Source organism: Zingiber officinale, chromosome 6B (assembly GCF_018446385.1).
Source record: "Zingiber officinale cultivar Zhangliang chromosome 6B, Zo_v1.1, whole genome shotgun sequence".
Taxonomy (NCBI): domain Eukaryota; kingdom Viridiplantae; phylum Streptophyta; class Magnoliopsida; order Zingiberales; family Zingiberaceae; genus Zingiber; species Zingiber officinale.
In genome coordinates this window covers 34,059,097-34,131,185 of record NC_055996.1, presented here as the reverse complement: position 1 = coordinate 34,131,185, position 72,089 = coordinate 34,059,097, and the positions used below count along the sequence as shown (strand labels likewise).

General features: G+C 40.6%; 3 protein-coding genes and 1 non-coding gene across 8 annotated transcripts; 3 read left to right on the top strand and 1 right to left on the bottom strand.

Annotated features, from left to right (window-relative positions):
- Positions 1-2,322: 2,322 nt before the first annotated feature.
- Positions 2,323-2,428, bottom strand: LOC121993399. Its single transcript, XR_006115250.1, has one exon. It is a non-coding gene; the product is annotated as a small nucleolar RNA R71 (small nucleolar RNA).
- Positions 2,429-26,135: 23,707 nt separating this feature from the next.
- Positions 26,136-26,819, top strand: LOC121990900 (proline-rich receptor-like protein kinase PERK10). The gene has a single exon (XM_042544947.1). It carries the CDS (start codon positions 26,136-26,138, stop codon positions 26,817-26,819), a length of 684 nt encoding a protein of 227 aa, XP_042400881.1.
- Positions 26,820-54,456: 27,637 nt separating this feature from the next.
- LOC121990072 (metal tolerance protein 1-like) lies at positions 54,457-65,013 on the top strand. 3 transcript variants are annotated; one of them, XM_042544316.1, is made up of 3 exons: positions 62,750-62,864; positions 63,811-64,505; positions 64,539-65,013. In XM_042544316.1, exons 2-3 carry the CDS (start codon positions 63,811-63,813, stop codon positions 64,987-64,989), a joined length of 1,146 nt encoding a protein of 381 aa, XP_042400250.1. In that variant the 5' UTR covers positions 62,750-62,864; the 3' UTR covers positions 64,990-65,013. The 3 variants fall into 3 exon arrangements, with proteins under 3 accessions (XP_042400251.1, XP_042400250.1, XP_042400249.1); XM_042544317.1 differs by lacking the exon at positions 62,750-62,864 and adding an exon at positions 54,457-54,486 and having other exon boundaries at positions 63,898-65,013; XM_042544315.1 differs by having other exon boundaries at positions 63,811-65,013.
- A 320-nt stretch (positions 65,014-65,333) lies between these two features.
- LOC121992346 (macrophage migration inhibitory factor homolog) lies at positions 65,334-68,875 on the top strand. 3 transcript variants are annotated; one of them, XM_042546651.1, is made up of 6 exons: positions 65,334-65,567; positions 65,668-65,722; positions 66,899-67,099; positions 67,187-68,042; positions 68,417-68,477; positions 68,792-68,875. In XM_042546651.1, the coding sequence occupies exons 1-4, from the start codon at positions 65,371-65,373 to the stop codon at positions 67,238-67,240; spliced, it is 507 nt and encodes a 168-aa protein (XP_042402585.1). In that variant the 5' UTR covers positions 65,334-65,370; the 3' UTR covers positions 67,241-68,042; positions 68,417-68,477; positions 68,792-68,875. The 3 variants fall into 3 exon arrangements, with proteins under 3 accessions (XP_042402585.1, XP_042402586.1, XP_042402587.1); XM_042546652.1 differs by having other exon boundaries at positions 68,417-68,576; XM_042546653.1 differs by lacking the exon at positions 65,668-65,722 and having other exon boundaries at positions 65,334-65,481.
- The last annotated feature ends 3,214 nt before the right edge of the window (positions 68,876-72,089 follow it).

Below are 72,089 nucleotides of genomic sequence, written 5' to 3'. Positions count from 1 at the left end.
TTGAGCATGCTTGATCTATGCATTTTTATACTTCCAGCTTTCCTTTTAGCATATTTACTCTTTTGGTTTGGAGATCTACTTTTTGTGCATTTTCTGTACACAGGAGTCGATTTGGTGAAGAATCTACATCTTTGGGCAAGCCTTGGAGGAAACAAAGGGAGAAAGCACCAGGCCGTGTATCTCACACGACCCTGCACTGGTATGGAGCTCGGGCCGTGTGGAGTTTGGCACCAACAGAAGAGGAAGATGACATGGTCGTGTGAACCTCACACGACCGTGTCAAGATTTGAAGCCAACCAGAGCAAAAGCCTTACATGGCCGTGTGGATCTACACGGTCGTGTGAGGTTTCCAGAAACCAAGCAGGCTGTGGCCGTGTGCACCACACGGCCGTGTAGCATTTCCAGAGAGCAGAAGGGTCCTGGCCGTGTGAGTCACACGGCCGTGCAGCTTTGGCAGAGAAGGAACTGGACATGGCCGTGTGAATCTCACACGGCCGTGTCACGGGGCCGTGTGGCGCCCGATTCCCTCCTCTATTTAAACCCTCCTTCATGAATTGAAAGGGGATCTCTCCCCCTTTGGGAGAAGGCAAGATTTGGTGGTTTCCTCCCATTCTTGGGAGGATTTCTGGGCGATTCTAAGGGAGTTCTTGACGATTTCGACTCCGGAGCGAGGATTGGATCCGAAGACGAGGCTTCTTCGTAGATAAGTTTTCTCTTTCCCCCTTTTCTTGGTTTCTTGGATTGGGGATTTAAGAAATGCTTGTAATATTCATTTCTTCGGATATTCTTCCTCAATTCATGGAGTAGATCTTGTATTCTAGGATTAAGGGAGTATTTGTATGATGGATTGATGTAATCTCTTATGGATTTGCCATTTTCTTGTTTCAATGACATTGTCTTGCTTGTATCAATTAGATCTTGAATGATTAATGGTGGTTTGTGCTTAATTATCAATCTTGATTGATTGTTTGGATTTCTTGTGGACTTTGTAAAGATAAACTCTCACTCGATCATCCGAGGGATCCACGTGACAAGTGCAAGCCCGTGTAAGGATGTTTGAGAGATAATCTTGAAGAGGAAATAGGAATATTCAAAAGAGTAGGATGGATTTTGTGATTAGTTTCTTGTATCTTGATAGATTAATAAGTTGTGGGCTTCTATGTTGATATCCGAGGAAGGCATAGTAATAGGTGCGCTTCTGTGTAAGGACAACGTAGGTTCACGTCTAATTGATCATATTTAGATACATTTCTCAGTCCTTAGCCGGTTATCTATTGCAAGAGAGAACCGGCAACTTTCTACAAGTGTTTGACAATTGAGGGATAAGAATTGGTGAACCATTTACATTCAAGAAATCTTACAAAGAAACCGAAACTCCTAGAATCTCCCTTATCATAACCAAAAACACTAAACTCTTGTTTGTTGATCTATAATATTAGATTTGTTTACCTTCACTTTGCATTTGAAACGATTGGATAGTTGTTTAGCTAATTCGCATTGAGACATTTCTAGTGCTTATTCCAGTCCCTGTGGATACGATAATCTTTTATATTACTTGCGACATTTCCGTACACTTGCGGAGCATGACAAGTTTTTGGCGCCGTTGTCGGGGACTGCGCTATAACATTAGGAATTATCAATTGAGTTAGACTAAACATAACATTTGTTTTCCTTTCATATTGCATATTTGTAACTAATCATTAGATTTCTATTTTTATTTTCTTGTATAACGTTTACTTCTTGTTAATTCTTTTTGTACAAATTTAATTCTGCATTTTTTATTCTTTTATTTTTCTTTTTCTGTTGAATTGTCATTTGCTATCTTGTTCTTGTGTATGCGAAGATCTAACTTTGCAGGGGAATTCTTTCCTTTTGACCCTGAGATTGACAGAACTTTCCATAAAAGAAGAATTCTGCAAAGGCAAATTGAAGAACAGGAACATTTGAACATGGCGAATAGACCACTCAAGAATTATGCAGCACCTTATGCAAGAGGTTTTCGATCTAGTATTTCAAGACCTCCAGTGGAAGCTAATAACTTTGAGATCAAACCCGTAATTATATCTATGGTGCAGCAGAACCAATTTTGTGGAGGACCTCATGAAGACCCCAATCAACACTTAGAGGTCTTTTATGAAATATGTGGTACCATGAAAATGAATGGAGTTCCTTCAGAAGCAGTTAGATTGTTATTATTTGGGTTTTCCTTAAGAGATAGGGAAAAGCAATGGCTGAATTCTTTGGCCCCTAATAGCATCACCACTTGGGAGCAGTGTGAGCAACAGTTTCTTGATAAATTCTATCCACCAAGCAAAACAGCTCATATGAGGAATTTAATTGCAAGCTTCAAGCAAACTGACTCAGAATCTCTTTTTGAAGCATGGGATAGATATAATAGTATGCTCAGACAATGCCCACATCATGGGTTGGAAAGATGGTTAGTGTTGCACACTTTTTACAATGGTATCAACTATCATACCAAAGTGTCCCTTGATTCAGCTGCTGGAGGGGCACTTATGAATAAAAGTTTAGATGAAGCTGAAGAAATTATTGACAGTGTTAGGACCAAAAGTAGCTAGAGGGGGGGGTGAATAGCTCGTCGCGTTCGCTCGGTGCGCTTCGTTGCTTGGCGTTGCTTGTTTCTTCTTGGATGTGCAGCGGAAAATACAGAAACAAATACAACCACGCTAACACTAGGATTTTACTTGGTATCCACCTCCAAAGGAGGTGACTAATCCAAGGATCCACACCACGCACGCACCCTCCACTATGAAACACTCTTTTTCGGTAACTACCGAGGGCGGAGAAGCCCTACAAGACTCTCAGTACAAGAAGAAGAAAGGGTAGTAAAGATTAAGTACAAGCTTACAAGAAATGCAGTGAAAACCCTAACCCTAACTTCTTCCTCTTGCAATGGATCCGCCTCTTGACTTGGAAAGCCTCCAAGAACCTTCAAGAACTGGCGATCACGTGCTTGTAGAGAGCTGTGGAGGAGCTGGAATGAATCTGAGAAGAGCTCGTGAAGAGATGCCGAAGACCACGCTCGCCTGCGGCTTTAAACCCGACGCAACGGTCGGATCCCGATCGATTCAAATGTTCCGAATCGATCGGGGAGGCTTTGGATCGATCCACGGATCGATCCAGAGCGCCTGTGTGAAGCTGCCGATCGATCCACGGATCGATCCGGCGCTTATCGCGCGAAGCAGCCGATCGATCGCTGATCGATTGGGACCTCTCGATCGATCCACGGATCGATCCGTGGTTCGTCCATTGAAGAACTGGATCGATCCACCGATCGATCCGCACCGGATCGATCCACGGATCGATCCAAAGACTTGGTTTTGCCCAAAACCAAGTCCCAAACCTCCCTAACCAACATCCGGTCAACCTTGACTGTTGGTACATCATGCCTCGCATCTGGTCACCCTTGACCTGCCAGACTCCCCACCAAGTGTCCGGTCAATCCTTTGACCCACTTGGACTTTTACTCGTCATGTATCCGGTCACTCCCATTGACCTACTTGGACTTCCACCAGATGTCTGGTCAACCTTGACCCATCTGGACTTCCTTCCTTGCCAAGTATCCAGTCAATCCCTTTGACCTACTTGGACTTCCCAACACCAGATGTCCGATCATCCTTGATCCATCTAGATTTCCTTCCTTGCCTGGCTTCACTCACCAGGACTTTCACCTAGCTTCACTCACTAGGGTTTTCCATCTGCCTAGCTTCACTCACTAGGACTTTCACCTGGCTTCACTCACCAGGATTTCCTTCTACCTAGCTTCACTCACTAGGACTTTCACCTGGCTTCACTCACCAGGATTTCCTTCTGCCTAGCTTCACTCACTAGGACTTTCTTCTGCCTAACTTGCCAGTTAGGACTTCCCAGTCAAGTATCCGGTCAACCTTGACCTACTTGACTCTTCTTCGATCAATATCTTATTGTCAAACATCTAAACCCTAACCAAGACTCAGCTTGGTTAACCAGGTCACCCTTGACCTGAGGGATATTGCACCAACAATCTCCCCCTTTTTGATGTTTGACAATACCACAATAACACTTACAATCCCACATGTAAGTTAGGCTAGTCCTATAGCCTCCTTCTTCATGCCACTAGGTAATGAACCCATAAATTAAGCTTTTCATTCTCCCCCTAAGAGGGCAAACTCCCTCTAGGTAATGAAAACCTAACTTACTTCCTTTCATTCTCCCCCTATTGGCACACATCAACCCCTTACAAAAAAACATCAACCCGTCTTTGGACACACATCAACCTATGCTCCAATTTTGGGCACACTTCAACAACTCCATTTGTTGAAGACTCTCCCCCTGAAGAGTTGCTCATCGTGATCACAATTTCACTCATTGTGATCAACTCAATATTGAAGGTCCCATACCCTTCATTATCCTTAACTTCTCACTCAATGTTGACAAATACCCAACCTTGAGCATTTTCAACCACTTGAGTTGCCACTTGAAATGATGAGGATATCCACTCCCCATTTATCTCCATTTCAAGTTTAAATGCTCAACCTTGAGCAAGTTCACAACAGAAGGTTAACCACCTTCCAAGGTTCATGAAAAATAATTTTCATGTCTTTAAAGAGTCCCTCCCCCTAAAGACATGGTGGTAACTTCTGTCATTGCACCAACAATGACTTGGAATCCCTAAACCTTTAGGAAACCCAGATTTAGAAGTTTTGAGGTTCAAATGTTCAAAATTTGAAACTAACCTCAACCTAAACTTCAATGAAGCCTTCCTTTACCATTCCATCCTTGTTTTCAACACGAAAACACCCCTTTTTATGTATACACATGTATTTTAAGGGTTTGGAAAGGTTACCTTGACTAAAATAGGTTCAAAGTGCTGAAATCAGGCTTTCCCAGCCAAAATCAGCAACTTGAATCGATTGGAGTTGGGTTCCAATCGATTGAACCTTTCTGAATCGATCCACTGATCGATTCAGACTACCTGGATCGATCGGCTGATCGATCCAGAGAGCTACTGCTCGCGAGATTTGCCTTCTGAATCGATCCATGGATCGATTCAGGCACTCCAATCGATCCATGGATCGATCGGAGCTCTGATAGTTGCTGAAATTCCATTTCAGTCAACTTCAGAAACCCCTATAAAATTCTACAAAAATCCAAAAATTATGAAATTTCGTGTAGACATTGTTTAGGGCATATATTATCAAGGAAAAATAGTTTTCTATGAAAATACATCATATTTTCAAAGATTGACACAAACTTGAAAACTTCCAAAAACTTTAGTGTTTTCTTCAAGTTTGTGTCTAACTATTCAATGGTGATTACTATCAAAAGATAGCCTTCACCAAGGTTTTCCAAAAACATTTTAAAAACATTTTCAAAACCAATATCCCATCATGTTCCTTGGGCATAATGCACATGACTTGTACATTAGCTTTCCCAATGATGGGAAAAACACATAACTATGTGTTTTGATGAACCTAAAACTCAAAAGAATGCACTAAATCAACATTTTGAGTTTTGTTCATCTTCCTAACATCTCACTTGTATCTAATGTGCACTAAAACACATACAAGTCATCTTATAGTCCTTGTGAGATGTAAGATTTTGGTTTTGCCCTATTCTAGGGATCATGCATATCTATCTAGGCATTTTAGATATATATTAGACATCCACCAAGGATGTCACTTGTTAATAATTGTTGTTAAATGCCTTTTGTCCTTAATTACAAGGAATTAAACTAATGCATGATAATGTTATGGCATACATCAAAAGGAAATAATTTTCAAAAGAAAATATCCTATAACTACATGATGTATGAATATCATGACATGGTATTTTTGTATTTTTCATGATAAGTCATGAATGCAAAATACAAATAAGATAAAATATGATGTCATGGCATATTATGAGCAAACAATCATGGCAGGGTTTAGCATAAATAAAATATACCTAGATTACCTATCTAAGTATCCTTAAAACCTTAGATAAACTTACAACTTAAACCTAGATTGCCCTTAAGTGCGTCAAGAAAACGCCAAAGCCTAAATTGGCATTTCTAATTCCCTTGATTAATTTATGCCAATTGAAATTAAGCATATTCCTCAAATGTTGGCATATTTCATTTTTCCACAAGAGTAGCACTTTAAAGTTAAGGCCCGGATTGCCTTAAATTTCCTAAGAACATACCAAAATCCCAACTTGGTAGCTCTTATGAATTTCCCAATATGTGCCTTTTAAGATTAAAATCAAATTTTCACCACTAGGCACATTTTACTCTTTCAAGGAGTAAATAATAGTTCCATTTCATTTTCAAAGGTTAACAAAAACCTTGAAAATGCTCCTTGAGTGTCAATTTCCTCAAAGTTGGGTTAACTACCCTTCTAATTGGAGTTGACACTCTCTAACCCATTTATGGGGTAGAGAAGATGCTCCTAGGAACCCAACACCTATTGGTGCTCCTTGGATGCTCTAGGTACTCACTAGGATAACTTCCTAGATACCTTCCTAGTGACCTTGTTGGGCTTCTTAGAAGCCTTGGTCACATTTTCTAGGTCAACCCTAGGGATAGCCTCCTTGTGACCTTGTTAGTGACTTTCTTAGACTTCTTAGAAGTCTTAGTCACTTTGGTTGCAAAAATACTCTTAGGAATGACTTCCCTAGTATTCTTGACTTGACCACTAAACCTAGGGTTTGTTCCATAACTATATGGAACCCTATGATAACTAGGCACATCCTTCTTAGCCTTTGGTTTGTATCCCAAACCTCTATGGCTATTTGATGGCTTTGACTTTCCTAGCCCTAGGTTTTGCTCATTTTGCCCTTTTAGGATGTTTTCCATCCTTTTTAGGGTCTTTTCCATTTTATCAAGTCTTGATCTCAAGACTTGATTTTCTATCATTAAATCCTTAGAATTTGGTTTTTCAGTAAGTCCATGAGCATTTTGGTTTCTAGGCTTGTATCTAAAATCCTTAGAGTTATTGCCTAGACTATTACCTACATTCCTAACCCTAGGAGTGATAGTCTTAGCATGTAGGGCCACATGCTTTTCCTTAAAGCCCTCATGCTTTCTATTCTTATGGTAAATTGCATTAAAATGATAAAAATTTGAACTATCATGCTTTTTACCATTTTGCAAAGGAATAGGCTCAATGAAAGTTACCTTCCTTTTTACCTTGGAGGCTCCCCCTTGACTAGTGCCTCCTTGAGCCTTGACCTTCTTCTTCCCTTTGGGGCATTGACTACGGTAATGCCCCTTTTGTTGGCACAAAAAGCACACAATGTGCTCCTTGCTCTTCTTTGTTCCGGGGATGGTCTCCTTGGGCTTCACCTTGCCCTTTTGTGCCACTTGGCCCTTCTTTTTGGCCAACTTGGGACACTTGCTCTTGTAGTGCCCACTTTCCCTACACTCAAAACATATTATATGATTTTTATTATTAATTGACATATTTATACCTTTTTGTGTAGGGATGGCACTTGTTCCGGATGTAGAAGCTTCTCCATTTGATCTTTCTTGACTTGTGGAGGTAGAAGCTTCTTCCTCCTCTTCTTCTCTTGACCCGGATGTAGAAGCTTCTCCTTCTTCTTGATCCGGTGTCACCAAGGGTTGCTCCCCCTCAATCCTAGAGGTGGAGGCTTCATCATCTTGAATGTGAAACAAGGAGTATGCTCCCTCCTTGTTCCCTTCGTTGCATTCCCTTGAGGATGAAGCTTCTTGAATTTCCTCTTCTTCGGAGGTTGAGCATCTCTCAACCTCGGAGTCCTCCTCTTGGTCTTGCTCCAATGAGTCGCCCTCTTTGGATTCCTCTTGATCTTGTGCAGTGGAGGGGATCTCTTCATGAAGCTTGGCCAATTTGCTCCATAATTCCCTTGCATCTTCAAATTCTCCAATTTTGCAAAGGATGGTGCTTGGCAATAGATTGACCAAAAGCTTGGTCACTTTGTCATTGGCCTCGCACCTTTGGACTTGCTCCGGGCTCCATTTGCTTTTCTTTAGAGCTTTGCCCTTGGAATTTGTTGGAGCTTCGAAGCCTTCCGTAAGAGCAAACCATTGCTCTATCTCCATCATAAGAAAGTTTTCGATTCTTGATTTCCAAGAATCGAAGCTCGTGGAGGTGTATGGTGGAGCCACCCTCGTGTCAAATCCAAGTCCATCTTGGAATTGCATCTTGAAGTTGAGCTTGATAAAGTCTTGAACTTGAAGAATTTGCTCCAACTTCTTCACCCTCTAGCTTTTCTTGTTACGCTTGACCCTTCCGGCGATGATTCCGGTGAAGAGCGGCCTCGCTCTGATACCACTTGTTAGGACCAAAAGTAGCTAGAGGGGGGGGGGGTGAATAGCTCGTCGCGTTCGATCGTTGCTTGGCGTTGCTTGTTTCTTCTTGGATGTGCAGCGGAAAATACAGAAACAAATACAACCACGCTAACACTAGGATTTTACTTGGTATCCACCTCCAAAGGAGGTGACTAATCCAAGGATCCACACCACGCACGCACCCTCCACTATGAAACACTCCTTTTCGGTAACTACCGAGGGCGGAGAAGCCCTACAAGACTCTCAGTACAAGAAGAAGAAAGGGTAGTAAAGATTAAGTACAAGCTTACAAGAAATGCAGTGAAAACCCTAACCCTAACTTCTTCCTCTTGCAATGGATCCGCCTCTTGACTTGGAAAGCCTCCAAGAACCTTCAAGAACTGGCGATCACGTGCTTGTAGAGAGCTGTGGAGGAGCTGGAATGAATCTGAGAAGAGCTCGTGAAGAGATGCCGAAGACCACGCTCGCCTTTAACCAGCGCAGCGGTCGGATCCCGATCGATTCAAATGTTCCGAATCGATCGGGAGGCTTTGATCGATCAGAGCGTCCGCAGCTCCGATCGATCCACGGATCGATCCAGCTCTTGGCTGCGAAGATCGCCCGATCGATCGGCCGATCGATCGGGACCTGGATCGATCCACGGATCGATCCGTGCTTCGATCCTGATTGGAATGCGGATCGATCCACCGATCGATCGAGCTCGGATCGATCCACGGATCGATCCGACTTGGTTTTTGCCCAAAACCAAGTCCCAAACCTCCCTAACCAACATCCGGTCAACCTTGACCTGTTGGTACATCATGCCTCGCATCTGGTCACTCCCTTGACCTGCCAGGACTCCCCACCAAGTGTCCGGTCAATCCCTTTGACCCACTTGGACTTTTACTCGTCGTGCCAAGTATCCGGTCACTCCATTGACCTACTTGGACTTCCACCAGATGTCTGGTCAACCTTGACCCATCTGGACTTCCTTCCTTGCCAAGTATCCAGTCAATCCTTTGACCTACTTGGACTTCCCAACACCAGATGTCCGATCATCCTTGATCCATCTGGATTTCCTTCCTTGCCTGGCTTCACTCACCAGGACTTTCACCTAGCTTCACTCACTAGGGTTTTCCATCTGCCTAGCTTCACTCACTAGGACTTTCACCTGGCTTCACTCACCAGGATTTCCTTCTGCCTAGCTTCACTCACTAGGACTTTCACCTGGCTTCACTCACCAGGATTTCCTTCTGCCTAGCTTCACTCACTAGGACTTTCTTCTGCCTAACTTGCCAGTTAGGACTTCCCAGTCAAGTATCCGGTCAACCTTGACCTACTTGACTCTTCTTCGATCAATATCTTATTGTCAAACATCTAAACCCTAACCAAGACTCAGCTTGGTTAACCAGGTCACCCTTGACCTGAGGGATATTGCACCAACAGACAGTGTAGCACAAAATCATCATCAATGGGCAAATGAAAGAAGTGGTGGCTATTCTTCTGTAAACCCAACAATTAAAGCATCAGGGAAGTTTGATGTAGATGCAGTCACTCTTTTGTCTGCAAAATTGGACGCTCTTACAAAGAAATTTGAAAATATGGGGACTAGTGCTAATATGGTCAATGCTATTAGTACATCTTGTGAAGTATGTGGGAGTTCAGAGCACTCAAATGACTCATGTCCATTGGGAGCTATCACTGCACAAATCAATCAACTGGAACAATGTGATGCAATCGTGAGTTACAATCAAAGGCAGAATAACCCATACTCAAATACTTATAACCCTGGATGGAAGAGCCATCCCAATTTTTCTTACAGAAATAATCAAGATCAAGGACCATCTATGGGGGTAAGACCAAATTTTCAAGCTGGGCAACAAAATTTTCAACATCTATCTTCTCAAGGCTTACCAAAGTCAAATATTGAAAAGATGCTTGAAGAAATTATCTCAAGTCAGAATGAAATGAAGCAAGATTTAGCAAAGCTCATTCAGAGAATGGATAATTCTGATAAGCATCAAAAGATCCAGGATAGTCAAATTGCCCAACTAGCTTCCTCATCATCCAGAGCACCAGGACAACTTCCAGGAAAACCTTATGTGAATCCTATGGAGCATTGCAATAGAATTGAGCTTAGGAGCGGACGGATCTTGGGAGACTCCCAAGTGACCGCTTCAAAAGGGATACAAAAAGAAGAAGAGCTCTCTCCTCTTATACCAAATCAGATTCAAGCTAATGAGGAGAGTACCATTGAGGTTGAAGAGACTCTTCCACTGAACCATCAGAGCAAAGCTGTCCCTTTTCCTCAGAGACTTACAATGCTCAAGAAAGATGAAGAATTTGGCAAGTTTTTATAAAAAGTTAAGGAAATTTGTGTAGAGGTACCTCTTATTGATGTTATTCTTCAAATGCCTAGATTTGCCAAATTCCTGAAGGATCTCATGTCAAACAAGAGAAGAAGGGGAGAGGTTGAGACAATTGCGCTTAGTGAGGAATGTAGTGATATTTTGGAGAAGAACACTTCCCCAAAACTAAAGGACCCAGGGAGCTTTTATATTCCTTGCAACATAGGAAAAGAATTTTTTGAAAAAGCTTTTTGTGATTTGGGGGCAAGTGTTAGCCTCATTCCCTATTCAATTTGTAATAAATTAGGTCTCAAAAACATTAAACGTACTACTATGGCACTTCAACTTGCCGATCATTCCTGCAGGTACCCTTTGGGTATTATAGAAGATGTGCCAGTAGAGGTGGATGGGAATGTTATTCCCACAGATTTTGTCGTGTTGGACATGGAAGAGGACCCCAGGATTCCTATCATATTAGGAAGACCTTTCCTTGCTACAGCTGGAGCTATAATTGATGTCAAAAATCATAAGCTTTCTTTGGTAATTGGTAAGGAAAGGTTGGAATATGATCTATCTAATATCTCTAACCATGTCTCGTCTCTTTTAAATGCTTGTAGCAGGACAAGCATTTATAAACTTGAGGAATGGAATTTCCATCCTCATGGAAGGCCACCAAACGAAGGAGACAATGTGGTGGAAGATGTTGGGAGAAGATCTCCCAACAAAAATGAAAAGTATATCTGTCCTCCAAGGGCGAGGAAAAGAAGTGAATGATCAAGTTTGGTCGAGCTAAAGACCTTAAACAAGCGCTTCTTGGGAGGCAACCCAAGGGTTCTTTTAGTTAGTTTTGATTTGTATTTTAATTTCTTTTAGTTTGATGCATTCTTTTGATTTTGTTTTCAGGTTAGGTGCAAAACAGAGCCAGACCGTGTGCTATACACGGCCAGGTAAAGGTTGCAGAGAAGAGAAGTGTTAGGGCCGTGTCATCCAGACACGGCCGTGTGGGATCTCCCGAGGAGAAAAAGGTATAGGTCGTGTCCCAGACACGGCCGTGTGAAGAATCCCAAGAAGAAGGATGGAGAGGTCGTGTCCCAGACACGGCCGTGCGAAGAATCCAGAGAGGGAAGAGGGGGAGGCCGTGTGGATCTGCACGGCCCGTGTAGGAGAGTTATTAAAGTCTTCTTTCTACCTTACACGGCCAGATCTTGGCCATGTTCCGCACACCCCCAACTCTCCAAAACATATCTTTCTCTCCCGATCTCTTAAAAACTCCTCTCTAATCTCTCAAGATCTCTTAGATCCGATTCTCCTCCTTTCTAAGACTTGGACTTTTTGTTCTCCTAACCTAAGATCTTTGTTCTTTGAGTTTCATTTTTCCAACTCTAGATAATTCTTCCTCTATCTAAACTCATCAAGATGTCCAATATTTTGAAGAAACTTCGCAAAGGAGGTGGTGGATCCAGTGGAGACAAAGAGAAGGAACCGTCAAGGGACAAAGGAAAACAACCAGTGAAGGGCAAAGGCAAAAGGACTTCACGCAACGAAGGTAATGACAATGAATTCAATATTGTGTTTAGAAATGATGATCAAGTAACTAGATTTGCAATTCTTGTCAATAGAAAGATAGTGTGTACTAGATATATGGACCCAACTGTTCTTGATATGCTTGGAATTAGGGAAGATGTAGATTTGATGATTGGGCTTTTGGATTGGAGTGATATTATGTACACACATTTGCCTACATATCATCGTCTTGTTTTGGAATTTTTAAGTTCATTGGATGTCCATTTTACTAATGAAGATGATTATTTTGGAAAAATCTCTTTTAGACTAATGAATCAAGAATTTCTATGGGCATTTAGTGACTTTAATTCTTGTTTTGGATTAACCACCGGTAGCCCTCGTAGGTTTGATCCAAGGTTTAATTGGAATCATTTTTGGAATGCAATAACTGGGTTAGATCAACCTTATGAGCCTTCAAGAGCTAAGGCCTCCCATATGCAAAACCCCATCTTTAGGTATCTACATAGAGTCATGGGTAAAACTATTTTTGGTAGGGGAGAGAGTGATGGGGTGGTTAAAAAGATAGAGCTTTATGCTTTATGGGCTATGCTTTATAAGGTTGAATTTGATTCTGGTTTTCATTTTGTTCAAACCTTATTAAGATCTGCTAGGGCATCATCGGGATCAATTGTTTTTGGTGGTTTGATTACCCGAATAGCTTATAATTTAAATCTTGATGTTGATGGATTGGAAATAATTCATGGTAATGACATGATTGACATTGATGCATGTCTTGCTATGAAAATGATCGTTCGGGATGAGAATGGTTTCGCGTTTCCTAGGAGGAGTGGTTCTCCTTTACCCCTTCCTTTTCCTGAACGAACTACTATTCGTAACCCGGCTAATTGGGTAATTTCTGAGTTAGATTTTGAGGATAACCCTTCTATACCTGGAGACACTGAGCCACATCATGAGCCCTCGTCATATGGACACCCGCAGCCTTCTAGTTTTATGGAGCCCGCTAGGCATTCTTTTGCATATGGCACGGGATCTTCTAGGTTTGATTTTTCAGATTTTCGTACGTCTCTAGAATCGCTTCATGAGAAGCAAGATTCCCAACGAAAAATGTTGGAGGGGCGCTTCTCTTTATCTGATGATCAGTTTAGGGAGGTACAAAATCATTTTCAGTTTACGAGGAATTTTCAAGGTCAAGTGGCTGAGTTTGTGCAGGATTATGATACTGATCAGGCTAGGATGAGAGATTTTATGTAGAGCATGATGCTTACTAGCCAACAAGTAGATGCTTTATATGAGTATCATAGATCTTTGGGTGAGATTCCAGGTTTTCCTAGTTTTCCTATTGGCCAACCACGTCGTAGACCTCCTTTCCCTCGTCCACCTCCACCTCCACCTCCTCCACCATATTGATTTCATCGGGACGATGAAAAGTTTAAGTCTGGGGGGTGTCATGTACTGTTTAGTTTGGTTTTCATTTTCAGTTTTTAGTTTTTGTTAGCTTTTCATGTTGGTTCTTGTTGCTTTATTTTGCTTGTTTTTGAAATAATCATGTAAAAAAAAAAAAAATTGAGAACATCAATCTTCACTATATGCTTTCTTGGATTCAAGTGAAATGTTAGCACGATTATTGTATTGATTCATGGTGTTCGAATGATGCTAGTAGTAAACTTTGTGTAGTTCTTTTTTCTATCTTGGGAAGCATTAATAAGCTGAGAATCTTATGGTGATGAGTTTTAGTTTTGGTTCAACCTTAAGGATTTTATCTTCACTACACTTGTGCTTGATGCTTGAATAGTTGATGTCATTGAAATAGTCATGATTCATCTTGTTTGTTTAGTACTTGGTGTCCATGGTGATTTCTCAACTTTCATTTTGGTTACTGGATGAGGCTCAAATCATTAAAGCTCATTTGGAAAAATCAAAATATCCCAACATGTGTGCTAAAAGTACATTTGTGAATAAGTTTTGCACAATGCAAACACTTAAAAAAAAAAATAAGGGATATAAAAAACAGTTGTCATGAGTGGAATCTAGCAAGTCACTCCTTTGAGACCGAGTTAGGTTACTGGGGAAATGACTGCTTAGCTTCCCTTGAGATTGAGCACACATTTGAGACCTTGGGTTAGTTGAGAAATATGAACCAAGTGAATGGTGAGTAAGTGCCTATCACTGGTTACTTGTCTTTCACTGGAAACACTAGGAATTCAAATTTGATGACGACTTGACTAGGACATGGATTGAAACTTGAAGGGTGTTGAGTTACTTTTACACTGTGCACAAGATTCTTATGCTTGAACCATACTTTACTTGTTTCCATGATCATGCTTGTTAATGAAACTTTTTGATAGAGTTAGGAAAGTGCACTAGGTTTTATGAATGTGTTGTAGAACATATGAATTTAGACTGCGGCATTTTGCTTGAGGACAAGCAAAGGTTTAAGTCTGGGGGTGTGATGTGCGTAGATTATATACTCTTTTATGCATGTTTTTACGCACATTTACATATTTTGAGCATGCTTGATCTATGCATTTTTATACTTCCAGCTTTCCTTTTAGCATATTTACTCTTTTGGTTTGGAGATCTTCTTTTTGTGCATTTTCTGTACACAGGAGTCGATTTGGTGAAGAATCTACATCTTTGAGCAAGCCTTGGAGGAAACAAAGGGAGAAAGCACCAGGCCGTGTATCTCACACGGCCCTGCACTGGTATGGAGCTCAGGTCGTGTGGAGTTTGGCACCAACAGAAGATGAAGATGACATGGCCGTGTGAACCTCACACGGCCGTGTCAAGATTTGAAGCCAACCAGAGCAAAAGCCTTACATGGCCGTGTGGATCTACACGGCCGTGTGAGGTTTCCAGAGGCCGTGTGTGCCACACGGCCGTGTAGCATTTCCAGAGAGCGGAAGGGTCCTGGCCGTGTGAGTCGCCTGCAGCTTGGCAGAGAAGGAACTGGACATGGCCGTGTGAATCTCACACGATCGTGTCACGGGGTCGTGTGGCGCCCGATTCCCTCCTCTATTTAAACCCTCCTTCATGAATTGAAAGGGGATCTCTCCCCCTTTGGGAAAAGGCAAGATTTGGTGGTTTCCTCCCATTCTTGGGAGGATTTCTAGGCGATTCTAAGGGAGTTCTTGACGATTTCGACTCCGGAGCGAGGATTGGATCCGAAGATGAGGCTTCTTCGTAGATAAGTTTTCTCTTTCCCCCTTTTCTTGGTTTCTTGGATTGGGGATTTAAGAAATGCTTGTAATCTTCATTTCTTCGGATATTCTTCCTCGATTCATGGAGTAGATCTTGTATTCTAGGATTAAGGGAGTATTTGTATGATGGATTGATGTAATCTCTTATGGATTTGCCATTTTCTTGTTTCAATGACATTGTCTTGCTTGTATCAATTAGATCTTGAATGATTAATGGTGGTTTGTGCTTAATTCTCAATCTTGATTGATTGTTTGGATTTCTTGTGGACTTTGTAAAGATAAACTCTCACTCGATCATCCGAGGGATCCACGTGACAAGTGCAAGCCCGTGTAAGGACGTTTGAGAGATAATCTTGAAGAGGAAATAGGAATATTCAAGAGAGTAGGATGGATTTTGTGATTAGTTTCTTGTATCTTGATAGATTAATAAGTTGTGGGCTTCTATGTTGATATCCGAGGAAGGCATAGTAATAGGTGCGCTTCTGTGTAAGGACAACGTAGGTTCACGTCTAATTGATCATATTTAGATACATTTCTCAGTCCTTAGCCGGTTATCTATTGCAAGAGAGAACCGGCAACTTTCTACAAGTGTTTGGCAATTGAGGGATAAGAATTGGTGAACCATTTACATTCAAGAAATCTTATAAAGAAACCGAAACTCCTAGAATCTCCCTTATCATAACCCAAAACACTAAACTCTTGTTTGTTGATCTATAATATTAGATTTGTTTACCTTCACTTTGCATTTGAAACGATTGGATAGTTGTTTAGCTAATTCGCATTGAGACATTTCTAGTGCTTATTCCAGTCCCTGTGGATACGATAATCTTTTATATTACTTGCGACATTTTCGTACACTTGCGGAGCGTGACAACAAGTTTAACATATGTTCAGAGTCAGCTAGCTTCTAGTGCCGACCGGGAGAAGGTCATTCAAAGTCGCTGGGAAGCCAGCCAAGCAACCCTCCAATCAATGTAGGCCGATCTTTTGAAAGCTCAGGAGAATGCTTCCCAAAGTCAAAAAGATTAGGCTTTGGCCCGAGCTGATGCTGAGAAAGCCCGGGCAGAGCTAGCAAATTATCAGGCAGGTGAAGATGATCGTCTAAGAGCATACATGCGATCTTACGTCGCATCTCCTTTCTTCCTGAGGAAGATTGGAGGTTTAATGAACCTTATGTTATGCTGTGGCGCGGCCGGCGGGGCTCGTCAAATGTTTGAGCAGGATCTGTTTCGCTCTGCCCCTTCAGAGGACTTCTTAAATACTGCTCGCCTGATGAACGAGCTTCCGACCTGGTAATTTCCTTGCTTCAAAGATGACGACGACTTATTTCTCCTTCCCGAGCCTCCTGCTGATACTGAGCCTTGATGTGGAGTGGTATGCTGAACTTTAATATAAAAATGAAACTGTCAAACTTTCACTCAAACTATTTTCTTTGTAATTTTGGATTTGTCTTTGTCTTGGACTATTTAACCTTCTTATGATATGTTGACCTTCTTATGATATGACATGACTGCTTGTCTTCGACCTTTCCTTATCTTATTAGCTTCTTATCAGTTGCCTAGTATGCTTCCCGACCGATATAAACCATAGCAATATGGAGGTGTACTTTGACCCTCTGGTTCAAGTTTTATCTAGCCCCGGTCGGGATTCCCTTTTTTCTCTGGTTCAAATTTTATCTGGCCCCAGTCGGGATTCCCTTTTTTACCCCGACCTATTTTCCTTGCCTTTTTCTGCTGACCTCTCAACTTGGCTTAGCAAATCACCCTGGTTTGCGTTTATATCCCGACCTGTTCAACTTGCCTTTTTCTGCTGACCGCCATGGCTCAGCCGCACCCCCCCTCCCCCGGTCTGTTCTTTCCTCCGTAATCTAGGTCAGGATAATTCCAGAGCAGGAAATCGAGGGTTAAGACCAGACCGGGAATCATAGAACACTTTAAAACGGTTGCGTCTTTTCCCGAAATCTATCTCCTCGTACTTCGTACCAACGCTTTTCCAGATATACCCTCGTACTTCTCACCTATATCAATCGGTTAGTTGAACTGATAGTGAGATGATATAGGGAACACTACTCTTAATCATTCCTAGTCGAGTATTAACATTCAGGGACAATGTTAATGCAATAAGACTAGCATGTAGGTCAACTCGATGACTTGATCTCACAAGTCATGGGTATAGAGATATCAAGTTGACACATGGGTATGCATTGGAGAATGTATACTGAATGACCTGCCATGAGAAAGTATCATGGATCGTTATATGAGTATCATATACTTTCTCATGTGGCTATTAGTATGACTACTAGTCCTTAGACCTGAAGTCACCATGGTTCCCTACATAAGGAGTTATGTACTTTAGTTTCGTCAAACTTCACCCGTAACTGGGTGGACTATAAAGGCGATTATTGGGTATGTAACAAATTATGCGGAGGGATGTGAGTGATGTAGATGGGATCTATCCCTCCTATATGACGGGAGTGACATCGGTATTCTTGATAGAGTGAGACCACGAAGTGCATGACCATGCCCAAATGAGTCAATATAGGATATTGAGCTCATTTGTTTTAGTGAGTCTACTTGGAGTTCAAGATTTAGATTGATTAGAGGATGACACGGTCTATGCCTCACATTGATCAATCTAGATGTCTAGGATAGAAGGACACTTGTCATATATTGTGAGGAGTCACAATTAGTAGTCACAAGGTGATGTTGGATCTCAACATTCTTGTAACTTGGGTAGTAATAATGTGTTGCTAGATACCGCTCATTACTTATACTTCTAAATGGGTTTAGGAGCATTGCCAATGTTACAAGAACCTATAGGGTCACACACAAAGGGCAATTAGATGGAGATTAGGTTCATTTGATGAACCTAAAGGATTAGGTTCATTTAATGAACCAAATTGGATTAAGAGTAATCCAAGGTAGGCTAATTGAGTTGGACTCAATTTGGTTCATGTGTTAAGTGAGTCTAATTTGGACTTAGACTCATTTAATTAATTTAATTCAATGAATAGAGATTCATTAAATTAAAATTGACTTGAACCAATGGTTAGATTAGATCAACCAAGGGAGAGAAGTGGTCAAGTTTGACTTGACATAAGTAGGAAGATGAAGAGTCAAGTTTTGACTTGACTTTGACTTGACCAATGCCACATCATCAAGGCTTCTTCATTTGGTCAAGTTTGACTTGACCAAATGCCACCTCATGGGAGTTACCAAGAGTGGTGACTCTTGATATTCCATGGGAGTTACAAGCCAAAAATGTGGCCGGCCACTTTTATTCATGAAAAAGGAGTTTCATTTTTCATGTGTAACTCCATCTTCTTCTTCCTTGGTTCTCTTCTCTCCCTCTCCTCCTCCACTACTGATCTCTAAGGTTGCTAGCACATCCTTAGAGGTTTTTCTCCATCTCTTGCTTGTGTGGATACACATAGAGAAGTGTCTACTTTGACACTTTCGAGATCCGGCGAACCGAGGATGAGCGGGATACGCGAAGGGCTTCGCTTCAAAGGTATAACCCTTTTTCCATGTAGATCTAGGAGTAGATCTCGGTAGAAACTCGTATTCATAGTTTTCAAAAAATTTCTTTGCACGGATCTGTTGGCTTTGGGGCTTTCGGGGTTTCCGCGACACGAAAACGCGGTTTTCGCGGCCCGAAAAACCCAACAGTGGTATCAGAGCCACGTGCGAAGCTTGTACGAGTTTAGTTTTTGTTTCTATGACAAAAATTCAGTTCTGTGATATTCTGTAATTTTATGGTTTTTAGAGTTTTTATGGATATTTTTCTCGTAGAAGCGAAGCACAAGTGTTTCGGCACTTGTAGGCTTCGACTACCGAGAAGAATTTTTCAAAACGGCAACGTTTCGCCCCAAAAATTTTTGAGACAGCGGGCTAAGGTGCTCTTGGATCACTTAGGAGCAACTCGCGATGGTTAGATCGCTGGTAGGGGTACTGCCCCTAACCCCGCAAGGGGATTTGCTCCGCGATTGCGCCCGAAATCGCTAATCGGGACCGCCGAAAAAAATTTACTCATAAAATCTGTAAAATTATAAAAAAAAATTACAGAAAATTATAAAAATATATAATTTTGAATTATATATTAATTTTGTGATAGTCATGGCCCAAATGACCCAAATTGGATTTGGAAATGTGTTGTAATTCATAATACGGCCTGCGTGCCGTTATGTGATGTGCGTGCTGTATTTATTTTATTTTTATTTTATTTTCACGGCCTGCGCGTCGTGCCTTTCTCTTATATTCTGGTTGTAAATTAGATTTAGACTCGAATGTAACTTGAGTTTCAAAATTGTAATGTAAATTTTGAGGCAGTGGAAGGTCCACTTGAGACGGAGTTACGAGGAGGGCGCGAGCAACACGAGGTGGTCAAAGGAAGGAGTTTGAGAAGCTGTTAACCTTAGGTTGACCATCCGATCTTCTCATTGGCTTGAGAAGATCGTAGTAGGGCCATGACATAATCACAAAATTATTTAATTAATTGCTTATATGTATATGATGCATGTTTAATTAAGTAGTTAATTAGTGCCTAGCGATTAGATTAGATCTAAATCATGCACAAGATGCACCCTTACGATTAGATTAGATCTACATCGTGTACAAGATGCACCCTATCGATTAAATTAGATCTATATCGTGTATATGATACAACATCGACATTTAGATTAGATCTAAATCACGTCAACTCTAATGCCTACCGTGCCGTGATACCTACCACTACCTCGATCGCATGCTGTTGTTGAATCTGCCAAAGCAGAGCAACACATACTATCTTGGTAGGGTACGGAGGGACAATCTTGGTCCCGCCTATCAACGCATGGGTGAGTACAACTCAATTAGATTGAGTAACTAGTTAACTCGGTTGGATTGAGTACAACTATAGGCATTCTTCCAACGGTTGGAAAGGTAGGACAAAATCACGTTTATATTAATTCTCGGGCGTATTAGCCAAAGCTAACTCGAGTTTTAATATAAATGCGGATTTTGATCCTATAAACAAGAGTTGCATAGAGATGTAATTGGTAATCGTTACCTACCGATCATACTAAGTCTTGGGCGTATTAGCCAAAGCTAACTCAAGGGTTAGTATGATGTGGATCTTGTCCCACATGAATTATAGAATTCAGTGGGAGCATCATTTAGTTAAAGGCCTAATTAAATGATTAAGAATATGATATTTATTTCTGCATTTATTTCTGTTGTAGAATTGCCATGACGTCGAACACGAACATCTTCTCTCTGCGTTCTGTCCTTAAGAAGGACAAGCTCAACGGAGTAAATTTCCTGGACTAGTACAGGAATCTGAGAATAGTTCTCACTCAGGAACGTAAACTGTACGTTCTGGAGCAGCCCATTCCGGAGGCTCCTCCTGCCACTGCCACGCGAACAGACCGTGATGCTTACAAGAAGCATCAAGATGACGCATTAGATGTGTCCTGTCTTATGCTCGCGACCATGAACTTTGAGCTTCAGAAGCAACATGAGTTGATGGGCGCTTACGATATGGTTGAACATCTTTGTCACCTATATCAAGGACAAGCAAGGCATTGGAAGAGGAACTCCAAAGAATACCTGGAAGATCTTAAGAAGAAGAGAAATAAGATTTCTACTTCAGGTATACATGTTATAGAAGTCAACCTCTCTATTTCTTCATCGTGGGTATTAGATACAGGATGTGCTTCGCACATTTGTACTAATGTACAAGCGCTGAGAAATAGCAGGGCATTGACGAAGGGTGAGATAGACCTACGAGTAGGCAATGGAGCACGGGTTGCTGCTATTGATGTAGGAACTTACCATCTATCTCTGCCCTCTGGGCTTGTACTAGAATTAGATGATTGTTGTTATGTGCCTGCCTTGACTAAGAACATAATTTCAGTTTCTTATTTGGACAAGAAAGGATTTTCATTTACAATAAAGAACAAATGTTGTTCCGTCTATTTAAACGATATGTTCTATTGTAGTGCACCTCTGATAAACGGACTCTATATTCTAGACCTTGAGAGCCCTATCTATAACATAAATACCAAGAGGTTCAAGTCAAATGACATGAACCAAACCTACCTTTGGCACTGTCGCTTAGGTCATATAAATGACAAGCGCTTATCCCAGCTCCATAAGGATGGTTTGCTGGACTCATTTGATTTAGAATCATATGAGATATGCGAGTCATGCCTACAAGGCAAGATGACCAAGACTCCCTTTAGTGGGCATAGCGAGAGAGCAACTGATTTGTTAGGACTCATACATAGTAATGTATGTGGCCCTTTCAATGTTGCTGCTAGAGGCGGTTATAGATACTTCATCACATTTACTGATGACTTCAGTAGATATGGTTATGTGTACTTGATGACACATAAATCTGAATCCTTTGAAAAGTTCAAAGAATTCAAGAATGAAGTACAGAACCAGCTTGGCAAGAGTATTAAGATACTTCGATCCGATCGAGGTGGAGAATACCTTAGTCATGAGTTCCGTGACTACCTAGCCGAGTGTGGGATCCTATCCCAACTCACTCCTCCTGGAACACCACAGTGGAATGGTGTATCCGAAAGGAGGAATCGTACCCTATTAAATATGGTGCGATCTATGATGAGTCACACAGATCTTTCGACATACCTTTGGGGTTATGCTCTAGACACGGCAGCTTTTATACTCAACCGAGTTCCATCCAAGGCCGTGATAAAGACACCATATAGGTTATGGACTGGGAGAGATGCCCAGGTGTCTTTCATGAGGATTTGGGGTTGTGAGGCTTACGTTAGACGTCAAGTCTCAGACAAGTTAGGACCCAAATCCGACAAGTGCTATTTTATTGGATATCCCAAGGAAACTAAGGGATATTACTTCTATATTCCCAGTCAGCACAAGGTAGTTGTAGCAAAGACTCGGGTCTTTCTAGAAAGGGACTTTGTTTCTAGAAAGACTAGTGGGAGCACGTTCGATCTTGAAGAAGTTCAAGATGCGAACAATAGCACTGAAGCCTCGATGGAAGTTGAACTGGAACCACAAAGTGTTGTGGATGATGTTGTTCCACAAGGAGTTGAGGAACAACAACCAGTTCAAGTAGACAAACCTCTTCGCGGGTCTGATAGGGTACGTCGTCAGCCTGAGAGATACTCATTTCTCTTGTCTGACCATGATGACGTTGTGCTCATAGAGGATGAGCCTACCACCTATCAGGAAGCTGTGATGAGACCAGATTCCGAGAAATTGCTAGAGGTCATGAGATCCGAGATGAAATCCATGTACACCAACCAAGTATGGACTTTGGTTGATCCACCTGAAGGGGTAAAACCCATTAGGTGTAAGTGGGTCTTTAAGAGAAAGACTGACATGGATGGACTTATCTATAAGGGTCACTTGGTAGCTAAAGGTTTCAAGTAGATTCATGATATTGACTATGATGAAACCTTTTCTCCAGTAGCAATGTTTAAGTCCATTCGGATCATGCTTGCTATTGCAGCCTACCATGACTATGAGATATGGCAGATGGATGTCAAAATCGCGTTTCTGAATGGAAACCTACTCGAGGATGTGTACATGACACAACCTGAGGGTTTTGTAGATCCACATCATACTAGCAGAGTATGCAAGCTGCATAGGTCCATTTATGGACTAAAGCAAGCTTCTCGGAGCTGGAATCTTCGATTCGATGATGCAATCAAACAGTTTGGTTTCATCAAGAATGAAGATGAACCTTGTGTCTACAAGAAGGTTGTAGGGGATATAGTTGTCTTCCTCATATTGTATGTGGATGACATACTACTCATTGGGAAGGACATCCCTATGTTTCAGTCTATCAAGACATGGCTAGGGAGTTGCTTCTCAATGAAGGACTTAGGTGAGGCATCCCGCATTCTAGGGATACAGATCTATAGATATAGATCTAAGAGATTGCTTGGCCTAAGTCAGAGTACATACATTGACAAGGTACTCCTTCGGTTTGCCATACAGAACTCCAAAAAGGGATTTCTGCCGATGTCACATGGCGTGAGTCTTTCGAAGACTCAAGGTCCCTCTTCTAGAGAGGAGAGAGACCGCATGGATCAGATCCCTTATGCCTCAGCCATAGGATCGATCATGTACGCCATGCTATGTACTCGACCTGATGTCTCGTATGCTTTGAGCATGACGAGCAGATACCAGTCAGATCCAGGTGAAAGTCACTGGATAGCGGTCAAGAATATTCTTAAGTACTTAAGAAGGACTAAAGAATATTTCTTGATATATGGAGGCAATGATGAGCTAGCTGTAAAGGGTTACAGTGATGTTAGCTTCCAGACCGACCAGGATGACTATAGATCGCAGTCGGGGTTCGTATTTTGCATTAATGGTGCTTTGAGGTGGAAGAGTTCGAAGCAGGACACAGTAGCTGATTCTACGACAGAGGCCGAGTATATTGCCGCATCAGAGGCAGCAAAGGAGGCAGTTTGGATTCGCAAGTTCATCACTGAACTTGGGGTGGTTCCTAGCATTGTTGACCCTATTGAGCTCTATTGTGACAACAATGGAGCTATAGCACAGTCGAAGGAACCTAGCTCACACCAGCGGACCAAACACATACTACGGCGCTTCCATCTCATTCGAGAGATCATCGAGAGAGGAGATGTGAAGATTTGCAGAGTACCTACAGAGGCTAACATCGCAGATCCTTTGGCACAGAGGAAGCATGATGGTCACACTAGGTCATTTGGGCTTAGAGCCTACACTGATTGGCACTAGTGCTAGTGGGAGATTGTTAGCTAGAGCCCTAGAGCCAATCATTTGATGATTGTATTTTGGACTTGTTGTATCATATTCTATATAAATAAAGGCATTTGGTTTTTGGTTATTATACTTACTTGTATTTGTGCCAAATAAACTAAGTATAATAACGTCCTTGAGTAGACGGTTCTCACCTATATCAATCGGTTAGTTGAACCGATAGTGAGATGATATAGGGAACACTACTTTTAATCATTCCTAGTCGAGTATTAACATTCAGGGACAATGTTAATGCAATAAGACTAGCATGTAGGTCAACTCGATGACTTGATCTCACAAGTCATGGATATAGAGATATCAAGTTGACACATGGGTATGCATTGGAGAATGTATACTGAATGACCCGCCATGAGAAAATATCATGGATCGTTATATGAGTGTCATATACTTTCTCATGTGGCTATTAGTATGACTACTAGTCCTTAGACCTGAAGTCACCATTGTTCCCTACATAAGGAGTTATGTACTTTAGTTTCGTCAAACGTCACCCGTAACTGGGTGGACTATAAAGGCGATTATTGGGTATGTAACAAATTATGCGGAGGGATGTGAGTGATGTAGATGGGATCTATCCCTCCTATATGACGGGAGTGACATCGGAATTCTTGATAGAGTGAGACCACGAAGTGCATGGTCATGCCCAAATGAGTCAATATAGGATATTGAGCTCATTTGTTTTAGTGAGTCTACTTGGAGTTCAAGATTTAGATTGATTAGAGGATGACACGGTCTATGCCTCACATTGATCAATCTAGATGTCTAGGATAGAAGGACACTTGTCATATATTGTAAGGAGTCACAATTAGTAGTCACAAGGTGATGTTGGATCTCAACATTCTTGTAACTTGGGTAGTAATGATGTGTTGCTAGATACCGCTCATTACTTATGCTTCTAAATGGGTTTAGGAGCATTGCCAACGTTACAAGAACTTATAGGGTCACACACAAAGGGCAATTAGATGGAGATTAGGTTCATTTGATGAACCTAAAGGATTAGGTTCATTTGATGAACCAAATTGGATTAAGAGTAATCCAAGGTAGGCTAATTGATTTGGACTCAATTTGGTTCATGTGTTAAGTGAGTCTAATTTGGACTTAGACTCATTTAATTAATTTAATTCAATGAATAGAGATTCATTAAATTAAAATTGACTTGAACCAATGGTTAGATTAGATCAACCAAGGGAGAGAAGTGGTCAAGTTTGACTTGACATAAGTAGGAAGATGAAGAGTCAAGTTTTGACTTGACTTTGACTTGACCAAATGCCACCTAATGGGAGTTACCAAGAGTGGTGACTCTTGATATTCCATGGGAGTTACAAGCCAAAAATGTGGCCGGCCACTTTTATTCATGAAAAAGGAGTTTCATTTTTCATGTGTAACTCCAGCTTCTTCTTCCTTGGTTCTCTTCTCTCCCTCTCCTCCTCCACTACTGATCTCTAAGGTTGCTAGCACATCCTTAGAGGTTTTTCTCCATCTCTTGCTTGTGTGGATACACATAGAGAAGTATCTACTTTGACGCTTTCGAGATCCGGCGAACCGAGGATGAGCGGGATACGCGAAGGGCTTCGCTTCAAAGGTATAACCCTTTTTCCATGTAGATCTAGGAGTAGATCTCGATAGAAACTTGTATTCGTAGTTTTTGAAATTTTTCTTTGCACGGATCCATTGGCTTTGGGGCTTACGGGGTTTCCGCGACGCGAAAACGCGATTTTCGCGGCCCGAAAAACCCAACAGATACCTCGTATATAGAGGCTTCCTCTCGCTTGGCAGGATGGCAACTGAACTTAACGCATTTGTTATCTGAGGAGTTGCTATCCTATTTCCGCCTGATCTATCTTACTCCTGAGATGTCTCACTCCCTGGGTAAGTTTCTCTTTTAGTTCTCGTATAACTTCATGCATTTTATTTTTCTTACTGTAGCTGACCTCCTACTCTATCTTGTACAGCTGAGGTCTTAACCTGTGCTTCAGAGGTTCAACCTCTTCCTATAAGTGACATGGAGCTAATGAGGCGCGGTCGAATTATTTTAGAAAGGAGATCGCTCCCCTACATGACTTCGACCCCTGTCGATGTGGCTTCCCCTACAAATCCCCGACCTCGTCTTCCTCGCAGAGCCCCGTCTACCGCCCGACCTGCCTTCTCTGCTCATCCCATTCATCGCAGGACTGCCCCTGCATCCCGGCCTGCCGCCCCTGTTCGTCCCCGGGCCCTGCCTACAGCTCGGCCCTTCACCCCGACGCCTCTTCAATCAATTAATCCTCCCCGACCAACCTCCAGCCCTGGTCGTGGCCGCGGTCGAAGATCCTCCAACGTACCTTACGCCAACCCTGCCTTTAGAGAAGCTTCACAGGCGGCTAGTCAGGCACGTTCTGTAAACGACTGCTTAGATCGTGATGCCCCTTCTTCTTCTCGGCGTAGGGTTCGGCTACCTTCTGAAGAGTCTGACTCGGATGATCAGCCTTTGGCTCAAAGACTTCGCCGCAGGGCCCCCAATCCTAGCCAAGACGTGCGCCCTTCCGCTGTTCCTCCTCCATCGCCTCCTGTTGCCACCACCACGCCTCCTATTGCAACCGCTACGCCTATCCCGAGCCAGGCAGATGCTACTCCCACTCCACCTGAGGTTATGACCGAGCCCCCGCTAGCTCAACCTTCCCCCTCTCAACAGCCTTCCCCCTCGTAACAGCAGCAGAGCACTGAGGCGGGCCCTTCACATCACCCTTCACCAACTATTCCACCTCCAGAGCCGTCTCCTGTGCCCCCTTCAACTCCTTCTGGATCAGCTGCTGGGCCTTATGGATCAACTGTTGGGCCTTCTGGCTCAGCTGCTGGGCCTTCCCAGCCACCACCACCTGTTCCCTACTATTATCGTACTACTGCTCCTTCTGAGGCCGAGCTAAGGTCATGGCAAGATGTGCCCACCAGTTGCTTGATAATGAAAGGTCGTTTGGCCACTTTGTGGGAAGAAAGTATGCATCAGATGGAACTCTTGCGCCCCCTGCCTAGATGGCTAGATTCTCTGAGCTGTATATCAAGGTAAACTTCGATGATCGCCGTGATTATTATCCTCCCCACTCTCACCTGATACTTCCTTGGTCCCAGGCTTGTGCAGAGTCCCTGAAAATAAATCAATCCTTCCATACCGCTTATTACCAGAACAAGGTGCTGCGAGACATGGTAGCAGAATTGGAGCTTCAATTGAAGGACCCTGTGCAGGCTAATCATGCCCTGAGAGCCGAAATAAAGGATCTGACCAAAAAGAAGACCATCTAGAAGTATCCTTGGCGCGGGCTACCCACAAGCTGAAAGGCCTTAAAGAAGAAAAAATCCAGGTTGATGTCGTGCACCAGCAACACATGGATCAACAAGCTCTGGTGCATCAATGAGCCATTGACCAGCTGACCCAGAAGCTACGTGCCGCCGAAACCTTAGCACAGGAGCAGGACAAGAAACTAAAATCCCAAGCGGCCCAATTAGCATCTCAAGAGGCAGAACTTCTGGCAGCCCGGACTGAACTGGCCCAGGCCCGAGCTACAGCTGAAGGAGTATCTACAGCCCTGACTGTTTATAAGGAAGGGGAGAATGATCCCTGTAAACAGAGCCGCGACCTGTACCTGCATTCTCCAGAGTTTTGTACACAAGCAGGACAGCGTTTCTCCACATCTGTTGTATATGGTGCGTCTAGGGCTCTGCGACAACTTTACGAACAGTGCTACTTAAAGTCAGCTCCTCCTGCTGAGTTTTTAGATCTTGACCAAATCCTTAAAGAGATCCCGGATGACATATTTGCTCCCTTCAAATGATCCTTATTCACCGCCTGTACATAGTGTAACTTAAAGACCTCCTATGAAACTTTATTTCTTTTCTTAATGCACATCCATTTGCACTTTGAGGTTTACTTTGCTAAAATTTCGTAGTTTGTCAAAAGAAATATTGGGATATACAATTTCCGTTTTGACATATCTTCTTACTGCACTATCTGGTCTACTTTTTGCCCCGACCTGTTATCCCGATCTGTCAAACATATGACAGTCCGGCCTATTCTCCTTTATATGCTCCTTTAAACTCTGTAAGGTCGCAGGTAGTTAGCGCTCCACAGTCGGTCTAGCTTCTTGCCCCGGTTATCTTGTAAATAATAAGCTCCGGACGATAATTTTTTGATGACTTTGTAGGGCCCATCCCACTGAGGCGCTAACTTGGTCACATCTCCCACAGGCTTAATTTGCTTCCAGACCAAATCTCCTTCCCCAAAGAAGCAAGGAATCACCCTTCTGTTATAATTTTGCCTCATTCTTTGTCGGTAGGCCTCCAGCCAAGCTGTCGTCCTATCACGGGTTTCACTAATGAGGTCCAGTTTAGCCAACCGCAACTCTGCGTTTCCTTCATCATATAATGTCCTCCTGATTGACGGCACTCCGATCTCAATGGGTACTACAGCTTCGTTCCCATAAACTAGATGGAATGGTGTCAGACCTGTACTTTCTCGGGGTGTTGTACGATAAGCTCATAGGATGCTTGACAGCTCCTCCACCCAGTTACCTCCCACATGATCTAGCTTAACCTTCAGACCTCGTACTATTTTTCGGTTGACCACCTCGGTCTGACCATTGCTTTGTGGGTATGCCACTGAAGTGAAGGCCTGCGTTATGCCAAACCCCTTGCACCAGGCCTGGATTTTTTGCCCTTGAAATTGCCTTCCGTTGTCTAACACCAGTTTGTGTGGAATACTGAACCTGCAAAGAATGTTCTTCTATAGAAATTGGATGATGTTAGACCCCGTGATGGTTTTGATGTGATCAACCAAGTTGGTTAGGCCCTGTGTTGTGTTTGATCCCTGTGTCTAAGTGTGCAGGAGCTTAGGAGCACAGGAAGTCGAGCGGAAGATGCAGCTAGCGAGAAGGACGGAACAGGAAAGGAGCCGACGGGCTCGGTGCGTCCGAAGGATGAGAAATCTGCGGAAGAGTACTCCGATGGGCGTGAAGAGCGGGCACGGCATTCGAGGGACGTTAAGCCGGGACGGAAGGCTGCTCGAGGAGAAGGCCGGGAATTGGGTTCGGGTGAGCCCTATTCCGGTTGGCCGCAATCACCCAAAAGATCGGAGCATCGGAAGCCAACGCAAAAGAGCTGGAAAAAGGAGCTGTGCTGGATAAACAGCTCAAGGCGCCTTCAAGCTGCCTTGAAGGCGCCTTCAGCTTGAAGGCGCCTTAAGCCTGAAGGCGCCTTAAGCCTGGTCAAACATACTGTTTGCGCAGCGGATAAAATTTTATCCGCTGACCGAGCTGGAGGTGCCTTAAACCTTGTTGAAGGCGCCTTGGACCCTCGGGATAGGATTTCCAGGACCTATATAAAGGCTCATGGAGCTAGGAAATAATCAACAACTCAAGCATCCAACTTGTAATCAATTCCTAGCAACTAAGTGGACATTCTAAGTGTAAAAAGGTTTCTCCGCCTACAGTAAAGGAGATTCTGCTAGTGGAGCTTTTCATTGCCCTGAATTAACAACCTCCTTGATTGTAACCAGGTTAAATTCGGTTTTACTTTACTTTCCTGTTTTATTTGTATAGTTGCTATTTAATGAGTTGAAATCCGAGGAGGGTATATTTTATTTTTGTTTTCAGCAATTCACCCCCCTCTTGCCGGCCTCCGCTGCACCTACAATTGGTATCAGAGCCTGATCGCCTCAGAAGGATTAACCGCCAACTGAAGCACTACGATCAAGACGATGGCTAGAGCGAACATCCATCCCCCAAAGTTCGACGGAGACTTCGCCACATGGAAGCGCAAAATGGAGGTATTTTTTAAAACTGAATTTGACATTCTTTTAATAATGAAATATGGCTATGCAGTTCCGAAAGATAAGGAGGAAAACACCTGGATGAAAAAGGAACAAGCAGATTTCGTCGCCAACGGGAAGGCTGAGTTCCACCTACTCAGCGTTCTGCCGCCTCAGGAGGTAAATCGGATCGGAAGCTACGACTCCGCGAAAGATCTCTGGGAAAAATTCCTGGAGCTTCACGAAGGTACCTCCGAAGAAAAGCTAGCGAGGCGCGACATCCTCCGGACCCAGTTGATGAACCTCCGGATGAACCAAGGCGAGAAGGTAGCGCAACTCCAAGCGAGGATCAAAGAGCTGATCACACAACTCAACAACCTTGGAGAAGAAGTAACGAATCAGGACTCGATCCGGTATGCGCTCAACGCCTTCTCGAGAACTCCCGATTGGGCTTCCTTAGTAGATGTGTACTACATCTCTAAGGATTTCGAGGTAAGTACTTTAGAACAATTGTTTTTGACTTTTGAACTTCACGAATCTCGAGTTGCAGAGCCCACTGGAGTAGAGAAAATAAGTCAGAACATTGCCCTAAAGGCAAAAGTAAATGGTTCTGACTCCGAAGCCTCGGTCGACGAATCCGAAGCGGCACTACTGGTAAGACGATTCAATAAGTTTTTCAGTACTAATAAATTTAAATCACAGAGGCATCATCGAAAGAAGAGGACGGTTCGTTGCTACAACTGCAACGAAGAGGGGCACATCAAAGATGACTGCCCAAAGCTAAAGAGAAAGGAGAAAGAAAGGGAAAAGTCAAAATACAAGAAACCAGAATCCTCCAAGCACAAGAACCTGAAGGCTACTTGGTCAGATTCGTCATCCTCTGAGTCAGACATCGAAGAATTCTCGGGGTTAGCGCTAATGGTGAACCATCAGCCGGAAGAAGACTCAAGCTCGGACATGAGCATGAATAAAGGGGGAGGTTCATCAGAAGAGGAAAGCTGTAGTGAAGGGGGAGCATCACCGAGTCAGGTAAGTAAGGTACGCAATCTAACCACAACTCAGTCTTTTTGCTTTATTAAAGCACTTTCTAAAGAGTTAGATCAATTAGAAAAAGAAAATGAGCATTTGAAATTAGAAAATGCAAAGTTGAAAAATGATATTGAAAATTTGAAACATGATGCATGCTTAAATAAATTTCCTAAATCAAAATTAAGAATTTATGGAAAATTGAATTGGTACATTAGAAACCATCAGGGTCAACTTAGAAAAGTGCCCAAAAATTATGTACCCCCTAAATATCTGATTAATTCAGTAGGAAGGAACCTCTATTGGGTTCCAAAATCTGTGCTAAATTAATTGTTAAAAGCTTTAAAGAGAGAAAATTAAACATTTTCTTTATGAAGGCTTTGTCTAAGGAAGTGGTTGTTGCTCCAATAACCAAGAAGGCATAGTGCCTCGCCACAACCTGGAAGCTGAAATATTGAAATAAAATGTTTAATTAACTTTCTGAAAAAGAATTAAAAATTAGAATTAAATAATGCTTTGAAAGTTTATCAAACATTTTTTAAAATGAACAAAAAAAAATTCTTTTACTTAGAAATTTTTCTTGAAAATTCTAACTTAAAATTTTTTTTTCATTTTAGTTAGAAATTTTTTTTTCCTGGAGAAATTCTAGAAAACTTCATTTGACTTAGAATTTTTTTTGGGAACATTCAAAAATTAAGTTTAACTTAGAAATTTTTTTGTAAAATTCTAAAAATTCATTGTTACTTAGAAAATTTTTCTGAAAATTCAATTTAACTTAGAAATTTTTTTCTAAAAATTCATTTTTTCTCAGAATTTTTTCTACCTTAATAATTTGCTTAATATTCTCTTATTAGTACCTCATTTTTGCTATGATCAAAGAGGGAGAGAAAGGTACAAGTTCAGGGGGAGTTAGGAAAATTAAAAATTAAAAAATTTTAATTTTTTTACTGTGTTGCAATTTTATTTATTGCAAATTTATGCTTAAATATATTAGTTTAGTAATTTCCTTTAAAATTACTATTAATGTCTATGTTTTCCCTAACTTGAACTTAGGTTGATGCACATCAAAAAGGGAGAGATTATTAGACCCCGTGATGGTTTTGATGTGATCAACCAAGTTAGTTAGGTCCTGCATTGTGTTTGATCCCTGTGTCTGAGTGTGCAGGAGCTTAGGAGCACAGAAAGTCGAGCGGAAGACGCAGCTAGCGAGAAGGACGGCACGGGAAAGGAGCCGACGGGCTCGGTGCGTCTGAAGGACGAGAAAGCTGTGGAAGAGTACTCCGGTGGGCATGAAGAGCGTGCGCGGCGTTTGAGGGGCGTTAAGCCGGGACGGAAGGCTGCTCGAGGAGAAGGCCGGGAATTGGGTTCGGGTGAGCCCTATTCCAGTTGGCCGCAATCACCCAAAAGATCGGAGCATCAGAAGCCAACGCAAAAGAGCTGGAAAAAGGAGTTGTGATGGATAAACAACTCAAGGCGCCTTCAAGGCTGATGAAGGCGCCTTCAAGGCTGATGAAAGCGCCTTAAGCCTAGTCAAACAAACCGTTTGCGCAGCGGATAAAATTTTATCCGCTGACCGAGCTGGAGGCGCCTTAAACCTTGTTGAAGGCGCCTTGGACCCTCGGGATAGGATTTCCAAGACCTATATAAAGGCTCCTGGAGCTAGGAAATAATCAACAACTCAAGCATCCAACTTGTAATCAATTCCTAGCAACTAAGTGAGCATTCTAAGTGTAAAAAGGCTTCTCCGCCTACAGTAAAGGAGATTCTGCTAGTGGAGCTTTTCATCGCCCTGGATTAACAACCTCCTTGGTTGTAACCAGGTTAAATTCAGTCTTACTTTACTTTCCTGTTTTATTTGTATAGTTGTTATTTAATGAGTTGAAATCCGAGGAGGGTATATTTTATTTTTATTTTCAGCAATTCACCCCCCTCTTGCCAGCCTCCGCTGCACCTACAGATGACGGCATCTTCTGTGATCCTGGCCAGGGCCTCTGCTTCCACCCACTTAGAAAAATAATCACAGCTACCAGTAAGAAGTGTTTCTGGCCTGGGGCCATCGAAAATGGTCCCACAATATCCATGCCCCATTGATCAAAAGGGCACGAGACTATAGATGTTCTCAGCAGAGTCGTCGGTCGATGTGTTAAATTTTGATGTTTTTGGCAGGACAGGCAGGTATTTACCAGCTTGTGAGCATCCCTCTGTAAAGTAGGCCAGAAATACACAGCCAGGAGTACCTTGCGAGATAATGTCCGACCGCCTACATGATTGCCACAGCATCCCAGATGTATTTCTCGCAAGGCCTGGTCTGCCTCCTCCATACCCAAGCATTTGAGTAAGGGTCGAGAAAAGGACCTCTTGTAGAGCTGATCCCCGATCATGACATAAGCATGAGCTTGTTTCCTGACCAGCCGTGATTCTTCTGGGTCAGCCGGTAAGATACCCTGCCTAAGATAGCAGATCATGGGCGCCCGCCAATCAATAGTTGCTTCCTTATTGTTTTTCAAATCTATTTGAGCTATAAAGGAAGGTTTGTGTCGTTGACCGGTCCAACACCCAAGTGGTTAAGGAATTGGTCATCTTTGCTAACTCATCTGCCTTCTCATTCTCCGCCCTGGGGATCTTGGTTACTGTGATTTCTACAAATTCCTCTTTCATCTTCTCATAAGCTTCCCGGTATACTTGTAATTTATCACAATTTATCATAAAGTTGTCGGCTACTTGCTGAGTTACTAGCTGGGAATCTGAATAAATGATTACCCGGACTGCCCCTACGTGGCGGGCTGCTTGTAGTCCTGCCAACAAAGCCTCGTATTCTGCCTCATTGTTGGTGGCTCAGAAATTCAGTCGAACAGCCAATTAGAGTATATCCCCTTGGGGAGATATCAACAAGACTCCAACTTCACTCCCTTGATGAGTGGCCGATCCATCCACATAGACCTTCCAGGTTTCTTCAGAGTTGGTCTGATGAATTTCTGTTAAGAAATCGACCAAGGTCTGTGCCTTAATGGTTGTGCGCAGCTGGTATTGTATGTCATATTCCCCTAACTCCGTCGCCCATTTGATAAGTTGGCCTGCGACTTCTACATTGGTCAGGGCTCTTCCCATAGTGCTATTGGTCAGAACTGTGATTGGGTGTGACAAGAAGTAGGGTCTTAACCGCCGAGCCATAAGAACCAATCCATAAACCAACTTCTCAAGGGTCGTGTATCGAGACACGGCCCCTTTTAATATATGACTGAAGAAATACACTGGCCATTGTACATTGTCATGTTTTTTAACAAGCACAACCCCTACGACCTCAGGGGTGGCAGATAAGTAGACCCATAATGGTTCTCCAACAACTGGCTTGAATAAAGATGACAGAGCCTCCAAATACTTCTTCAGCTCCTCAAAAGATCGGGTACATTCTTCATCTTATTGGAACTTAGAGGCCTTCCTGAGCACTTTGAAGAAAGGAGTAGCCCGGTCTGCAGATCTGGAAATAAATCTTGACAGGGCTATTATTCTGCCGACCAGCTTCTGGATTTCCTTCAAATTCTGGGGAGGTTGTATATCATGTAATGCCCGAACTTTTTCTGGATTAGCTTCTATTCCCCGCTCGGTCACTAGGTAGCCTAGGAACTTTCCTCCCTTGGCCCCAAACAAGCATTTCAATGGATTCAGCTTTAGCCCATATTGCCGGAGAGTCTGACAGGTTTCCTCCACATCCTTGATTAGGTTCACGACTACAGGGGACTTGATGAGTATATCATCCACATAAACCTCCACATTGTGCCCGATCTGCTCCCGGAAGATTTTGTCCATCATTCTTTGGTATGTGGCTCCTGTAACGCCCCGCCCCTCCTGCTAAGGCGACGGGGGTTACTTACCATACTTAACAACTTAATACCTTATTACAGCGGAAGTCTTACTTGTAAATTATTTTGAAACATAGAGTTCATATGTCATACTTAACATTATTTCAAGACATATAGAGTAAACATGATAAAATGTCATGGAGTTATAACGTAGTAATATAAACTAGGCATAATTCCTATTAAATAAAAGCAGGTCTTTTATTCTTCTTTAGTCAGTCACTGCCACACACATCCTGCTAGCCTCTCCTGCTTCTCTCCTAGTTCATCCATCCCTTGCCCTTAGCTGTGGTACAAGAAAATAAGCTGTGAGCACTCATGGCTCAGTAAGTTCCTTTCCTACTCACAAAAACCGTATGGCATGTCAACAATCACAAAGCATACATCATAGCATAAAGTATCATGGCATAACATACATGATCATCATACATGTCATAAGCATCATCATAGATATCATGGCATAATCATGGCATAAACACAAGGTAGTATGGCATATCATAACATGATCATCATAATTATCATGGCATATTCGATATCATGGCATAATCATGGCATAAACACAAGGTAGCATGGCATATCATAACATGATCATCATAATTATCATGGCATATTCCTACGGTATATGCAGGGTGAACTCTTAAACATACATCATGAAAGTTATGCATCATGTCTTTTTAAAACGTATAGCATAGATACTTAAACATAATCTCAATCATGAGAGGGGATCCCGGCTTGTACCACGTACATAACTGTGCGCGTCCTAGTAGGTCCAAGGTAGCAAGTCTTGAACCCTACAAGGCATACATATACTAGGCCCGTTTCTTAGTCCATCGACCTAGGGGCACTTAGGAGTCCATCCCTAACGAGGCCCGTTTCTTAGTCCATCGACCCCGGGGCGCTTATGGAGCCCACCCTTGGTACAAGCCTTAAAAGTAAAATAGCATGTCATATCTACATAGTCCATATCACTCATGTCATATTCATGTCATGAAGAGTGCTCTTGATCCCACTTATAGGGAAGCAACTCTTTTAGGCATAGCTTAAAGCATGTATATTTGAGCACACAGCATATCATGATTTTGAGCACACAGCATATCATGAACACATGCATAATTAAGTATACAACCTATCATGAGTTTAAGCACGCAGCATATCATGAATTTGAGCACATAGCATATCATGAGTTTAGGCACATAGTATATCATGAATTTGAGCACACAGCATATCATGAAGTTAAGCACATAGCATATCATGAAATTGAGCACACAGCATATCATGAAAATAAGCCCATAGCATATCATGAAATTTAGCACACAGCATATCATGAAAGTAAGCACATAGCATATCATGAAATTAAGTAAGCACATAGCATATCATGAAATTTAGCACACAGCATATCATGATCTTAAGTACATAGCATATCATGAAATTTAGCACACAGCATATCATGAAAGTAAGCACATAGCATATCATGAAATTTAGCACACAGCATATCATGATCTTAAGTACATAGCATATCATGAAATTGGACCTAACGTACATAAATCAACATCACAGCATGTCATACTCTTAACATATCATAAAGCATTGCATGTGAAGTTCATGGGAGAACCTAATTAAGTCTCTAACCCTAGTAACAAGGGGTGGCCGAAACATGTAGAGATGGCTTGGGTTATCAAGCAACAAAAAAACATGTGAACCCTAAACATTTATCATTTCTTAGAACATAAGGAACATCTTAAGCATGTTAGGTATAGTTTCCAAGCTTTCTAGGTTCCTTTTCATAACATGGCCGAAACCCATTAAGCCTTTATTTTGGGTTATAAACATCATATAAGCATGAAAAAAAAACCTAACAATTGTCACATCATATTTCATAAGAAACAACTAGAGCATGTTTGATTTAGGTTCTAAGTTCTCTAAGCCTTTAACCCCAACATGGCCGAAACCCTAGCAACATGTTTCTAGGTTACAAGTAACATAAAAATGTTGAACTTCATACCAATATCCCAATACATATCATGAGAAGCACCATAAGTACTTTTAGTCTAATTTTCAAGCTTCTCAAGCTTTTTAACCTAATGTGGCCGAATCTTGTTAAGCATGGGAATTAGGTTTCTAGTGGCATAATAGCATGAAGACCATAAGAATTTTCCTAGCATTCATTTCAAAGAATAACATGGACCACTTAGTTTAGAATTTGAGCATCCTAGGTCAAAGAAACAAGTGTGGCCGAAAGTTGTAGAACAAGAATTCAAGTTTCAAACAACATAAGAACATTAGTTTACTTCATATCTTTTCATCAAGAAGATCCTAAGTATCTTAGGCTTGATTTAAACTTTCCTAGGGTTCAAGTCTCAACATGGCCGAATCATCATATGCATAAAAAAAAAATATAGTTCAACTTAACCTAAGAGCATGACATGTCATATTAGCTTCATGTCTTGTCTTATGAAAATCATAGCATGCTAAATTTTAGGTTTAAAAGCCCTTCTAGGCCCTCAACTCTATCACAGCCGAAAGTTCATGAAGATGGAATCAAGTTTAAATTAACATACAAGTGGGAAAAAAACATTAACAACACCATCTACCATAAGGTACATATCATAAGGACAAGAGAGCATGCTTTGGTTTAGGTCTAGAGTTCTTCTAGTTCTTTTGTTCTTTCTTGGCCGAAAGTCTAAGCCCATAAACTTATGTTCTAACCAAATATTCTAGCATGAAAATATAAGTTTAACCCCCTTACCATCGGATACATATCATAGGAAACATCATGAACATACCTAGTTGGTTTTCAAGTTCTTCAAACCTTTCTTTTTTTCTTTTTTTTTTTGTTTTGGCCGAAACCCTCATGAAACAAGCATAGGTTTTTCTAGCAATATATTTACATGACAATCATATAACTATTGTACCACAAGTGAGGGGAACTTACATCCTTTCGCTTGTGGTTTTTCTTAAGGAGAAGAATATCCTAGGAGCTAAGAAATGAAGGAGCTTCCTCTTCTTGTGTCTCCTTTGGTTTCCTTTGCTTGGAAGGGCTAGAACTTGAAGATTCCTTCTCAAAAATTAGTTTTCTTGGAGAAGAAACTTGACTTAGTGTTCGGATCAAGGAGAGGGAAGACCTCTTAGTCTCGGTGAAGAAGAGAAAAGGAGGAAGGAGGAGGAAGAAGGAGAAAATGAGAGATTTATTTTCTCATTTTTCTATTTATTCACCATGAGGGGAATTTATGCCTTCATTTATTCCCTTTCTTAACTCTCCCATGTCTCTTCCCTTGGTTCTCACGAGAATGAGAAGAGGGAGAAGTGAGGAAGGCAACTTGCCTTCTTCTTGTTCCTTCTCTTAACCAAGAGGAAGGAGAGGTAAGCAAATTTGGTTTTCTCTTGCTTCTTGCTTTATTTTCTTTTTCTCTCCTTTAACTAACATTTTTATCTCTTCCTATCCATATGTTACTCTCTATCCTAGTGGTGATCATGCCATAAATCTTTCTCCATTGTTTGTGGGAGGTTCAAGGTTCAATCCTTGACCTTCTCCTCTTACCATATTATTATATCATTTTTTTATTTCTAAGTTCTAGTGGAAATAATTTCTCATGTACTCATAAAAATTCATGGGTGTTACAGCTCCTGGGTTCCTGAGACCGAAGGGCATGATAGTATAACAGAAGGTGCCATCAGCCGTAATGAAGCTAACCTTTTCTTGGTCCTCCACCGCTAAAGGTATCTGATGATACCCCTGGTATGCATTCAGCATGCAAATCCTCTCGCAGCCGGCAGTGGAATCTACCATCTGATCGATCCGGGGCAGAGGATAGCAATCCTTGGGACTAGCTCGATTGAGATCTCGGAAGTCTATGCATACCCTCCACTTATTGTTGGGCTTCTTTACTAAAACCACATTAGAGAGCCAGGACAGGAACTGCACTTCTCGAACGTGGCCTGCCTTCCTGAGCTGATCCACCTCAGCTCTGATTATTTTATTCTGGTCTGCTGAGAAGTTTCTTTTCTTTTGCTTGACTGGTCAGGAGTCCGGCAGTAGATGTAACTTATGTTCAGCTACTTCCGGATTGACCCCGGGTAACTCTTCTGTAGACCAGGCGAAGACATCCCGGTTACAGATCAAGCATTAAACTAACTCTTCCTTAAGAGGAGGAGGCAGATCGCTTGCCAAGTGAGTTAAACTTTCAGGGCGTTCAGCATATAATTGCACCTCCTCCCAGGGGATGGGTTCTTTAGCCATAGGCACAGGCTCTTCTTGAACAGCATGGACGCCCCCATCTTGCATCCTTTGATTCTTCCGAGCCTCCACTCGTACCATATCAATATAGCACCGGCGAGAGACCCTCTGCTCTCCCTTGACTTCCCCGACCTGCTCGCCCACAGGGAATTTAATTTTTTTATGAAAGGTGGAAACAGCAGCCCTAAATTCATGCAGGGCGGCCTTCCCAAAATGACGTTATAAGAAGAGGGGGAATTCACCACTATAAAAGTGCTCCTTCTAGTGCGCACCAATGGCTCGGTGCCCAGAGATATGACCAGCTTAATCTGACTCATTGGCTTCACCTCATTACCTGTAAATCCATATAGAGACGTAGCCACAGGTTGGAGTCCAGTGGCATAGATCTACATCTCTTTGAATGCAGTTCTGAAAAGAATATTAACTGAGCTTCCGCTATCAACGAAAACTCGAGCTACTCGGCTGCTGGCGATAATGTCTTTGATGATAAGAGCATCATCATGAGGCAGCTCCAGACCTTCCAGGTCTGCTAGCCCGAAGCTGATGACAGGGCCAGAAGCCTGCTCCTGGCTGCATCCAACAGTGTGGACCTCCAAGACACTCACATGAGACTTGAACACTCTTCCCGAATCTCCATCAGTTGAGCCTCCAGAGATCATGCCAATCTCTTGAACGGCAGCGTTGCTTCTATTCTCGGCCTCCCGTATGACCTCTGGCTCTCCCCGACCGGGTTGATGAGTACTAGGTCCTGCTAGGTTGGGGCAGGGTTGCCCGACCTGTCCAGCTGCAGCTCGTTGTTCCTCCATCATCTTGAGTACTTGATGGGCTAACTCGGGCGGCGGTAAGCCTAACTCGGCAGCCCGCTTGGAGTCCTGAGCGAACTGGAAACAATGATTAGTATCATGAGTATGAGATCGATGATAAGTGTAATACCGATTGTTCCATGGTCCAGGTCGGGGAGCATGCACAGCTGCGACTCGGGGGGCTGGTCTAACCTCCGACCCGGGGGGCTTCCCGAGCGCGCGGTAGAGGTTGAGGAGGTGGTTGAGGCACCCTTCTTTCTGGCTTATTAGAAGATGGAGGCGGTCTCTCGGCTTTCCTCCTGGCCGCCTATGCTTCTTTTACTTTGATGTAGCAGGCAGCTTTTTCCACCATCTCATCAAAATTCCGAGCGGGATTTTTAATGAGGTCTCTGAAAAATTCTCCTTCTCCTAATCCATGAGAAAAAGCGCTCATCAGAATCTTCGAAGTGGCGGTGGGGACATCCTGGGCCACTTGATTGAAGCGATTGATATAACTTCTTAAGGGCTCGGTCGACCTTGCTTAAGAGCGAAAAGACAGTGATCTGTCTTCTGATATTTTTTACTGTTGGAAAAACGACGCAGGAAAGCCGTCTTGAAGTCCAAGAAACAAGTGATGGATCCTTGTGGTAACCCATCAAACCATTTTAGTGCCGAACCAGCTAGAGTATTCAAGAAAACTCGACACTTGACAGTGTCACTGTATTGGTGCAACAGGGTTGCATTTTTAAACTTGCATAAATGCTCTTCCGGATCTTTGCTCCTGTCATATTCCCCGATCGAAGGAGCCCTGTAGCCCTTAGGTAACCTTTCATTAAAAATCTTGGCTGAGAATGGTATTCTCTCATCCGGGTCTTCTGGGAACACTTCCGGTATGATGAGAGTCTTCCCTTTCTTCGAATCTCGGGGCAAGGAACTCTCAGCCATGGAGGCTTGAGGCTGTTCTTTCTTAAGGCTGAGGCCATGGGGTCCTGGTTGATAATACCCCATGTCAGGTTCGTGATAAGGAACCTGAGGAAAACCCTCAGGTTGTTTTCTCTTAGAACCCCGATCCGAAATATGGACGGGTTCCTTGGAAGCTTCAATAGGAGCTTGGCGTGATCACGAAACAGTCGCTTGCTTCTCGGAGGCTGCTCGCCTCTTGGCCTCCTTAAAGAGTTCATATTCTCCGGCGGTCATGGTGGCATTGATACGGCCAGACTCCTCCATCTTCATGTTCCGGAACAGGTTGTTGTGTTCCCACAGACGGCGCCAAATTTGATCTCGTCCGAAAGCTGAGTCAGATGAAGGCGGGCCTTGATGTACTGGAAGTTGACGAAAAGTCACCGCGGCGTCGAATCTACCTGGCACCCTTCGGGAAGGTTCGCACGAGCGGATGACGAAGGAAGATGACCAAGACGATGACACTGTGGCTCTGCGCACACTCAAACGAGCCCATGAGTTGTCAGAGACCATAAACCAGGGAAAAAGTCTCCGGGTCAGGCCCTCCAACCCTCAAGTCAGGTACTTTTTCCCCAGAAAACACAGAGAAAGGACGAAAAGTAAAGACTAGTGAGAAATGATGAGTGAGCATACCTGCATAAGGGACAAAGCTTCCCTTTTTATACTGCAACGGATGTTTCTGGGGTCTGACGGGTGTCAGGGAATGTCGGCTGTCAGGCTTTGTCTGGCGGTGAATGACACGCGGCACCTCCTCATAGGCTGGCGACGTAACCAAAGGAGTAATGAGCCCCGACTGTTAGCATATTCCCTGACATACTGATTATTCTCTGACATTCTCTGACGAGCAGTTACGATTCCCTGGCTTGTTTGTCCTGTAGTACCTAGACGCTAGGTCTGCATCCCGACCTGCTTCGATCCACTGCTATCCATGACTTGTACGTTCTGACCTGCACGACCGGTCTGTATCCCGACCCGCCTCTGTTTACTATTATCCATGGATAGTGCGTTACGACCTGTACGCCCGATCCGTATCCTGACCTACTTCTGTCCACTATTATCCGTGGCCTGTATGTTCCGACCTGCACGCCCGGTCTGTATCCTGACCTGCTTCTGTCTGTTGTTATCCCTGACCTGTACGTTCAGATCTGCACAACTGGTCTGTATCCCGACCTGCCTATACTGTTATCCATGACTTGTACGTTCCGACCTGTACGCCAGGCCTGTGTCCCGACTTGCTTCTGTCCTCTGTTATCCATGGCATGTACATCTCAACCTGTACGCCAGGTCTATGTCCCGACCTGCTTCTATCCTCTATTATCCATTGCTTGTACGTCCCAACTTGTACGCCAGGTCTGTTTCCGACCTGCCTCTGCTGTTATCCATGGCTTGTACATTCCGACCTGTACGCCAGGTCTGTTTCCCGACCTGCATCTGTCCTCTGTTATCCATGGCATGTATATCCCGACCTGTACGTCAGGTCTGTTTCCCGACCTGCATCTGTCTACTGTTATCTATGGCTTGTACGTCCCGACCTGTATGCCAGGTCTGTTTCCCGACCTGCATCTGTCTGCTGCTATCCATGGCTTATGCGTCCCAACCCCGACCTGTATGCCAGGTCTATTTCCCGACCTGCATCTGTCTGCTGCTATCCATGGCTCGTGCGTCCCGACCTGTACGCCAGGTCTGTTTCCCGACCTGCATCTATCCTCTGTTATCCATGACATGTACGTCCCGACTTGTACGCCAAGTCTGTTTCCCAACCTGCATCTATCCTCTATTATTCATGGCATGTACGTCCCAACCTATACGCCAGGTCTGTGTCTTGACCTGCTTCTGTCCTCTATCATCCATGACATGTACGTTCCGATCTGTACGCCAGGTCTGTGTCCCAACCTGCTTCTGTCCTCTGTCATCCATGGCATATACGTTCCGACATGTACGCCAGGTATGTTTCCCGACCTGCATCTATCCTCTATTATCCATGGCATGTACGTTCCGACCTGTACGCCAGGTCTGTTCTGTGCTAGAGGCCTTCCTTTCCTAACCTTTGCCTGATCTATGTGCTCAGTCAGCTGTGCCCGGCCCGTGGGCCTAGTTCTTGATCGCTATCGAGGCTGACCATTGTTCGACTTGTGATCCTCTCTTTTGACCGCCCTGTCAGCTAAGACTTTGACCTTGGCCATGTAAGCTTGACTTCTGACCTCCACGTAAGCTTGACTTCTGACCAACTACGGAGGCTGGACTTCTGACCTCTACGTAAGCTTGACTTCTGACCTCCACGTAAGCTTGACTCTTGACCATCCTGTGATCTTGACCCCTAACCACATCATCTTACTGACCCCACGACCATGCACCGCATCACAGTATTGAAAGAGGCTTCTCCCCTTGGAAGCATCCAAAGTAAGTTCTTTATTCTAAAGTCATTTTCAATTTCATTTATTTTTTATTAGTTTTCTTATTGAGTTTTTGTAAGAACATGTTGTAAGATGGCTTTTTACCTCCGAAAGTATATGAAAACGAGAAATTAATAGTGGAGAGAGATCACTAGGAGTAAACCTTAGATTAGTTCCCTAAGAGATGAATACTAAGTAAATTCTAGAGTTGTGCATGTAGCGTCGGTATTGATTCAAATTTCCACTACGCATTCAAACGACAAGTATGAGATCAAGACGAAATCGATCAAAGCTATTCACCCTCCTCTCTCTCTTGCTCACATAGGTCCTAACAATCTAGACGGGGGCATTTATATATAACGATATTATGTAGGACTAGGACCGATTTAATTAGATATTTCATAATAAATTTTTTTTTATTTTAATGAAATTTAAAATTAAATCATACAGATGATCATATATAGATAGGTCTTAATTCTAAAGTGATTATGGACTCTATTCGTTTCAATGCAATTGTTAATTTTTTTTGTTTAAAGTTTGCAATTGCGCATACTCAACACTTGAATTTTAGATTTGCATTTGAAATCAGGGTTGAGAATATGAGTTCACATACATGAAATTCATTCCTTCCCAGGGAAGTAGAAAGACGATTCTTGCATTTATTAATTATGGAACTGAGTGTTGAACTTAATTAATTTATAATTGGATTATAAATTAAATAATTAGTTAGTGAATTAATGGTAAATTAGGATAAGTAATTGGAAAGGTAAACGAAAAACTCTTAAATTTAATTATGAATTGTCTATAGAGAATCCTATATGTAATAATTATATTAATAGACTACTCTTTTCATAGAGTAAAATATTTTATAATAAATATGAATGCAATTCTATATTGTTAGTTGTTAGTTAGAACCCTAGAGTCAATCATTTGATGATTGTATGGACTCATGTATATCATATTTTTTGTATATTAATAAAGGCATTGGTTTTTTGTTATTATGCTTATTTGTATTAGTGTCAGATAAAATAAGTATAGTAACGTCCTTGAGTAGAACGTTCATACCTATATCAATCGATTAGTTGAATCGATAGTGAGATGATATAGGGAACACTACTCTAAATCATTCCTAGTCGAGTATTAACATTCAGGGACAATGTTAATACAATAAGACTAGCATGTAGGTCAGCTCGATGACTTGATCTCACAAGTCATGGATATAGAGATATCAAGCTGACACATGGGTATGCATTAGAGAATGTATACTGAATGACCCACCATGAGAAAGTATCATGGATCGTTATATGAGTATCATATACTTTCTCATGTGGCTATTAGTATGACTATTAGTCCTTAGACCTGAAGTCACCATGGATCCCTACATAAGGAGTTATGTACTTTAGTTTCGTCAAACGTCACATCGGGTGGACTATAAAGGCGATTACTGGGTATATAACAAATTATGCAGAGGGATGTGAGTGATGTAGATGGGATCTATCCCTCCTATATGACGGGAGAGACATCGATATTCTTGATAGAGTGAGACCACGAAGTGTATGGTCATACCCAAATGAGTCAATATGAAATATTGAGCTCATTTGATTGAGTGAGTCTACTCGGAGTTCAAGATTTAGATTGGTCAGAGGATGACACGGTCTATGCCTCACATTGATCAATCTAGATGTCTAGGATAGAAGGACACTTGTCACATATTGTGAGGAGTCACAATTAGTAGTCACAAGGTGATGTTGGATCTCAACATTTCTTGTAACTTGGGTAGCAATGATGTATTGCTAGATGCCGCTCATTGCTTATGTTTTTAAAGGAGTTTATAACATTGCCAACGTTACAAGAACCTATTGGGTCACACACAAAGAACATGTGCATGGAGATTAGGTTCATATGATGAACCAATAGGATTAGATTCATATGATGAATCAAAGATTGGATTCAAATTAGACTTATTGAGTTAGACTCAATTAGATTCAATTGTTGAATGAGTCTAATTTAAATTTGATTCATGAGTCAATTTATATTAATGAATTGAGATTCATTAAATTAGAATTGACTTGAATCAAAGCTTGGATTTAACTCAACAAGGAAGAGCATTGGTCAAGTTTGACTTGACCAAATAGAGGTTGACACATCAAGTTTTGACTTGATGAATTGACACATCATGAGGATGACTCATCCTACATGGCATGCCACATCATCCCCTTATATAATGGTGTGTCACCTCATGGAGGTTACACACCATTAATTCTCTTAATGTGGCCGGCCACATTAATGTGGGGGTTACACATGTGGTGGCCGGCCACACTAAGTGAGGAGAGGGTTTCATTTGGTGGCAATTGAATTGTGTTCAATGCTTCTTCTTCCTTGGGTGCTTCTCCCTCTCTCTAGCTTGCTGATGGTCGTGGCTTCATGGTGGAGAAGAAGTGAGAGTTGATTCCAAGCAACTAGGTGGTGTGAAGGTCACAAAAGGAGAGTACCTAGAGGATTGTGTGAGTTCCTTTTTCCCTTCTCTCCTTTCTCACCTTTTAGATCCAATCCGAGAGCCCTATAAAGTGCTAGCACACTTGTGGGTTCTCCTCTCCATCTTTGAGTGGTAGAAGACCACTCCTTGTTCGTGTGGATACCGTTAGAGGACCGTTCGCTTGACGGTCTCGAGATCCGGCTACCTTTTGGACGTTGCGGGATTACGAAGGGCACGCATCAAGGGTAAATGTTTTTCCCTCGTAGATCTAAGAGTCGATCGTGTTTTAAACTCGTACTCGTATTTTTTGAAAGTTTTACCTTGCACGAGATCCGTGGCTTGGGCGATTCGGGGTTTTCGCGGCCCGAAAAACCCAACATTAGTAGAGTAATAATAGAATTAATAAGCTGGACAAATTAATTAAAAAGTTTAATTATTTACCTAATTTATTGGAACTCCTTATTATTATGAGTCTAAGGTGGCGTTTGATTTAGACGTTAGGGAATAAGGGAATGGATTCATTCCCAAATCTTATGTTTGGTTGATGGAAATGGAATCAAGATTTTAGAATGAAACCCAAAAATTTGGGTATGGATGAAACTCACCCCCTTCCTTGGGTTTTGATGGAATAGGAATAAAAATTAAATTTTGGACGAAAATACCCTTAATATATTTGTTCAATTTTTCTTTCATTTCACTCTCTCTCCTTGTTCTCTTTCACCTTACTTTCTCTCTCCTCATTCTATCATCACATTTTCTCTCTCAATATGCTTTCTCTCTCCTTATTCTCTCTCATCACACATTCTCTACCTTTTTCTCTCTGTATTCTCTCTCATCACACACTCTCTCATTATTTTCTCTCTTTTCATTCTCTCTTTATTTTTTATCATACTTTCTCTCTCATCATTCTTTCTCTCTCTTCAATCTCTCTTACCATACTCACTCTCCATATTTTATCTCATTACACTTTCTCTCTCTTCATTCTCTTCCATCATATTCTCTCTCCTCATTTTCTCTCATCACACATTCTCTACCATTTTCTCTATGTATTCTCTCTCATCACACGCTCTCTCTCATTATTTTCTCTCTCTTCATTCTCTCCTCATTTTTTCATCATACTTTCTCTCTCCTCAATCTCTCTTACCATTCTCTCCATATTTTCTCTCATCACATTTTCTCTCTCTTCCATCACACTCTCTCCTCATTATCTCTTATCACACTTTCCCTCTCTTCATTTTTTCCCATCACACTTTCTCTCTCATCACATTTTCTCATCATACTTTCTCTTCTCAATCTCTCATTTTTCTCTCATCACACTTTCTCTCTTTTCATTTTTTCCCATCACTCTTTCTCTCTCATTATACTTTTTCTCTTCTCAATCTCTCCTATCATGCTCTCTCTCCTCATTTTCTGTCTTCACACTTTCCCTCTCTTCATTTTTTCCCATCACATTTTCTCTCTCATTATACTTTCTCTCTCATCACATTTTCTCTCTCACGTTCAACTTTATCTTCCATCTAACTTTTTCTCTTATTTTTCTCTAAGGGTAAAAAAGGAAATTTAAGTTCATTCCGATTGAAAATATTCAACTAACTAAACATTATTTTTAAGAATGATACCCAAGCTCATACTCATTCTCATTCCATAATACTATGATACTTATTCTCATTCCGATTCCTAGGAGAAAATCAAACACCACCTAAGATCTTGCGAGTCTAAGATCCCTATAGGCCTTCCAAATAAAAGACGGAATAAAATTATAATTTAGAAATCATCCTTGAAGATAGAAAATCGTTCCAATAACTTGGAGGGTTGAAAATAAATATAATATGAGATCTTGATTAAATTTAATATATAATTATAAGATAATTATGTATTATGGATAATTAAAGTCATACTGTTTTTCATATGAATAAAAATTAAGTGAATTTAAATTTATGAGATTGTTATTTTTATTGAGAGTCATTCACTTATTTCGTGATTTTTTTTTAAAATTCATTCATGCATTCTATGTTCACCAATTGTTTTTGAAACGTGTTTCATGCTTTATTTTGAAACTCATTCACATAATTCAAAATCAATCGGCCTTTACAAAGTTTTTGAAAATGATAATTTTCCATTAAAATTTGTTTTAATCAAAATCAATCGACCTTTACAAATTTGTTTTTTTTTTTTTGAAAAATAGATTATTTGATTTAATCAAACCCATCGTGCGTTTACAAATCAGTGAGCCTCCGGAATGATTCCGGTGATGTAAATTATCTAATTCCCAATTGAATCGACTACAACGGTAGTAATTATATAATTTCATAAATTATGATTGAACGCATGAACATAAATAAAGAATTATACATATATATATATATAATATTATAGGTTTCCTTATATAAATCCTTAATATATAGATATATCCTCTAAACACATTATAATACTGTGTAAATATTTAAATTTATTTTATTTTTAATTTTTTTAGCTAAATATTATAATCTAATTGAAAAATCTGAACTAAGTAAATTTTTTAAAAAAAAATAACTTAAAAATAACTCAATTGGAAAGCGTGAACCCAGAAATAAAATCTTAAAAAAATAATTAATTTTTTAATTCAAAATAAAAAAACAATATCTATTATTTTTTAAAATTTTGAATTTAAAAAAAAAATCAACATTTCCTTATATACCTAATACATTAATATATCCCTAAACACATTACAATGCTCCGTAAATACTTAAATTTGTTTCATTTTTAATTTTTTTTTTTTAACTAGACACTATATATAATCCAATTGGAAGGTCTAAACTCGAGAGGTAAAATCTTTAAAAAAATAATTAACTTAAAAATTATAACCCAATTAGGAAGCTTGAATCCTAAAATAAAATATTGAAACAAATATTTTAATTGTTTTTAATTCAAAATTAAAACAAAAAAAACAAAAAAGTTGCGACGCGCACAGTCACGCACTCTAGTGTCACGCAGCATATCATATTCGTGTGTGTATATATATATATAGAATTGATATCCTGCGCGCCCGCACAGTGCACGACTGTGCGCGCGCAGGATATCAATTGTTTTTTTTTTATTTTTTGATTTTTTTTAATATTTGAAATTAAGAAAATCAATTAAAAAAATAAACATTTCCTTATATAAATTTCTAATACATTAATATATCTCCTCAACATATTACACTACTCAATAAATACTTAAATTAATTTTATTTTAATTTTTTTTTAAAATCAAACATTATAACCTAATTGGAAGCCTGAACCCCATAGATAAAATCTAAAAAAAAATAGCTTTGATACTATAACCCAAAGCCTGAACCCTAGAGGTAAAATCTAAAAAAAATAACTTTAATACTATAACCCAAAGCCTGAACCCTAGAGATAAAATCTAAAAAAAAATAGCTTTAATACTATAACCCAAAACTTGAACCCTAAATAGCTTTGATACTATAACCCAAAGCCTGAACCCTAAAGGTAAAATATTAAAAAACATAACTTTGATACTATAACCCAAAATCTGAACCCTAGAAATAAAATTTTAAAAAAATATTTTAATTATTTTTTTTAATTCAAAAATTAATTATAAAAAAATAACAAAACACAGAAATTTTGAATTAAAAAATAATATTTCTTTATATAACAGCTAATACGTTAAGATATCTCCTTAACATATTACAATACTCCATAAATACTTAAATTTAATTCATTTTTAATTTTTTTTAACTAAATATTATAATCCAATTGGAAAATCTAAACCCCAGAGGTAAAATCTTAAAAAAAAAAAAATAACTGAAAAATTATATCCCAATTAGGATACCTGAATCCTACTAATAAAATCTTTAAAAATATTTTTTATTATTTTTTTAATCAAAATTAAAAAAACAAAAAAAAATCATGATATACTGTGTGACGCGCACAGTCACGCACTGTGCGTATCGCGCAGTATATCAAAATTATATATATATATATATATATATATATATATATATATATATATATATATATATATATATCCTTTTAGTGTATTGGGAAATATAAAACTTGGAAAGCCAATTCCATCCTCTATGTTATTGTCCACACTTGAAAATCTAGAGTCTTATTTTTTTAGGCAAGGTGTTTATTTATACCTCAATTTCTCAAATCATTGATTGCTTAATTGATCAATTAAATTCCTCTATGTTACTTTCAACACTTAGAAAGCCTAGAGTCTTATTTTTATAGGCAAGGTGGGATATTTATACTCCAATTTCTCAAATCATTGATTGCTTAATTTATGATTAAATAGGATCGTTATTTATACTCCAATTTATCAAATCATTGACTGCTTAATTGATCGATTAAATCCCATCAAAACTGATAATTTTAAATCATAAAACTTATCTTTTGATTGTCAAATAATATATAATATATTTTCCCAATATATTAAAGATATTATTGACATCTTTTTTTGGATATTACTTTAATTATCCACAATATATAATTATTTTATATTTATATATTAAATTTAATTAATATCCACATTATATTTATTTCCAAGCCCTTGAAATTATGGAGATCATTTTCCATCTTCACTTAAAATTTCTAAATTATATTTTTTTTTTAGCCTGTCTTTTTATTTGGATTCTAGGGACTATCGACCCAGAGTAAGGAGGACTAATAAATTAGATAAATAATTAAACTCTTTAATTAATTTATCCAACTTATTAATTTCATTATTACTCCACTATACATATAGAATTGCACTCTCCTTTATTATAAAATATACCATTCAAAATTAAAGTCAAAGATTTTTTGTTTACCTTTTCATTACTTTTTATCCCCATTTATTATCAATTAACTAATGAAAGGTTTAATTTATAATCTAATTATAAATTAGTTTGGTGTAACACTTAGTTCCAGAATTAATAAATGAAAGAATCATGTTTCTACTTCCCTTGAAAAGGAATGGATTCTAAGCCTGTGAATTTATATTTCTAATCATTCATTTCAAATACAAAATCTAAAATGCAAGTGTTGAGCATGGTCAATTGCAAACTTTAAACAAGTAAATTAAAAATCACATTGAAATGAATAGGAGTCATGTAATCACTTTTGGATTAAGATATTTTCATATATAAATAACAAAATTTATTGTGAAATGTCTAATTAAATCGGTCTTAGTCCTACATAATCTCAGGAGGTGTTTGGTTTAGGGGAATAGGAGTGGGGAATGAGAATGAGAATCATTGATTGTCATTGTTAATGTTTGGATTATAGGAATAGGAATGCAAATAAGGGAATGAATCCTTGAAATTGGGTAATAACTCATTCTCATGTATCTCCCCTTCAATGAGTCATTACCCTATTTTCATCAATCAAAATATTTCCTTATTCAAAAAATACCCTTGAGCTAAAACTAAAATTTTCTCCCTTAATATCAAATATCAAAATATATTTATTTATTTTTTCTTTCATATCACTTCTCTCTCCTTGTTCTCTCTCATCATTTTCACACACTTTCTCTCTCCTATCACACTCTCTTTCCTTTTTTTCTCATTACACTTTCTCTCTCATCATAATTTCTCTCTCCTCAATCTCTTCCATCGTACTCTCTTCCTTATTTTTTCTCATCATACTTTCTCTCTCCTCAATCTCTCCCATCTCACTCCCTTTTCTCTTTTTTTTTCTCATTACACTTTCGCTCTCATCACACTTTCTCTTTCCTCAATCTCTCTTGTCACACTCCCTCTTTTTTTTTTCTCAACATACTTTCTCTTTCATCATACTTTCTCCCTCATCATACTTTCTCTCTCCTCAATCTCTCCCATCACACTCAATGTTCTCTTTTTTTCATCACACTTTCTCTCTCATCATACTTTCTCTCTCCTCAATCTCTCTCATCACACTCTCTCTCCTCATTTTTTTCATTACATTTTCTCTCTCTTCATCCTCTCCCATCGTACTTTCTCTCACATCATATTTTCTCTCTCATCATGCTCTCTCCTATCACACTCTCTTTTCTCATTTTCTCTCATTACACTTTCTCTCTCTTCATTCTTTCACATCACACTTTTTCTCTCTTCATTCTTTCACATCACACTTTTTCTCTCTTCATTCTTTCTCATCACACTTTCTATCTCATCATACTTTCTCTCTCATCATTCTCTTTCATCATATTTTTCTCTCACATTTATCTTTCTCTCACATCTAATTTTTTCTCTTATTTTTTTTTAAGGGTAAAAAAGGAAATTTTGATTTATTCCAATAGAAATTATGCAACTAATCAAACATTGCTTTTAAGAGTGATATCCATGCTTATAATCATTCTCATTCCACAATACAATGATTCACATTCTGATTCTTATTCCTAACAAAAAACCAAACGCCCCCTCATTATATATAAATGCCCTCGCCTAGATGTCTCCATATCGATGGTCCAAATTAGACTGTCACAAGTATAATGTTCATGGGCGCATTAGTGATGTTTTAATTAAATATCTCATACTTAACTTCATACGGATTTAATTTAAGTTTATTATTCATGATGTATATATTACATTCAATAAACTAATGATTTTATTAGATAAAAAATTTCATGCAAACATGTTTAGCTTTTATTAATTATAAAAATATAGAACCATTACAATCAGCTTCTAATACTTCTTTCTATTGGCAAATTGGTGTGAGAGTGTTCCGCTTTAACAAGTTGAACTACTATAGGTTGTTACGAAGACTTGACACTTCAGTTCGTCTGAGAAAGGTGAGAGTAACCGTTGTATTCTCCCATCAGTGGCAGTTGAAAGTAGCTAATAACTCTTAAGCTAAAATTTATATTGAGAAGGAAAATTCCCTACATGGTGCGACTCCTCTCACTAACCTCGGAATCTCTTGGCAGTCATCTAGCTAGTGGATCTATTTAATCATCTGGGTAAGTATGGCCTCTTCAATTGTTAAATTACACAATGGTAGATGTAAAAAAAATTGCAAAGGTATAAGAGAATGTAAGAGTGCACTAAAGGGAGAGTGGAATTCTCCCTCTTTTTATGGGATATATATGATATATCTAGCTAGTATGAGGATCATGTTCAAAGCAAATGGTAGGGGGATGCCTCTCTATATATATCTAGAGAGAGAGAGAGAGCGCCTAGGACAAACTCTAGGTATGACTTATGATGCGGTGAATAGAAAAAAATCTTCCAGTAGGGTCCAAGAGTCAATGAGCAGTCAAAGGTCAAGATAGGTTAAAAAGTCGAGTAGTTGGCTTAGTAGGACCTTCTTTTCCTAATTGGCTATCGTCGATCGAATAAGCTTTCTATAGGCCCCACTTCCAGTTCTATTGGACCTGCATGGGCCTCTGCTCTCCATTCTCTCTTGATCGACTATTGCCAATCGGATAGGCTCTCTACAAGCCCCACTCCTGGCTCTGCTAGACCCACACAGGATTTTGCTCCGTGTTCTCTCCCGATCAGCGCCCACTGATCGAATATGCTCTCTACGGGCCCTAGTCCTGGTTCTGTCAGACTCACAAGGGGCATTGCTCCTTGTTCTCTCATGATTAGTTGTCGCCGATCAGACAGGCTCTCTATGGGCCATACTCCCAGCTTTGTCAAACCTACAAGAGGCTATCTCTCCTGATCAATTGGCATCAATTAGACATGCTCTTTACGGATCCCACTCCCAGCTATACCGGACCCGCACAAAGCTTTATTCCCCGTTCTTTCCCAATCAGTTACCACCAATCGAACTGACTATAAAAAAACCAACACTGATTTGTTAGATCACCCATAAATTGTGATGATCTTGGGCAAATCAGGAATCACATCTAAGTCCATTAGAAAATTCCTGAGTCATACAGCTTCTTTGGCTGCCTCAGAGGCTGCCACATACTCAGCTTCCATGGTTGAGTTCGAGACACATTTCTGCTTAACACTTCTCCATGCAATGGCTCCACCTCCTAGAGTAAACACATAGCCTAACGTAGACTTACTATTGTCCCTATCTGATTGGAAGTTTGAATCTGTGTAACCCACATGGAGCAAATCGTCTGCTTGGTAGACTAGCATATAATCTCTAGTCCTTCTCAGGTACTTTAATATATGCTTCACAGCAGTCCAATGTCCTTGTCCAGGGTTACTCTGATATCTGCTAACCATGCCCACGGCAAAATAGATATCAGGTCTCGTACACAGCATTGCATACATAAGGCTTCCTACAGCCGAAGCATAAGGAACTGCCTTCATGTCCTCTATCTCCTTTGATGTCTTCGGAGACATCTCTTTAGATAAGGCTACTCCATGCCTAAAAGGTAAGAAACCTTTTTGAAGCTTTGCATGCTAAACGAGCAAGGATTGTATATATATATATAAAGCTTGGGATAGACACAACATTCTTTTCTTGCGATCCCTTATAATTTTGATCCCAAGAATGTGTGCACATTCTCCTAAGTCCTTCATATCAAATTGTTTGGACAACCATACCCTTACGTCCGATAATACCTTGACATTGTTGCCAATTAACAAAATATCATCTACGTATAGTACAAGAAATACCACCACGTTTCCGTTACACTTCTTGTATACACAAGACTCATCCGGACACTGAATAAATTCATATGACTGGATTACTTCATTAAACCGGATGTTCCAAGACCTTGAAGCTTGCTTCAGTCCATATATGGACCAATTGAGCTTACACACTAGATGCTCTTTGCCTTTTTCAATAAATTCCTCTGGTTACTTCATATGGATGTTTTCTTCAAGACTTCCATTAAGGAATGCTATCTTGACATCCATTTGCCAAATCTCATAATCCATATAAGCGGCAATGGATAAGAGTATCCAGATGGATTTAAGCATGGCCACCGGCGAAAAAGTCTCCTCATAGTCGATTCCCTCTTTCTGAGTATACCCTTTCGCAGCAAGCCTTGCTTTGAAGGTTTCTACCTTCCCATCTGTCCCTCTTTTCCTTTTGTAGATCCACTTGCATCCAATGGCTTTTACACCATCAAGTGGTTCTACAAGCTCCCAGACCTTATTAGAATACATAGATTCTATTTCGGAATTCATTGCCTTTTGCCAAGATATTGCATCTATATCTTGGAGTGTTTCGTCATATGTTCGGAGATCAGGTTCATGTTTACCTGGGATCAAGTCCGAAGACTCTACCAAAAACATGAATCTCTCAGGTTGCCTCACAACCCTCCCACTACGACGAGGCACTATCTCTGGCTGTGTATCATGTGTGACACGTATTGTAGTTTCTTGTGATACTTCATCTTGTACTGTTGGTATTAAAGTAGACGTGTCCTCTCTTATTTCTTCTAGAACTATTTCACTCATGAGCTTATGGTCCATTACATAATCTTCTTCTAAAAATCGAGCATTGGTGCTAACAATGATCTTCTGATTTTTAGGATTATAAAGCAAACCACCTTTCGTTCCTTTAGGATATCCTACAAACAGACAAACTTCTGTACGTGATTCCAACTTGTCAGTATCTCCCTTCAGCACATGTGCTGGACTACCCCATATCCGGATATGATTCAGACTAGGCTTACGCCCATTCCATAATTTCATGAGAGTAGAAAGAACTGTTTTAGAAGGTACCATATTCAGAATGTACACTGTTGTTTCTAAAGCATATCCCCAAAACGAATTTGGTAATTCTGAATAACTCATCATCGATCTAACCATTTCCATAAGAGTCCTATTCCTTCGTTCTGCCACACCATTCTGCTGGGGTATACCAGGTGCAGACAATTTGGATTGAATCCCAACTTCTGATAAGTAATTTCTAAACTCTCCAAAGAGGTATTTGTAGGACCGTTGGGCCGGCTAGAAGGGGGGGTTGAATAGCCCTGCAGAAATCAAAACACAAACCAACCCTTCTCGAACTCTTAAACTGACACTTGCATAAAATAAGAGAAATAACTAAAAGCAGAAGAGTAAAAGGCACACCGAGATTTACTTGGTTACAACCGGGAAGGTTGTTAATCCAAGAAAGCGTAGCACTAGTATCTCCTTCAGGCGGAGAAGCCTTTTACAGCAATGAAGCGCACAACAGAAGCTTAAAACAGAAAAGCGTACAAGTGTAGAAAGAATGCTTGAGTTCTCAGTTGTTGAAAAGCTTCTGGACCAAGGCTATATTTATAGCCTTGGTCGGGGAGCCTAGAAGGGTTCCGGGCGCCCTGGGGGGATAAATTTTATCCCTCAACGGTCGGATCGAGTCAAAACTCGATCCTGTTGAAAAGTCGATTCTGGGCGCCCGGAAGGGTTCCGGGCGCCCCGGTCAGTTCCAGGCGCCCGGAGCCCTAAGGTCAACATAAGTTGACTTTTCGACTCCGGTTCAACTCGTCTCAGTTCGGCTCGTCTTGGTCCGGGTCTGTTCGCTCCGGCTCCGCTAGCTTGGGTGATCTCGGCCTTCCGGAATAGGGCTCACCTGAACCCATCTTTCGGTCTTCTCGAGCGTGCTTCCCTCCGGCTTCTCGTCCCTCGGAATTGCCGCGTGTTCCTTCTCGTCCACCAGGGTACTCATCCGCAGACTTCGTCCCTCGGTCGCACCCCGTGCTGACCTTCGCGCTAGCTGCGTCTCTTGCTCCCCGAGCAATCTTCCGCTCCGGCTTTCGTACCTCGGAACCACCGCGCGCACTTCCTTCTCGTCCGCCGGTGTACTCTTCCGCAGCACCTCGTCCCTCGGACGCACAGAGTGTCGTCCTTCTCGCTTGCTGCGTCTTCCGCTCGAGTACCTGTGCTCCTAAGCTCCTGCACACTTAGACACAAGGTTAGAAACAACGCAGGACCTAACTCAACTTGTTGATCACACCAAAACAACCTTGGGGTTCCAACAGTATTCGCCACCATGGTCAGACCTTAGTATCTTGATACTTTTACCAAGACGTTTCTCCACATCAGCCCTATATTCTTTGAACTTGTCAAAGCATTCAGACTTGCGACGCATCAGGTAAATGTATCCGTATCTTGAATAATCGTCTATAAAGGAGACGGAGTATTCATAACCACCTCTTGCCTGGATAGACATAGGACCACACAAATCAGAATGAACTAGTTCTAACGCATCTTTGGCTCTATACCCCTTGGCCTTAAAAGGTCTCTTGGTCATTTTACCTTCCAAGTAAGATTCACATGTTGGAAAGTTTTCCAACTCTAATGAACCCAAGAGTCCATCGGCTACAAGCCTTTGAATCCTACTTAAGTTAATATGTCCAAACCTTAGATGCCAAAGATACGTTTGGTTCATTTCCGAAGGTTCTTTTCTCTTATTAGAGTTAGAAGATGTGTTATTAATTTCCGTATTTTGCTTTGTGGGAGAAATTGGATTTAAAGTGTATAAATTGCCAACTAATGCACTAGAACATATAATCACCTTATTTCTCTTTATAACGACATTGTTACTAAAGGAAACAGAATATCCATCCAAATACAGTTTAGAAACTGAAATTAAATTCTTTCTAAAACTGGGAACATAAAGACAATTTCTTAAAATCAAATTTCTATTCCTATCAAATGATAAGTAGACGTCTCCCACTGTAACAGCCGTCACCTTAGTAGCATTGCCCATGTAGACAGTTATCTCTCCATCAAATAGTCGCCGGATTTCCTGGAACCCCTGCAAAGAATTGCAGACATGATCAGTGGCTCCCGTATCTACACACCAGGTGCTGGTAGATAACACCACTAAACATGTTTCAACTACTAGAGTATGAGATATACCTTTATTGTTTTGGTTCCTACGAGGACAGTCCACTTTCCAATGTCTAGACTGCTTGCAAATGAAGCACTTGCCCTTCGACTTCTTCATTCCAGCTTTCTGTCCTGTACCCTGAGGTTTATTCACCTTCTTTATTAAAAAGACCTGTTTCTTCTTCTTCTTGCCTTTCAACTTAGAAGTAGAACTATTTTCAGCAAAGTGAATCTGAGAACTGTGACGAAATATTCCTTCTGCTGCTTGTAGTTCTGTCAGAAGTTCCGCCAACGTATACTATCTTTTGTTCATGTTATAGTTCAGGTGGAACTGCTCAAAACTTCTGGGTAACGTTTGGAGAATTATATCGACCTGGGTTTCCCCATCGATTTCTCCTCCAAGAACTTGTATTTCATTCAGATAGGCCATCATTTTGAGGATATGATCCCTTACGAGTGTCCCCTCAGACATGGTGGCTGTCATTAGCTTTCTCATTGCCTCTTGCCTAGCAGTCCGACTCTGGTGCCCAAAGAGTTCTTTGAGATTGTTCATTATATCATAAGCTGTTGGTAAATCTTGATACTGATGTTGCAATACATTTGACATTGATGCCAAAATGTAACACCACGCCATCTCATCAGCTTTTACCCATTTCTTATGATACTCAATCTCCTCTGGGGTAGAGTCACTGTCAGGTGCATCAGGGCAAGCCTCAGTCAGTACAAACTTATAGCTTTCAGCAGTAAGAATAATGTCCAGATTTCTTTTCCAATCAATATAGTTGGGACCAGTAAGTTTGTTCTCTTTCAGTATAATGGCCAGTGGGTTGAAAGTCATCCTAAGAATCACAAAAAAAACTTTGGTCAAGACTCTAAATTTAGAATAATATTGATTCCTCAAACAATACTATTTTAAATTAACCAACACCTCAAATCACTGTGAATATTGCATGCCACGTTAGTGTGGCCGTATACAAATTCAACATTTGTAAGAAGAGGGTGTGACCCATTAATTTTATTATCTTGTCATCCTAACTTTATGACAAATAAAATTAATAGTTGGTTTCACTTTGGTCACACAATACAATAACAGTGACTCCGTTGGGGAGGATACTATTGAATGCGTCTAAGTGTATACCATTACTTGATACTAAGTCCATTAAGAAGGATTGTGCCCCTTCAGTTGGAGAAGATCACACGCTCTTAAATAATTTCCTATAACTATCCATAAAAGGAAGTTTGATCTAGTGATCCGCAACAAACTCATCCGTTGTGGAGGGAGGCACTCAGAGCCAACACGCAAGCTTGTTGCATCACTTACAAACCAGTAATGGAGACCATGGGATTTATTAAAATCCCTCTCCCACTTAGTTATTTAAAAATGAGGATTTTAACCTATGTTAGCATACATCACATGCACATAAAACATCACAGTAAATAAAAGCAATAAATATGGAAACTAATTTTCCAACTATTATGGTCTTTTCCTTCACTGTCTTCAGTATGCTTCAACCCTAGCTGCTGCCATCTATAGCCACCGCCATCGGGTCGAGTCATTGCATCCATCTTGCTTCTTATTCCGCTGCGCTTCTGGTGCTCCAAAAGTACCACGCCTCGCAAGAATTCGATCCGCGACAAAAATAGAATTTTACATATATCGATCCTATATTCCACGAGGGAATGTACATGTATTCTAGATTGAATAAAATTCTAAAAATAATGCAACTCCTGCTGTATTTGATACATGCAATCATGCACACAAAATAATGCCCTTGACATATCCAAGGGTCTAATCACATACAATATCTAAATGTCATAATAGTCGGAGCCTGCAACCAAAGAGTTAACACATCCTACTATTATCCTGCCTAAATTATGTATGACATGTGCATAACCTATTTGAATTCTAAACACACAGAGGCAAACCCTAGCTCTGATACCAATTATTGGTTAATCCTAGGAAAATGTACCGGTTCCACTGTACAAAAAAATTTTTACAAGTGTCGAACCTTTCCTTAAATAACCTATTGTGCTCTTTAGAAGTTAAATTAGGAATCACAGACGGAACTTAACATCATTAATTCCAAATTTAACTTATCTATTCTTAATGGTTTAGATTTGAATTGCAAGCGGAACTTAACACTATTGATTCAAATCTACCTAAGTTATTAATTTCATTAAATATTAATTTTCAAAATTGGCTTCCAGGACTGCATGGCGAGGCACATGACCTTTTTGGATATGGGAGCAACCACCGCCGCCTAGACAAAGCCTTTTAAGGAAAGCTAATATTTAATTTCCTTAAATAACTCTAGGTTAACCAAAAAGAACAATTGAATCACAAATTCGAAAAAGAAGAAAACACAAACTCGAAAAATAAATTCAAAAAACTAGATCTAATTGCCTCTTGTATTTAGAATTCTTACAAAGAAAATAACTAGTATAATGCAGAAGAAAATTACTAGTTATACATTCTCTTTGTAAGCTAATGATCTCGAGATCTTCTGTCGTATTCCTCGCCTCGCCTTGGACGTCATGTGGGTGACGATCCTCCAAGATGAACACCACCCAAAAGAGCTTCTCCTCCTTGTAATATTCGGCCACCACCACCACAATAGAAAAGAGAGCAAAGGGAGAAGAGAGGGAGAGAGGGGGCGGCCACCAAGAGAGTCTCCAAGCCAAAGAATAAGAGTTGTATCTCATGAAGCCCCCTCACCCCTTCTTTTATATTACTTGCCCAAGGCAAATAAGGAAAAACTTTTTTCAAAAAATAAAATCATCCAAGAGTTTTTCTTTTTCCCTTTTTATTTTTCCTTTTCTTTCCTCTTGATTGAATCAATCACCAATTTTAATTTTGTGATGATTTTAAATAATTTATGATGGGCGGCCACTTGCTTGGGCACCAAGCAAGGTGGTCGGCCACCTCATCAAGAGGAATAAGGAAATATATTTTTTTTAAAAAATTTTACAAGAAGTAATCCTCTTATAAAATTTACAAGCTCTCTTTCCTAAAGTAGGAGTTAAAAAAGGAAAGTTATAAAAATTAAAACCATATTTTAAAATTTAAAACTTCTCTTATAAAATTTCCTTTTTTAACATGATGATAGAAAATTTTAATTTTAAAACTTATCTCCCTTTTTTTCTTAAACCATGAGGATGGTTAAAAAAGTAAAGTTTTAAAACTTTTAAAACTATCTATTAAAACATGTGGCCAAATTCAAATAAGGAAAGTTTTTAAAATTAAAATCTCTCTTTTAAAACTTATAGTTTTCTACAAAGAAAAGATTTTAAAAATTTAAAAACAACCCTCCTTGTTTGAATATTGTGGTCGGCCCCTATATGCTTGGTCACCAAACAATAGGGCCGGCCCCTATAAAGAGGATGTGGCCGGCCCTTGCTTGGTCACCAAGCATTGGACCGGCCCACTTCTTGGACACCAAGAAGAGCCTTACATTTGGATGGACTTGAGGCTATAATGAGGCTACGACAGGGACCTAGAGGAGAAATTGGTTTTGACCTTCCGATGAGCTTGAGTATCCCGTGCTCGCCCCAGACACACAACTCAAGTTCATCGATAATAACTCATTCCACTAGAGAGTTATTACCGCACTACCGCACCAATCCCAAATTACATTATGCGCTCCTTCTTATTATGAGTGTGTTAGTCTCCCTGTGTTTAAGATTACGAATGTCCACTAATTAAGTAAGTTACTAACAACTCACTTAATTAATATCTAGTTCCAAGAGTAGTACCACTCAACTTTATTGTCATGTCGGACTAAGTCCACCTGCAGGGTTTAACATGATTATCCTTATGAGCTCCTCTTGGGGGCATTCTCAACCTAGATAATTAGGACACAGATTCCTTCTATAATTAACAACACACACTATAAGTAATATCATTTCCCAACTTATCGGGCATATTGATTTATCGAGCTAAACCTCACCCTTTGATAAGTCAAAGAAATAAATATTAAATATATGTGCTTGTTATTATATTAGGATTAAGAGCACACACTTCCATAATAACTAAGGTCTAGTTCTTTTACTAGGTCAGTACAAAAAAAACTTACCTAAACAATCCTAGTCAATACACTTAAAGTGTATCAGTGTAATTTATTAGTCAAGATAAACTAATACTTAATTACACTACGACTATTCTGATGGTTTGTTCCTTTTCATCTTAGTCGTGAGCAATTGTTTATAATCTATAGAGAACTGACAACATGATCTTCTGAGTGTGACACCACACTCCATGTTATCTACTATTTAAATTAATTGAACAATTACATTTAACAAATAAATAAAGATATTGACCAATGTGATTCTTTTATTTCAAAATAAATGTTTACAAAAGCTAGGCTTTTAGTATACACTCCAACAGTTCTCTCATGATTAGTTGTCGCCGATCGGACAGGCTCCCTATGGGCCATACTCCCAGCTTTGTCAAACCTACAAGAGGCTATGCTCCCCATTCTCTCCTGATCAACTGGCATCAATTAGACATGTTCTTTACAGATCCCACTCCGAGCTATACCGGACCCGCACAAAGCTTTATTCCCCGTTGTTTCCCAATCGTCTACCACTAATCGAACTGACTATAAAAAAACCAACACTTATTTGATAGATCACCCATAGAACTTTACTCCCTCTTGGGATATCGTAATGGCCCATTTAGCTCTCTACGTGGGGCCTATCTTCCAATTAACAGCCTAATAGGCCTCCCGATCCATGAGCCTCTTTTTTCATTAATACAGCACGTAGATTTGTCAGAGAGTCAAAAGATCATATCTGTGTATAAATACACAGTACACTCTCCTCATACCCATGATGTAACTACTAGATATGATATAATTATTGTGATGAGCCAAGTTGTCTGACAACAAGATAATACCTCATTAAATGCGGGGATTGTGAGATATTACAAAAGGTGATCCTTCTCCGCTAGTACAGATACGTGTGCACACATATGCTCACACCTCGTACTTTCATTTTTGTGTCACTGTTTTGCTCTCACTATTTTTTTGACTTGATTATCGAAATGGCTACACTAGGGATCCCCTTTTCGCTTATTGACGATTTCTCTCCTCCTTTTAACTAGTGGTTGCAAGTTATCGAAGGCTACACCAAGTATTCTACGTACTAAATAAGGAGAATTTTTGTTTTCAACAATATAATGCTAATAATAATAATTAATTAGCTTTGATTTGGTGGCCTGAGGCCGTGACATTTGTTTATTTGAGCTGGATATCATAAAAGTAGGCCTGGGACTGACTGGCGGAGCATCAGCGAATCGTCGTTTTGTGCGACCATGGATATCATAAAACTAGCCATCGCCGTAACGGATTAACCGCTCTCCAAAGAGTATACTGTCATTCTCAACAAAGTGAGGCGGGCACTTTCGCATCTTTGCCGCCGCCCGCCACCTTTATCTCCTCTTATCCTCCTCCCCCTCTCCCGGATCTTCACGATTCATCTCCTTCTTCCTCGAGGAATCGAATAGCTAGCCTTCGATTCATCGCCGAAAGGTCCGGACTTTGGCGAAAAGATGTAAGCTTTCTAACTCTCTCTCTTTCTACGTTTTCTTGGGTTGTATTTTCTTGTTTCTTGGAGTCTAGATTTTCCAATTATCTATCTAGTTTGGATCGGGAAGAACCTTCTTTCTTAGGATTTTGATTAATATAGAATATTGATTCGTTTGTCCTTTTATTCGGTTTGAAAGTGGCCTGTTCGCCGCGCTCTGAAACACTTAACTTGGAAATTTATCTTGAGCAAATCATCTGCTTCTAGGGTTTAGAGCTTTTTCCTCGCCGAAATTCTTCTGTAATTTGGGTGGGGAAGAAGTCTTCTTTATAATTAGGATCTTTGTTTAAAATAGTGTGATGCATTTGTTCGTTGTCAGTTTAAAAATTTCCAATTCTCTACCTTCTGAAAAATTCATACTAGTGGATTTTTATCTTAAGCAAATTTACTCGATGCTAGGGTTCATACTTTTACTCCTTTCTAAAATCCTTCCTTTTGTTTTAACATGAAGTCGCACTTCCTCCTTCTTGCGGACAATTCTTCCTCAAAATTTCCTTCTGCGATCATTTTGACATCCCTTTTCTTCCACATCTGTGCGTTGATTGTTTCAGTTATTTATAATTCAACACACTTATTTTTTGCGAGAAAACACAATAACCCAAAAAAATGATATGAAATTTTCCAAATAAGAGAAAATTAACTACACACTTATTACTCCCTCTCTGTGCCATTCAAAAGAGAGAGCGAGAGAGAAAAAAAGGTATATGTTTCTGAAAATTGCTCAATTAGTTGTCTCTCTTCCCTTTGAAACTATTGCTTCACTGTTTTGCATTGGAATGTTTTGTTGGTCTAGTACCTTTGTTTTGTTTATGAATTGAAGAAATAATTGTTATAATAATATTTCTAACAGATAACATTACTTGTTTCCTTAACCTTTTCATAGATGGATATTTTTGCTCTTTTCTTTGTTCAGATGGAACCACAAACTTCTCATTCCACACAGATCATTGATATAAGCATAGATAAGTCAGGGGATGAGCCTAGCATAACATGTAACAAGATATGCGGCGGCACTACATGTGGCTTCTCCAATTCCACAAACTCAAAAGATGCTGAAGAACGATTTGCTTCTATGCGCAAGCTTTTGATCGCTGTCATTTTGTGCATCATTTTCATGGCCGTAGAAGTGGTTGGAGGGATCAAAGCGAACAGTCTTGCGATTCTCACAGATGCCACACATCTCCTTTCGGACGTCGCAGCCTTTGCCATCTCCCTGTTCTCCATCTGGGCATCGGGGTGGGAAGCAACACCGCGCCAGTCGTATGGATTTTTTCGAATTGAAATCCTCGGGGCTCTAGTGTCAATCCAACTTATATGGCTCTTGACTGGCATCCTAGTCTACGAAGCTATTGCCAGACTTATCCATGACACCGGCGAAGTGCAAGGTATCTTGATGTTTGGCGTAGCGGCATTTGGTTTGCTTGTTAATATCATTATGGCTGTTTTGCTTGGGCATGAGCACGGACATAACCATAGCCATGGTCGCCATGAGGACAGCCACAATGAGCATGGTCATGACCACAGCCATTGTGACAACCACTCGGCGGATGACCACAGTGCCCGAGCGGATTCAGGAGATGAGGACCAGTTGGATCGGCTATTGCACGAGTCAGATGAGGCCCTAATCCATGCAAAGCACAGCAAAGACAAAACACGAAATATCAATGTGCACGGTGCCTACCTTCATGTTCTCGGCGACTCCATTCAGAGTGTAGGTGTGATGATCGGTGGCGCCATCATATGGTGGAAGCCCGAGTGGAAGACGATCGACATGGCATGCACACTTTTCTTCTCGGTCATCGTTCTAATCACAACCATCAAGATGCTAAGGGACGTACTTGAGGTCTTGATGGAGAGCACACCGCGCCAAATAGATGCGACCAAACTTGAAACAGGGCTTTGTCAGCTGGATGGTGTCGTCGCCATTCATGAGTTGCACGTTTGGGCCATTACGGTAGGGAAGGTTCTTCTCGCATGCCATGTGACGATCGCCCCGGAGGCGGATGCGGATCTTGTTCTTGATATGGTGATCGGATACATCAAGCGGGAGTACAATATTAGTCATGTAACCATTCAAATAGAAAGGCAGTAGATGTAGTTTTGGACAAGGGCCACTAGATGCAGAACATCTGTGCAGATATTGTTGTTTACTTTACTACAATTCTCTCTGTCAGCAAACAAATGCTCTGTTTCTTCTTTCAAGGTTTTTTTCCCCCTTTCAATCGATTATTCTTCCATTTATCCTTACAACTTTTTGTTTAACTTAAAAAAGTATTTAAATATTAATTAAATTTTAAAGGTTATTTAGGTGAAAATTTGATAAATATTGAAGAGCGTTATCCCATCTTTGACTTTTTTGTGACATTAATCAGACCGGGGACTGACCCATCCGGTCCAATAAGACCCACCTCCTGCGGCCCAGTAATGATTCTTAGGGTTTTACCAGGGAAACGAAGAGAAGGGGAAACAGAAGATGCCGTGCCTCAATCTCTCCACCAACATACGCTTGGAGGACGTCGACACCTCAGGGATCCTATCCGAGGCAACGAAGACCATCGCCGACATCGTCGGCAAGCCCGAATCTGTTCGTCCCAGATCCCTTACTCTCTCCACTCGATCTCTGTTCTTCGATTTAGTCGTTATATTCTATACGGTTCACACTTTGGAAAGGTTTTATCTTTTCTTCAGAAAATGAGTAACGATGTTGCTGTTAGCTATGCTAAAATCTGATGAATTTTGTTGTTTATCGGAACAATTCTTTTTCAAAAAGGAATGAAGAGGAGGCTCTTGTGTTGATAGATTCCGAATACCTGCTAATTAACCAGGTAATAAAAAATTAACTAAAGTGAGAATAGTTAATATGAACTACGATTATTGGACTATAATAATAGGCATCGGGGACTAGCTGAAGAACTTGGAAGAAGAAGTCCATGGCGAAGCTTGTTATATGATTGCACGGGATTATTCACTTGTTCTTTTGTTTAATCCTAACCCTTCTTGCTCATCGAGCGTGGTACTGGGCCAAGTCTTGTTAGTGTTTGCTATTGTCCTTCAAGCTAAGTTCTTATAAAACATATTGAATATAGATGGATAGAAAGACTAGAATCAGCTCACCTGCATACATGGTACTAGTTCATAATACAAAGTTGATCATTAATAAAGTAGCATTTAATACGTATCAAAGTTCAATCAGGCTTGTAGGGATTGGTAAGTAGTTTTGATGGGTAAAAAAAAGTGATTCCTGGGCAGTGGGTCTCAGACTGAGCTTTTAGCTTCCCTCAAATGATCAAATGGCATCACACCATTTGGCAACAATTGACTAGTTAACTTGGAAGTACCACTAGCTTCTTCTTGACTGTTGACTGCCTTCTAACTCAGGAAATTCTATATGCGCATTGTGTATTAAATGTATTGCCACCACCTAAACTTCTTTGTAGCATTCTATCTCTTGGCACATGTTTATAAGCATCCAACTCCTTTACACTGTATAACTTGCATTCCTCATAGTCTCCCTTTTGTTAATAGACTTATTTGTCACTTCCATTGGTTTGTGAAGCATCGTTAGACTGTGACAGTTGTTTCTCTTATATAATTATTTAATGCAATGTCATATCCATGTTGGGCATATAAACACCAGATATGCTGAGATAGTCTTATGTAGGCTATCACTATCATCTTTGACAGGAATCCTCCTTTTCAAGAATCTTTTATTTGATCATATGATTTTTAAAATAAATAGTGGTTGTAGAATAAATGGTATGAATGAATTGTCAAATATTAATATCCATGATTGCATCTTCTTCAATGATGCGAAGGCAACAACCTTACACCCAATCCGATATAGGTGGCATAAGCAACCTTTTTTTTTGTTGTTTTTGCAATATTAGTTTACTTGCAAATATGGTATACAGGGAAAATAACCACACATTTCTGTAGTTGGATATCCTATTAGTCACTAATGCATAACCTTATATCTTTTATTATTACTTTTTTGTTTACAGTATGTAATGGTTGTGCTTAAGGGATCTATACCCATTTTGTTTGGTGGTACACAACAGCCAGCTGCTTATGGTGAATTAGTTTCCATTGGAGGGCTGAATCCCGATGTGAATAAGAAACTAAGTGCGGGAATTTCTGATATTTTAGAGAATAACCTGTCCATTCCAAAGTCCCGTTTCTTTTTGAAGTTTTACGACTCGAAGGCAAGCCACTATTTATCCTTTAACGAACTTTATGTCTAAAATTTTCTGTTGATTTGTTCTCATTGCTTCTTCTTTTTTGTTTGTTAGGCCAATCAAGCACAAGAACATGCTCAGTGTTTGCATGCCTTGCATCAGCAATAAACATGTTATCCCTCAAGTACTTTTTTATGTGTACTTGGATTTGACAGTGCTCACCTAAACTCTGTATGCACAACATTATACGTTTATGCTTAGAATATTGCAGTTCAAATGATTCGACTACATTTCTAGAATTGGTGAACCAGTTTGCGGAGTTCTTGTTCATTGTTAATGCTCGAGCTATTTTGTACATTTTGATTAAGAGAATGCACAGATCCTCTTGTGTCTCCTGTGTGCATCATTTGATGTCTAGCTCTCTTTCTGCATTATGAAATGTGATGCGGATAGATAAGTACCTGATGGTTGTTATTTGTCATCATTCGTTGGTTTGAGGAAGTTGATTCTGGTCATTTTGTTCTATTAGATTTGCTATGTGATTGTGTAAATTGTAATGGAATTTTCATTTTAAAGAGGAGTTTTGGCACAATGGTAAAGTTGTTGTTTTATGACCAAAAGATCATGGGTTTAAATTCTGAAAACAGTCTCTTACAAAAAAAAGAAAAATAGAGTAAGACTGCATATATGGATCTTTCCCCATGACCCTGTATTGTTGGAGCATCGTACACCAGGCTAGTTTTTTTTTTTAATGGAATTTTCTTCTTTACTGTAGATGCTTATTATTATGTTTGGTATTCTCCTCTATCTTGATAGCTTTCCTGTGCGAGTGCAAAGCCTTGGCAAAACCTTGGCAGCTTCGGCATCATGTTGGACCAGCTCACCCTCTCATGTGCATTCCAATACTCAGGCTCCTCCAACTCAACCTCGGACACTTCACTGCTTCTGGCTGTTCCAAAGTTCATGCAGGGTATGTGGGACGATGCTTTGCTCACGCTCCTGCTCTGTCTTGTTGCCTTGTTAGATGTTGATGTTGGAGGGGGGAGGGTTAAGGAACAGGCATATCACAGTGCAGACATTCAACCTTCAATGTTGGGTGCTTGATTAGCCACATACGAACCACTTTCTCGATCACCAGGCTTAGATGCATCTACTCTCTTAGTCGTGGATGATACTGATTTGATCACTTCCATGTTTGATAGCACATCCCATGTCTGAAGAAGTTGAAACTCCTCATCACGTGTTAATGCTTCTATTATTTATTTATTTTGAAATATGTTATGTTTTGTTGCACCATCATTTGCAAGCACTACAAACTCATCTTTCTCGGTCAACTTCCTGTAGGAAATTTGAGGGGTGGAGACGAGGCCAAAGCTCTTGTCAACTCTCCAAAAGCTCTTGTCAGGTTCTCCCTCTAGAGCAAAAACTCTTCCTCTGCAACTCTTGATTCTCTCTGCTTCACCTGCACATCACATGCAAGCACATGAACTATAAACCAAATTATGTAAGAATGTTTATTCGATGAGAATTTATGAAGGAATGGAATAGCTATTCTTACAAACCAAATGCACCATGAAAACCTTCTCTATTAATTTGAAATTCATCATGTAGTAGTAAACTAGGGTGCCAAATTTTATGATCTCTCACTTGGTATATTTGGTTTCTGATCACCTGTGAGATGGACAGGAGTAAATCTGGTTCTTGTTGTCCCTGGTGCAGATTGCTGCTCCAGAATCTCTCAAATTAGCAACACTAAGTGCTCTCTCTGAAGCCAAAGTTAGCATGAATCTCTATCTCTGAATTAGAAAAAAAAAACAGCTATGGATCCATTGCAATCGATCTTGGGATGGGCATGTAGCCCTTTATCTGATTCTTTGACGGCATTCACAAAAACAGCTTTCCATTTGGTAAACCATGTCTCAGCGCCTAGGTTGGAGTTGTCGTTCATCAATGGCTTCATCTGGGATTGCAGCTTATAGGGCAGTGCATGGCAGACATGTCAGGTGACCTTGTGCCCATATGGGCCATGGCCATTGAACGTGCCAGAGAAGACGGTATCTTTGTCTCCTGCGAAATCTTTGATCACAGGTATGCATCATGAATACAATCAGTTCAGGTTTGTTGGTTAACTGGTTGAATTGGTCAGTCTGATTTTTCAAAACACTGATGAATACAAGAGTTTGTTAGGAAACGAATGGCGAGCAAATAGGTTCACTTTTTGTTGTGGTCAAGTAACAAGCTCAAATGTAACTGTTAAACTTTATTTAGTTTTTCTTTGCAGTATTCATATTCAACTCGTCTTGCTCTAAATCCTATACCACTTAGAAACAACAATGGCAATGCTAAGTAGACATGACTGAGACATTTAAGGTTTTCAACAAGATGGGGAAAAGGGGGTGAATAGGGAGTTCAACCTGCAAGCATGATTTGATGGCAAGCTTATACATGATTAGTACACTGACAATGAAACAAATATATAAGCAAGTTTACCAATCGCATACAGTTTAACGTGCTTTGGTAATCTTAGACTCTTACTTCATGACATATAATTTGTCAGTGGATTACTCTGGGAAAGTCATTAATTTTTTCCTTCTTGTCAATCTCTTTTAAGTTAAGATTATGATTGGATTATGAGGAAAGCTTGGAGATAGAAGAAAAGGTCTAACAAGATTTATGAACTTTATTTTTGTCGGTGTTAAAGACCCCATTAATCTCCCTTCTCCCCTCGTTTAGTCTTTAATCCTCCAACGTCTTTGGTTGTTTGTCATCTAGTAGTCAATTGCTCGGTCACTATCATTCAATTGGTTCTCGTGATTCGACATTGGTTATGCAATAATGAGTCCTTTTATTTTCTATGTTAACAAGTAGTATATCATCAGTCGATTGCCTAATTTATTCATGATTCTATTTGCTAGCTCCTTGGATCTAACCGATAGCTCCAATCGACTGATCCTATAGTTGACTAAATTTACATTAGTTGAGTGCTTTTAACCATAAACCTTAAGTTATCACAATTTTAGGATTTAAATCCAACACTACTTCGTTAGTAAACTCTAAACCTTGAATTCACTAGAAATATTGGATTTTGAATTTTCGAGTCACCAGTTGAATGTAGTCACCTATTGACCTTAACTACCGTCTTTAAGGTTAATTCCATCCATGTTGAGTTCTACTTTCATCCCCTTGTAGATATAGGTCACAGCACTCATATCTCATCAAAGACTTATCCTTATTGCTTGACGTCAGTCCTTAGCTCTTCTCGTGGTTAATTGGTTCGAAGTTCATAGCTCCTCCACAGGTCATCTTTCAACCCTTAATCTACGAGGTCTGCCTCCATTAGTTATCATTGTTGTTGCCTCGATACTCCTCAGGCTATGGTCCCTCATCTGCCTTATGCAACCTTCTTCGATCTCTCTGGATCTCAAGTCATCAAGGTGTCAACTTGGTTGCGTCAGGTCAATGTCTAGAGTAACTCCAACACCACTTTAATACTCCTCATCGCATGGTCTTTTTGGATGTTTCATACCATCCTTTTTTGATCGTATCATAGCTCTAAGCCATGGGGCTATCATTTTGGTGACGTCAAGCTATCAACCATATATCACTTGTTATTGAGTCACAGGCTCTCCAAATTCCATGTGAGTTAGCACATATATCAAATACGCATGTGATACAACATATTATGAAAGGCCTTGAAGGTAATGTGAGATCAATCGTTAAAATGATATGACGATCAAAGTCTAGATGAGGTGGTAGTCAAAGTCAGGATATACATATCCAAACAAATCATCTCTTAAAAGCAGGCTCCTAGCATAAATTGGGTTAACGCATTCGGGTTATACATCGTACCTCCCAGCTCTAAGTCATTCGAGTCATACATTATGCCTCGAACACCGTGCTTCCAAACTCCAAGGCATTCAGGTCATACATTGTATCTCCAACGTCGTGTCTTCAATCTTCGAGGTTAAAATCCAGACTCACACACCGCCTGACCAAGTTATAAGCAAACTTTCCCTCGTGCCTATGTCTCATACTCTTGCCCCAACTGCAAGTTATAAGCATGCATGGTTCATGCACCCAACAACCATCCGGTCAGTTATCCAAGACTCTTGCCCCAACTGCGAGTTATAAGCGTGCATGACTTACACGCCTAACGACCAGCGGGTAGGTTGTCCAAACTCTCGCCCAACTACGAGTTATAAGCATACATAACTCACGCGTCCAACGACCGTCCGATTGGTTGTCCCATACTCTCGCCCCAACTGCGAGTTATAAGCGTGTATGACTCACGCGTCCATCGACCATTCGGTCGGCTGTCCCAGACTCTCACCCCAGTTGCAACTTATAAGCATGCATGGCTCACGCGCCCAACGACCATCCGGTCAGTTGTCTCAGACTCTCATCCCAGCTTCTAGTTATAAGCGTATATGACTCACACATCCAACGACCAACCGATTAGTTGTCCCAGACTCTCACCCCAGCTGCTAGTTATAAGCATGCATGACTCACCACCCAACGACCATCCGATCGGTTGTCCCACACTCTCACCCCAGCTACAAGTTATAATTGTGCATGACTTACCTATCCAACGACCATCTGGTCAGCTGTCCTGGGCTCTGTCCCTAACTGTGAGTTATAAGTGTGAATGGCTCACATGCCCAACCACCATCCGATCAGCTGTCTCAGACTTTCATGTCGCTCGACCGAGTTATAAGCGAGCATGCCCTTACGCCTATCACAGACTCTCGCCACAGCTGTGAGTTATAAGTGCACATAGCTCATGCGAATTATTCACTTAGGTATGACTCTTAGTATCTCACTTGGGCATGGCTCCCAGCACCCATTACTTGGGCATGACTCCCACTTGACCGACACTTGTCACATATCGCCGCCCACTCAACATTCCTTATAATTCGTCGCTCGCTCAACACACCTCACAAGCTGCCTCTTGGCACGCTGCATAAACCGCTGCTCACTCGGCATTCCTTACATATCGTCGTCTGGTCGGCATTCACAT

What these genes read in the sequence shown, in the direction of transcription:
- LOC121990072 (XM_042544315.1), top strand. Translation starts at nt 63,811, where the DNA reads ATGGAACCACAAACTTCTCATTCCACACAGATCATTGATATAAGCATA.
- LOC121990900 (XM_042544947.1), top strand. Translation starts at nt 26,136, where the DNA reads ATGGAGCTAATGAGGCGCGGTCGAATTATTTTAGAAAGGAGATCGCTC.
- LOC121992346 (XM_042546651.1), top strand. Translation starts at nt 65,371, where the DNA reads ATGCCGTGCCTCAATCTCTCCACCAACATACGCTTGGAGGACGTCGAC. An exon ending in ACGGTTCACACTTTGGAAAG is followed by an intron (nt 65,568 to 65,667) that starts GTTTTATCTTTT and finishes TTTTTCAAAAAG; the next exon opens with GAATGAAGAGGAGGCTCTTG. An exon ending in TGAAGTTTTACGACTCGAAG is followed by an intron (nt 67,100 to 67,186) that starts GCAAGCCACTAT and finishes TTTGTTTGTTAG; the next exon opens with GCCAATCAAGCACAAGAACA.